The sequence below is a fragment of the Calonectris borealis genome, chromosome 20 (assembly GCF_964195595.1).
Source record: "Calonectris borealis chromosome 20, bCalBor7.hap1.2, whole genome shotgun sequence".
In the NCBI taxonomy this organism is placed as follows: Eukaryota; Metazoa; Chordata; class Aves; order Procellariiformes; family Procellariidae; genus Calonectris; species Calonectris borealis.
The window spans coordinates 11,013,974-11,083,515 of NC_134331.1; the positions used below are offsets into that span (position 1 = coordinate 11,013,974).

At 51.8% G+C, this 69,542-nt stretch overlaps 2 protein-coding genes across 2 annotated transcripts; both read left to right on the forward strand.

Annotated features, from left to right (window-relative positions):
• The first annotated feature begins 7,943 nt into the window (after window positions 1-7,943).
• On the forward strand, window positions 7,944-30,563 carry TEKT3 (tektin 3). Its single transcript, XM_075170109.1, has 8 exons — window positions 7,944-8,378; window positions 22,867-23,481; window positions 24,038-24,121; window positions 25,649-25,719; window positions 25,969-26,112; window positions 27,820-28,042; window positions 28,947-29,101; window positions 30,186-30,563. The coding sequence occupies exons 2-8, from the start codon at window positions 22,903-22,905 to the stop codon at window positions 30,400-30,402; spliced, it is 1,473 nt and encodes a 490-aa protein (XP_075026210.1). The 5' UTR covers window positions 7,944-8,378; window positions 22,867-22,902; the 3' UTR covers window positions 30,403-30,563.
• A 7,889-nt stretch (window positions 30,564-38,452) lies between these two features.
• PMP22 (peripheral myelin protein 22) lies at window positions 38,453-57,115 on the forward strand. The gene is made up of 5 exons (XM_075169807.1): window positions 38,453-38,571; window positions 39,606-39,706; window positions 40,853-40,943; window positions 51,748-51,888; window positions 55,809-57,115. Exons 2-5 carry the CDS (start codon window positions 39,629-39,631, stop codon window positions 55,973-55,975), a joined length of 477 nt encoding a protein of 158 aa, XP_075025908.1. The 5' UTR covers window positions 38,453-38,571; window positions 39,606-39,628; the 3' UTR covers window positions 55,976-57,115.
• The last annotated feature ends 12,427 nt before the right edge of the window (window positions 57,116-69,542 follow it).

Sequence of the window (69,542 nt, forward strand, 5' to 3'; positions counted from 1 at the left end):
GGTGATGCCCTCGCATGTCCAGGTGCCATCTCAGTGCCACCTTGGGTTGGCAGAGACCTTTCAGCCTATCTTTGTGCCACGGAGGGACACGTGAATCACGTAGGGACAGCCAGGGTGCATCTCCGTGAGCATTACTGAGGGTCCTGCCCTTGTTGATGCCCTCCGGCTTTCTCTTATTTTGCCTGTGACGTACCACAGTCATCCCTGGAGGAGGTCACGGCTAGAAGGCAAGGTGACATTGGGCACCGTGTGGGACTGCTGGGGTGGAGCTGTGAGCCCTGTGCCCTGACGTTGTACGTCTGACTACCTTGAAGAAGCTGTTTCAATGCAAAACGTGTCTGCTTTTGCTCTGGAGACAGAGATCTCTCCCAGTATAAAGCAGGAGTCGTGCTGCTGATCTGCTGGAGGGCTGCAGCTGAGAAACACGGGTGAGGAGCGACACTGAGCTTACCAGCGTCTGCGTTTTCGGGTGGGTCGAGGGGGTGGACGCGTGCTGGGTACTTGGCTGTGTGTGCGTCGGAGGGGAGAGCGGCACAGGGTTTGCAACTCACAGTGGAAGGAAAACCTCTTTTTTCAGTAATACTCCAGATAAGTAGAAGCCAAATATGTGTCTTTTTAACCAGAGCCTCTTCAGTTACATTAGGAGTTTGGGCTTTATAATATTTTCCACTCTGTAGCGCATTTCTATGTGCTTTCCATTGGGGATTCCTAAATGCTCTGTGGACGATCTCTCTCCAGCCTCTCAAGGCAGGGCACTGCGTTAGCAGCTCAGAAAGCCCCCGGCCCCTCGCCTGATCTCATCTCTCCAGTTACACCAGAAACTGGTTCTACTGGGCACAGTGGGAGTCCCGCTGCGTTTGTCGTCAAACAGGCGTGTTGAGTGCATGGCAGGATTGGGACCTCCTACACCCATCAGATAAAGCAGTGCGCTGTGCTCCTGGGAAGATGCTGCCTTTTATGATGATATTAAATGCACAGAGGGAAGAATTATTTCTGATTTAGCCATCTCAGAGCTGGAGGTCTCATCCACGCTACCATTCTGGACTCACTTTATAGTCACTGGAAGGAGACCAGTACCTCTATCCGTTTCTTGGACACCTACCAGGTGTCTCCTGGTGGACACTACAAGGATGGGAGAGACTGGGGACTGGGCCACCAGCTGACACATGAGGCTTCACTGCAGGTGGCCCAAGGTAGGAGAGAGGAGCCCCACTCTCCCAACAAGGGCTGGCTAGGCAGAGTCCCATCCCTACGGAGCTCCGTGCCATCCCTCCCTCCCTGGCACGGCTGATGCTCCCCCACGCTTTGCCGCCGTGTCCTCCTTGCATTCCCAGAGTTGTTTCGCTGGTAGAGGCAGCATCCCGAGCCTGCTTTCGGGACGCCGTCCATCATCCCCCCCACTGGCCTGGGTGTCTTGGTGGGAGCGTGGGGATGGAGGCTGGGACAAGGGATGCCTCTTCTCTCGGGCCCCGGGGCTCTGCAGGAATGCGCTAATTGCTGCTGGAACAAAAGCCGCTTCTGTGCGGCGGGATGCAGGGCTGTGCTGGTCCTGCCCAGGCCCTGCGTGAACGCTCCCAGCGGTTTCTGCCGTGTGCTCTGCGCACACTCCTAGCGTATTTGCAAAGGACTTAGATTTATCTTTTCTTGTGTTGTTCTACTTAAAAAGGCATATTTGGGGCATGCCAAGAGCTCGCCTGGAGAAAGCATTTCCTCCTCCTTTTCAGATTCAGAGAGCTGTTCGCTCAAATCTACCGTGAATAATGCTACCTGAAACGTCAAGAGGTTTTCTTAAGAAAAAGTACCCCATGCTCCCCAGCTATTTACTGCTGTCATGTTTACCGGGCTCCCTGGCGTCTGGTGATTCAGCAGCACTCCTTGCTCCTTGATATTTTTTTTTTTCACCTGCGGTTTCTGCTGAGGCAGCGTTATTTCCCTTATCTCTGCGCCAGGCCAGAGCGTTTGGGCGGGTTGCTGTGCCTCTCCTCCCGGCTCCGTGATCCGGTGGAGATCAGATGCAGCGGGTACGGCTGCGGGCGCCCTGAGTAATGGCACAAGCATCCCACAGCCACGTGCTGTGATTTCCCCAGCACCGTGGAACGCTTCAGCAGCCTGTTTTAATCCCCCAACACCACTGCTCGGGGCAGCAGGGAGCAATTTAATGGCAGCTTTCTGGAAATTAAAGGATACAAAGAGAAGTTAGGGTAATGCAGCGGCTTTTCCCAAGGACAAGGAGCAAAATCGTGTGCGGGTTGTGGCAAGGAGGATGGTTTAATTCACCCTGGGAAGTTTGTGCCAAGCACGTTGGATGTGGCTGCCTTCCCAAACACTCAGATTTTTGCATTGTGGTTCAAAAAGTAGAAGGTTTTGGTTGCAGAAAGCCACATATATGGAAATCAAGTGAGCGCGCGCAGGAACCAGAGAGCCGGCCCGTGGGTACGTGGGCTGGCGGCTCGGCCGGTGCACCCACGCCTGCAGGGCTGCCCCGAGGGGACGGGAAAGGGGTGGCCGTGTTGTGCAGGCGGAGGGGTCTCTGGGGGGGTGGCTGGGCTTAGATAACAGGAGACGACTCCTTGATATGGATGAGCCCTCTCTGAGCCAGACCCACCACCCTGGGGCTCTCAGAGTCCCCCAGATGCTACCTCAGTTATGAAAAACCACCTCTGCGCAGAGGTGGGCTGCGGAGGTTTGACGGCGAGAGTCCTGCATAGATCTCTCACCGCGGTCCCCTTCGCCAGGCGGGGAGGAGGGAGGGCGGGGGTGATGCACTCTTTTGTTTCTATGTTTAAAAATCCGTCGAGCCAAGGCAGGGGCCAGGCAGCCGCGGCATGGGGAGGGCTCTGCTGGAAATGGTTGCGTGTCGTTCCTGAAGAGCAGGAGAGGAGCTCAGCCGGGGCGCAACTCCTCTCTGCACAAGAGGCAAAAGTGACATTGGCTCTGGCATTGCTCCCAAGCCCTTACGGTGTGTTTTGTACGTACGCTGGCACTTTACGAGCCCTCAAAATAAGTTGTCTCCAGTCCCGAGATTAGGCTTTATTGCAGGTGGGGTTCGTAGCAACGTCTCTGGCTGTGTTTGCCTAACAATGTCCATCATGTTTTTATTTGATTATAATCTTGCCGAAGTGTGGCCATTAGCTTTTACATTTTTCATGCTGTGTGTCAGCTCCCTTTTCTCTTTTTGGAAGCTTTCCAGGGAAGGGTTTAGCTGTTGGGAAGAGCAGGGCTGGGGCCCCTCGTACATCCGACCACGTCGCCTTTCAGCGAGCTCCCTGGCACCACAGTGTGCGGCCCCGACTGCGTCCGAGTGAAGTTCTGTGCCAATATTTCTATTTTCATAGGTTGCTTATAAAAACCCCTTGGACACGGCGCTTCTCACCTGGTTAGGAGCCATGCCTGAGCTTGCAGTGCCGCCCTCCTCGGCGCTGCAGCCCCGCTGGGGCTGTGCTGTCGGTTGCTTTGGGGGATGCAGGCATCTTTCTGCATGCAGAAAGGCAGAGGCTGCTTTTATCCTGCCTTTGCTGCAAAACGTGATTTTCCTGGAGGCAGTGCGGGATTGGGCCCTGCCTCGTACTCCATCCTTGTCCCGTTTTCGGGCTGGCTGGTCACTAAGCTAACCTATGCGGGCAATGCGTCCCTTTGAGCTGGCATAGTGCTGCCGCATTTGAGCGGCACCCAAATCAACCCAACCTTGGAGAGTGGCTCCCGGTTCTCCTTTCCCTGGGATTAACGCGGGAATGTCTGTCAGCAGCTGAAATTAGCTGCAGAAAACCAAACTCGCGCTTAGTTCTTGCAAAAGATAAAGATTTAGCCGCAGGCTGAGAAGGCAGATCTCCCGTGGCCGGGGAAGGGCCAGAGCGGACGTGTCGGTGGGATGGCTGGACGGGTTGTGCGGCAGGGCTGTTCCTGGAAGGCAACAGCCTGGCCTGGCTTTGCTCAACCTGACCTTGACAAATGCAGCCTGATGTAATTTTCTTTTAAGTGCAATGTTTAGATCTCGCTATTAGGGAGCTTTACAAACGACTGAGGCTGACAGACAGACTCACAGGTCACTATTGAGCTGTCAAGCCCAGGGGAGAGCACGTAGCACGCTAGCTGTGAGAGGGTCCCAATGCAATGTCTCTGCTGAGCTCCGCACCGTCGGTGCCTGGCTGGTTCGGTGATGCTCGGCGCAGGGCTCCGGGGTCTGGCACCCTCCGGCAAAATCCCATCTGCCCAGGGAGCTGCGGAGCTGCCTTGCGGCTTTCCCCATCCCATGCACCGGCTGTTGTACAGGTGCTTTTGGAAACGTCATCCTTGTTTTTTACGGGAAGTTGGTCTTGTCGTTGCGGATGAGACCCATATGGTGGTCACGGGCAATGGGCTGCCTGGGGTAAAACAGACTTGAAAGACAGCTTGTTTTGGAGGCGGTGAAAAAAGGTAGCTCTCTGAGTGCCAAATATCAATAGCTGTTGGAAGAAAAGAGCGTTTTTGTTGTTGCAAAATGACCTGTAACGCATAGGTCAGTGCGGGGTGTTAGGGCCCTCATGGGAGAGGGCAGGAAGACCTCTGCTGCCCTGCAGAAATGAGCCCCAAGGGCCCACCGGAGCCTGAAGGAGACACCGAGATACCTCCTGGTGCCCTCAAAAGATTTGCCCTTTCCTCTTGTCCACGGGGTGTTTCCAACAAAGCAGCGTTTGCTACTGAAAACCTTTGAAGGCAGAGAGAGCACCGAGCACCGGGTGCTGTAAACAAAAGTGGCATTTTCAGTCACTGCAACTAATTAATCTGCAGTCCTGCTCCGTTCAGAGGTGGTTTTCATCGTCTTCTGTATCCTCAGGAACCCGACGTGCAGCAAATCCCCCTCGCTGGCTGCGCTCTTTCTGCACTCCCTTTTTTATCCATGTCCCCTTGTGAAATCAAAGTATTCAAAAGACATCGTGGGTGTATCTATCTATATGTCTATATATACGTATTTCTCATCACACTGCATCCAGCACAGTCAAGTCACGTAAAAGGCCTATTGCATGTTTTGTTGGTATAGAGAAGTAGAGATTTTGCCCGTCAAACCTAGCAGAAGTTAGTTATTTAATCCAGAGTAGCCCAGGGAGAAGTGAATGGGGATGAAATTGCTCTGAGCCTCTCAGAAGCCTTTTTGTGCCAACTTTCAGGATTGGACTGTGAGGTTGGAAAAACGTGGTCTCAGTTTCTGTCTTCGTTGCTTATCTGTTGGCACAGGATTTTAACATCAGCAAATAAAAGATGGGTGAGAGTGTTTTGGGGATGAGTAGGATGCGAGTATCTCAGTTATTAAAGCCTCTGAAAAATTATTCTCAGTATGACTTCCTATATGAAAAAGCAGGTTAGTTGAACTTGAGCCATGTAGTAGAGAAATGTGCTGATTCCAACAACATTTTCCAGCAGCAAAAAAGAAGTTGAAATATTTTGTTTGGATAGTATCAAAATTCCAGCAGAAGCAGAATGTTTCTGTTGTGTCACTTAAATTAATTTCATGTAATGTAGGCTGTAAATTTTAATATTATATTGTCTTTATAGATTGTATAATTCCACGCGCATGTAGTGCATAATTTAAGAAATGCCTGGGAACGAAAGGAATAATGAAAAGAGTCGCTGAAGTGAAACACTGTAATGGCCCTAAATTGATTGCTGGGAGGAAACATTGTTTCTTGGCAAACACAAGAATTCTAGCTTTTTATGCAGAATCGGAATCAATCTCTCCCTTAGTGTCAGGATTTCCCAAGTAATGGAAATTGCAGCTCCCAGCCAGCTCTGCTCAGGATGTAGTCTGTGTTAATTATTCATCGGAGTCAGATATAACAGGAGATAACTTAGAGGAAACCTGGGATAACACCACTGTTTTAAAGTCACGTCACATCCCCGGGCTGGCCGGGGACACGGAGCAAAGGAGGATGCCCGGCTCGCAGTGCCTGGGGACGGACAGGCTCCTCCGACGGACGGTCGTGGTCTGCCGGTGGAGGGGGCGGTGGGCGTTTCAGAGCCTGGGGGGCCGGAGGACGCCGTAGCTCTGTCTGCATCCACAGAGACCCGATTTAAATCCTACAAAACCCTGACGTGGGCTGAAGAGCCCAACAGCTCGTCGTGGCCCTTGGCTCTGCCTCGCAAAGGTTCAGCCTGCGGCTGCTAAAGCAATAACGGGGCGGCTGCTGCCAGAAGCCAGAATCAGCTTTCGTTTGCTTCATTTAGCAAAATACTAAAAACTTTAGGGAGCTTGCGTGCGTCCAAGTGAGGTAGCAGCAGTCCGTGCTGGTTTGCACGGGGGACCCCCGGGGAAGATGTGCGTGGTGGTTGCTCACCTCGGCTGAACGTTGCCCAGTGATGGGGAGCGCGCAGGAGGCACCCAGCGTCCTCGTCCTCCAGCACCTGATGAGAAAGAGGCAGCGGCAAGAATTTATTTTCAAGGTTTCTAGAAAAATTGCTGCATTGGCATTGCTGTTGGAAAGGGAAAACGTGGAGGAGGGTAGGAGTGAGAGCCCAGAGCCCCCTGGTACTGGTGGGGCCGGGCAAGCCCCCGCTGCCACGTTACGGGGTCGGTGGCGAGCCAGCTGGGCGGGGGTCGGAGGAGGCTTCTGCGGAGGAAAACCAGCAGTTTGATACAGCCCCCGTGCAAACAGAGCGGCTTCCTTGGTCCAAAACTTGCTGCCTTTAAGTTTCTGCCACGTAATTTCATCTAGCCATTTCGAAGGAAGGTTTTGCTACCAGCTCATTTGATTTTATGGTGAGCACTGAGATGTTTGGGTTTGTTCCTTTCAAGCCCCCGGATCTTGGAGTCCTGTGGCTATGTCAGCTGCTGTATAAAACCAGCAACCTTTCCAGGTCCTCGGGATAATAGACTTGCAGAGCGAGGGGAATACGTATTATTTTATACACTTTTCCAGAAATCTTACTGCATTGTTACTTGTGAAAAGCCACATTTAATTTGGCATTCGAGACACCTTTGAACATCTACCATACAGCCCTGTGGCAACCTGTAGCCCTGGGGGAAACCTGCATTAGGGGGGAAACGTGCATTTCATCCTCGGTTTGAGCTTTGAGTGTTGTTATGTAGAAGGAACAGAGTTGCCTTATTGCCCCAGGATGGGGTAGGGGAGCCCGGAGGCTGCGGTGCCTGAGCCTGGGACAGCGTGGTCCAGCCTGGAGGCAAAAGCAGTCGGTGGGACTCTTTCTTCCAGCCTCCTGCCTGATCTCTGCAGGAGGCAGGGGACCTGGGCTGGGGCAGCAAACGCTGCTGTAAAGCCAAGAAGAGATGTCCCCAGGGTCCGCTCCCAGCTCTGCCTGGGAGCTGCGCTATCAGATTCACCCACTCACAAGCGATTCCTGATCCAGGAGTGATAATTGCATAAGAACTTTTCTGATAATTCCAGAACAAACTGGTATTCATCTTGAAAAAATAGCATTTTTTGCATCAGCAGTACCTTCCCAAAAACGTTTCAAGGAGGAAAACAACTTTGGGTTTCTAATAAAGGTTTCCAACATCAGCTGAGCAGATTTTAGTTTAATTTTTCTTCTTCACAAAAGTTTCCTTTGTGTCCAAAAGCCGTTTTCTGTCAAAAAAGGTTTTGATGGAAAATATTTTACTAAATCTATTCAAAGCCGATACAAAACGATGCCAAGAAAGAGGGAACGAATAAACCCTGTGACAGCTACTCGGCACATTAAAGGAAATATCACCCGACTTCCCAGAGCCTCAGGAGGGTGGTTGGGTGGTCCTGGTGCTGGGGCAGTGGGGCCGGGCACATCACAGCCCCCGGTAAATGTTAAGCTAACAAATAAATCTGCTTCACTCGGCAGCCAGAATACAGCCTTCAAACTGGGGTGAAGCTTTCTAAATATCGTTTGGCATGTTTTCTTTAAAGGAAGGAAGGATCTTAATTCCAGCGTTCCAACCCAAAATAGACGTCTCTAAGAATAGCCCTTCCCCATCGCGCGGCAGGATGCCGTCAGGAGGAAAAAGGGTCGGGGAAAACGAGAAGTGCTTTCCCTAAATGGCCAGGCTGTAATTGCAAAGTGATGGGTTTCAATTCTGACCGCGGGTGATTGCCCCCGGAGCATCCAACCCCATCGAGGTGGCTCGGAGCTGCCGAGGACCGCAATGGACCGGGGACCAGGGCATCTCACTGGCTCCTTGGGTTGATGGAGCTGTTCCTCAGAGACCTGCCGGCTGCCCTGCGGTGGATGTGCGTCCTCCACCCCGCTGCCGTCGGAGCCCATCGCGCGGCCGGGGAGGGTGCGCACCCGCAGGGCTGCAGCCTGGAGCAAGGAGAGGATGCCCCAGCCGTGCTCGGTGTGTCCTGGCAGAGAGAAGCGAAGGCATCCCACGGGAAAAAGGAGGTTGGGCGGCGTGACCTACTGAAGTCTCTTCCACCGTGAGTTATCCTATGATCAGTGCTACCAAGCTGGAAGGCTTTTGTGCGTGGCTGTGTGTGTCTGGGGTAGGGAGGACTCTTGTTGCCATCTCTTTCGGTTTAAAAAGTGCAATGCAGGTCCCATGAAGTTCAATAAGAGATTGGATGGATGGAGTCTGTAGTCCCACCTCCTTTTCCCTGGAAAATATATTTGCATCATTTGAACAGTTTTGACTTTAATAGTCCCCTTTTGGGGTCACATTTTTTATGCAAATACAAGGTTTAGAGAGGAATCTTGGAGCGAGAGATGAGTTTCTTGTATAGCCTTACAACCCCAGAAATTGTGGCTTTAAGAAAATACTAATTTTCATGGAAGTCCTGATGAAACAATAAAAACTACAGCGCAGGCAGGTCCTTCCACCCCCATGTCCTTTCTTTCAATGTTGGCCGTGGAATTTAAATCTCACAAGTTATAAACACCCTCAGATGCTGAGAGCTTAACATCTCCTGGACGTGCAAGCTCCATCTTCCCAGTTCCTGTATGTTGTACCTGTTCCTGGTACATCCCTCCCGGAACCGTGTTTGACGCTTTTCTCTGTGTGACATCGGTGTCGCACTTGGATTGAGCTTTTCCCCAGAAGTCAATAACTGGACTCAGGTGATCCTCAACACTAAATAGCATAATCCCAAGTTTTTCAGGAGCCTGTGTCATATCGTGATATGGGCTTTACAGAATTGCATCTTTAGTCTAAAACCAACATTTTGGGGGCTGCCATATGCCTGGTGGAGGGTGTCATTTGTCTTAGTTCATGTCTACAGGGCAAGTAGAGCTGGTTGTGCAGGCTCCCTTGGCACTCAGTGGACAGAAACAGGCGATTTTGGGGCAGAATCACTCCCTGCCATGATGGTGTTAAATGTGTAAGAAAGTGAATGAACTGCCTCTGCTTTTATAGTCCAGCTTTACAACTGAGATTATTTATGTATTCAGGTGTGTTGAAAAATCTTGGCCTAAAACCAGGCAAAACCCGCTGGGTTTGGCCAATTACTCACTTTGTATTTTGGGCCCTTCTCAAATAAAACTCAAGGTGGGTGTAACGAAACCACAAAAACCCAAATCTGAAAGATAACTTGCACAAAACCCTGAAAAGCCCCTAGGAGCTGAATCGCACGCTCTGGAAAGAGGGAAAAATAATAAGGTGGAAAAATGTGAGCTCCACCAGGCTGCAAACCTGAAACCCTTCGGCGTTTGTTTGCGAAAAATCAAGCCAAGGAGCCAAGCTCCTGCCAAAATTTCCGCTGCGGGAAGGGCTGGTCCAGCCCGAGCTGCCTCCTTCCTGCTGCTCGCACACACCGAGGAGTAAACCCTCCGCAGAGATAAGAGGAAAAAACACTTCTGCCGAGATACGGCTTCAAACACGCCTCCGCGAGTCCACGCCGCGCGCCCGTCAGCGGAGGAGGTCCACCCTCGCCGGTGGGTCCTGGGGCTGCAGCTCTCCCCTCCGCGTGGATGCAAAGGTCTCGTTTTAGTGATGGAAATGGCCTTTTGGGGCATCTTCGCTCTGGGTGCCGGTGGCGAGGGTGACGCCAGCCGGAGTTTGCTGTGCCGAAGGAATAAGTGCTATCCTTGAAGCAGCTAAAGGTTTTTGATCCACGCGATGCTCCTGCCCTTGTTTTCACACCCAGCTGCCGAAGTGTGTTTGGGAAAACAAGGACATGAAAGTGCCAGGTTATCGCCTTTGATATTTTTTTTTCCCCACCCCGTTTTTTCCCGGGTTTATTTGAATCATCTCCAGGAGATCAGTCAGTTTTACCTCCATACGTCTCCCTTGCAGATCACCCAGAAGATGAAGTAAAAAACCCAGAACCAGCACATGCGGTCGGAGGGAGCAGAGCCGTACGGCAGCGGGGCGACCACGGCACATATGCCCGGCTCTTGCTGTCACCAAGCCACCCACCATTTACTTTTCCCCTGCTCTGAGCCCAGGTTTTATTCACCGATGCCTCTGTTGTACTCGGGAATCTCTCCGTTCTCCTGAGCTCCTGAAGAACATCCCTCCTCACCCCCGAGGTGGGATAACGCGGTGCTCATGGTCTCCAGCCTCGCACAAGCCTATCTGCAGGCAGAGCTGTAGCCTGCAAAACAATAGATAAATTCTTTATTTCCCAGTATTTCTGTCTCTCTTCCTTATATTTTGTCCCTGAAAGCGGGCGCGAAGGGCTTCTCCACAAGAAAGCACGTGACCCCGCACTCCTGTGCTGGGTTTTTATAGCTACTTGGCTCAGGATAAACTTTTTTTTTCGGTTTAGCCTGGAAATCTCTTTTTAAGGAGTCGCTGCCCGTCGCTCCAGCCCCAGCAGGTATCGCTGCTAAACCAGCATCACAGGTTTTCAGGTCTTGCTGCGCTCAGACGAGCGGTGGCCCCGCTGAAAGCCCTGAGTTTTGTTTCTGGTTTCTCAAGTGTTACTGGTCTCTATAGGTGCTTCGGCTTCTATAGTTGTAAGTGATTGCAGACGGTCGGGGTGAGCACATCACGAAAACATTTCTCGGCAAAGGGTGGGAAAATGCAAATTTCCTGGCGTACTTTTCCGGCTTTCGTGATTTATTGCAAATCTCTTGTGGTTATTATTTGCTTTATTGTTTTTATCTGGTTTTTTAATCTATTTTCATTGTTCTAAGGTAAAATCAGGGTGTTTTGTTTTGCTTTGTATAGCCGACGGGCGAAGGTAGATCGGGCTCACCAGCAGCAGGGTCCCTCCTGCCCACCCTCAGGTTCATTTGTGTGATGAGTTTCTGGGTGCAGGACATCTCTGTCCAACCCTTTCTTTTCGAGGACTGTTGGTGACACTGAGAAAGCCCAGCCTGGCTCTCAGGTCACAGGAAAAGCTGCCGTGGAGTGGGTGCAAAACAGCAAGCAAGAGGCTGCAGGATGCTCTTGTTAACATCAGTAATCCGTGTCTTGCTACGTGGAGAGACTTGTGTCTCTGTTAGTGCTGCGTGGTATCAGGCAGAAAGCATTTATGTGCAGTTTTTTTAATACAGGTTAGGAAAAAAATATGTTTGAAGACCAGAATGGGTGATGTCTACCACACAGCCGGTCTGTGTTGGGTAGAGGACGAGTCCCCGCTTGCAAATCTCTATTTAGTTGAGCAGCGAGGACTGAAGGACCCGTGCAGCAGGTATATGCTGAGGCTCCAGCACCAGCATTGGAGCTTGTCTCCATGAGGATACCCTCATGATTCCCCCGTGGTGTGCAGATACCTGGCACAGCTTCCTCCATCCGCCTGGGGGAGGTACCTGGAGGAAGGGGCTTTGGCGTCATCGTAGATCTTTTCATGCACCAGCCGGTTGCCCGAAGGAATTTACCCCGGGGCAAACCCCTGGGGATGGGTTTTGCAGAGCTCCCTGCAGCTGCAGCAGAACAAATCCTACTGCTCACCCACAGCCCAACGGAGAGGTGGCTTTGGGGAATTTGTGGCAATAAGGAGTCCTGTCCTCGGGTTGGTGGTACCTGTGTGTAAAGCACGTGGGCTGCGTCTCTGGGGAGGCTGCTCGTTCCCCGGCTGCTCTTCCCCCTCCTCCGTGTCCCAGGACTGATGCAAAGCGTTTGCGTCTTGTATTATAATTGCGTAAGGCAAGATTCGGGAAGAAGCCATGGGATTTAGAGGAAAACTGAGAGGCTGGCACATCACTTTTGGGGGTGCAGGTGAAAATCCCAGCTGTCGACTCAAACCTCAAGCCAAAATGGCCCATAGGAGCTTTTTGGAGCAAACCTTTTTGAGGGTTCAGTGTGCAGAGACCTCAGTGACTTTCATCCTCTTAGCTATTAGTCTGAGCAACATTCGTCTCTCCAAAACATGCCAGAATTAAGCTTTTTCTGAAGGCTGCTCGCGATATAATCAGAAAACACCTTTTGCTTAAACTGCTTGAAAATATTTGCCACTTGCAGGGGGAGAAATCCATCAGTTCAACCCTGCTTTTCCATTTTCTTTAGCAGGCACCACGTACTCCATCTGGCTAAGTGGACCACAGTGTTCCAAGGATAAAAATTACATGTAATATGAGATAAAGTATCAGGCAAAATATTTACGTAATGAAATCTTAATGATAGTTCTAAAGGTCTGCGGTAGGGCATGGCAGAAAAGAAACGCTCCTCTTGCTGGCTTGTCACAGGGGGGACGTGCACAACGAAAGACGCTCGCAGGGGTAGGAAAAAAGGGGGGTTTATTAGGAAATTTGATCTGCCCTTTCTAGCAAAAAAAATCTACCAAACAATATCAAATAATTTACAGGACCTAATCTGATCACAGCTGGTCTTAATTATTTGTCAGCTTTGCATGGAAATGGTTTCCCTTTGTTTTGAAGTAGTAAACCTCCTCCGTAATCCTCAAACCCCAGCGGCTGCTGATGTGTGGAAACCAGAGAGCGATGCTGACCTAAACCGCCGAGGGCCCTGAGCGTCACAGGCTGCAGCTGGGAGAGGATCCAAATTCATCCCATACTTCGCTGGCGGATCCATCTCTGGCATCCCGGCTTGGGCTGGGACAGCTATAAGAGCCAGTCACAAGTGTGGTGAGAAAGCCAAATTTTCTGAAAGGAAAAGACGGTTCAGATTCAGGCTGCAATTCCAGCCTAATATTTGGCCGAGCGAGGTGGGCTGCTTTGTGATCCATATCCAGCAACTAAATGTAGTTGGAGTTTTTCATATCGCATATCGAAATGGCTCTTAAATGCACGCACTTTATACTTAGCAGAGCTCTCAGTGGCAAATCTGCTAAAAGGAAATTTCACCTGGAGTTAGACAATCCCGTGAGCAATTCTGAATAATAAGCGATACTGAAACGTGGAATTACTGCTTCATTTTTAGCAGAAGTAACTCTGTAGGCGATCTCTTTGCAGAATTGTTAGATCAGCCAAGCACAGTCTGGGTGGTGTTTTAAAATAAAATGCAGTCACAAGCACTTAGCGTGTTTTGTGTATGTTAGGGACCAGCCACGGCCGCTCCAGGGGTAGCTGGCCTGTTGGGATTATTGGGTATTATATCCCCGTGTAGGCAAGCCCTGCAGCCCAGGAACCAGGGGCTTTTCTGCTGCAAAGGTTCCTCTCTGGTTGTGTCCTGAGCGGCAGCAAAAGGCAAGCGAGGGCTGGTGCCACGGGGCGGTGCAGAGGCGCATCCCTCCTTCGCTGAATTTTACTGCCACGGGGAAGAGTATTGATATGACCATGGAAAGAGCACCCTGGCAGTGCTGCAAGGGGAGCTGAAAAGTGAGGAAAGAGATTTTTTTTTTTTCTTTTTAAAAGCAATTTCCATGAAGACTGGTTTTTTTTTTTCCCAGACAAGCTTTCTGGGCACTTCCACAACGGGACTGCATTCAGCCCTCGCTATTTCCTGAGGAGGCAGAAGCTGAGGTCGTTCCTATCGGCTTTGTGATCTTTTTGCTGTCTGTGAAATAGTAGCCTGAATACGATGACAGAGAAAAAAACCATACAGTAACTCTCCCCTCCCCTTTCTAACCCAAGCCCTTGCCAAAGCAATAAAAAACTTTAAACAATAGCCAGTCATGACATAAACCAGTCCTTGAGCAGCCTGCCAAAATTCACCTCAAGAAAGTAAGTCCAAAAATAAACACTAACCTATAAAAAGCCCCACAGACTTAAAGATAGTCTTCCCATTGTGCTAATTGCTTTCACATCTGGCTCAGAAATGAGGAGTGTATAAGAGCATGGAGAGGCCACCAATAACTCACTTCAGCTAAGCACAAAAGCATGTGCGTAGCATCAATCACGCGAGCCATCTATTTCTACTCAGCAGATCTCAGATGCTAGGGTTCAATTTTAAGTTTGTGTTTAAATTGCACTGAAATAACCGGGCTGGTTGTGATGTTAATAAACAGCACATGGTTAAATGCTTTCACGGGTGGGATATTTCAAGGCAAATATAGAGAAAGTGGTTTCATTTCCCTTTTTCCCGCTCCATTAGTTATCGGACCACAGTGCCATCAGCTCCGAGCAGTTTTTGCCTGGCCTCCTCCTTGGAAAGAAGTCAGCCCCTGGGGTGAAGGAAGGTTGCACCTTTGATAAATCAAGGGCCACAGAAGATGGGACATACAAAGGAAAACTAACTGGGGACGGTTTTATAAGGCCTTTTGTGTGTGCCAGGGAGGTCCAAAATGTGACCTTGTGTGAACTTGGTTGGAAGAACAAAACTCCCGTCAGGCTCCTGGCAGGTCCCAGGGAGCCGGAGATGTGGTGTGGTGCTCTGCATCCTCTGCTCTGGGCGTGCGTTCATCTTTTTTTGTGCCGATATCTAGACCTTTTATACGATTGTGCATCAGTGGGTGTGGGTAGGACTGTCTCCTGCTTGCTTGTACGCCTATTTGTGTAGTCGATTGAATTTTATGGTGTGAGCAACCCCTTTGCTTGCTGGATGCAATTTAAAGCACACCTTCCCCACAGCCTTGGACTTTGCGGTGAGGCCAATATAGAGAGCAAAATCTAGACACCTACCCCGTGCCCCGCAAGCCCATGGTGTATTGAAGTGGCTACAGGGAGGCTCTCCCCAAAATCACTTGTTTTTTATTTCTGATAGTTCCTTGGGCACTGCTGAGAACATCACTAGTAAATTATTAAATTTTCTGAGATCACGATTGCTGTGATTACATGAGTTATCTGTGTCTTAACCTTGAGGATGCGCAGAGCAGCCTGCCCTGAGCGTCTGTGGTTTGGTGGTTGTGACTCATCGTGAGAGCTCAAGGAGGGATTTCGAATGATTTATTCATGCCACATTTATTGTTTGGAAAGCTCAATCAAATGCTACTATGGTTAGACTGAATAATTCATCTGCCAGTCTACTTTTTGATGTCTTTATTGGTTTCTCTCTTCGTTAAGAGCTTTATGTTTGGAGGTGAAGATCATCTTAGTCTAGAGGCAATATTCCGTGCTTGATCTCTTTGGAAACCAAAACTTCAAGGGTAGATTTTCAGTAGACCTGGCCTTGCTGGAGGACTAAGGGTGTTTTCGAGAGAGTCCGGGTTCATCTGTCCTGGATCAGTTAGACGTCCAAGTCTGGGTATCACTCTGTGCATCTCTTACGGGACACGGAAGAAATGCACCTTCCCTTGCACCATTTGCCTAATCCTAAAAAAAGCATCTAAGATAGTTCAGATAATGGCCTCTGGAGAGGTCTATTTCTTCGTATTGACTGGAAAGGAAAATTATTTAGGTTGCAATGTCTAAACTTAGGTGAGGTGGCTCCAGTTCAGCATGTCCTCCACGGGCCAAACTGGGACAAGTGGGCTGCTATTACATGTCACGTGTAGCTCCTGAGCATCCTGAGCTCCTGGGCAATTTTGGGTGAGGACAGAGGTATGTCAGCGTAAAATAGCATTTGCGTCTCCACACAGCGGGTCTCGCTGGTTTAACTCCATCTTTTTCCCAGTGCCTTTGAGAAATTTGGTGCAATGTCTTCCTGCAGACGAAAGCGGATCCCTCAGCTCTGAGGCAGGGCTGGAGGTGGGACGTGCTCACCCCGTCAGGACAAGGGTACGAGAGGGGTGGGAATGGCCCCCCCTGCCTTTGCACCAGGGAAATGAGGGGGTGGTGGGCAGGACAGGGCAGAGGTTTTGCTTTGCCTCCCCTCGCTGCAGCCTGCCCTTGTCCACTTGCAGTTGGCTCAAACGTATCCCCTGAGTTTATTGATAGAAAAGTCAGGGTGGAAAAGGAGATGTGAATTTTGGCAGAAAACACAGGTTCTGGGGAAACAATCACTAACGCCCTCAAGAACGTTAAAAAAAAAAATGCACACGAAACACATACATAAGCAATGATTCACTTAGGTAACTGTCACCGATTTGTGCAAAATATTTGGACTGTTGCTCATGCCTCTTTCAGGGCAACAGGATACATACAGCAGCCTTCCACCTCAGAGAACGGAAAGGTTTCACAACATGCATTTTTAACAGTTTTTCTATGAATAGCTCCTGTGTCAGAACCGAGCGCAGGACGGGACTGCACATACGGATGTGCTGACGAGAGGTGGTTTCTCAAGCCTTCGCCAACACGTGCGGACAGTCCCGGCTGCATTGCAGCATTAACTGTGGGCTGATTCTTCCCTACCTTAGAATCATAGAACCAGAGAATGGTTTGGGTTGGAAGGGATCTTAAAGATCATCTAGTTCCAACCCCACTGCCATGGTCAGGGATGCCTTCCACTAGACCAGGTTGCTCAAAACCCCATCCAACCTGGCCTTGAACACTTCCAGGGATGGGGCGTCCACAAGTTCTCTGGGCAACCTCTTCCAGTGTCTCACCACCCTCACCACCTTACGCTGTATTTACTCCAGTACAGGCTCATGGACATCGCAGAGGTCATCCCACCTTAAACCAGAGCAAAGGAGGAGAGTCAGGTCCTGCTGGGGCAAGCTGTTGATGGACTGCATTTGTGTAGCCATTCAAGGATACCAAGGAAGTGACTTAAATGAGTTGGAATTGACCACAAATTTGAATTTGGCAGTGCCCCCTATTTATACGTGGGTATTTGCCCTGCTGGGACTCAGCTGTCCACCACAGAGAGGTGCCTGCCAGCAGATTGGGGAGCTGTGTTTTCTAAGAAGTCCAACCAGCGGGATGGTGGCACTTCCAGGTGCTGCACGGGACTGTGGAGGAGCTGGCACAAACACTTGAGCTTCTCCAACCACGGAAAAAGGACACAAGCTCTTCAAGGGGCTGTTGGCAGAGGAGGGGAGAACCCCAGATGATCTCCAGTGGCTGCCCATGTCCAAAGCTGGCTCTTTCTCCTTGCCAACCTGCTCAACCTCCTCTTCCTCTCCTCCAGGTTCGGTGTCCAACCCCCCAGCCCTCCTCCTGCCAGTCCCAGCCGCCGCTGTGGCAGCGGGGGGCTCAGCGATGGCCATAACCATCTTTTTCCACTGGCCACGTGCAGAGTTCAAAGCAGCCCAGGCCTCACCTCGAGAGTCCTTGGTCCTTCGTGTTTTATGGTCAACTCATAATTTTCACCAGAATGCGGGAAACCCAGTAAAACCCTGGAAAGTCTCACACGTTTCCCGGCCAGATGGAGCCTGCTGCAGGACCGTGCCAACGGCTGCAGCTGCGTGTCAGCTCGTCCCTAAGAGCCAGCCTTGGTTTCATAAATAGATAAAATCTTGAAGCCTGTTTAAATCCCTAAAGTAGCCCTGGGCAAGACGGGAGCATGCGCTGCCTGTGAGCATCCTTGTCCTTCGGCGTCACAGCACGGGATGAACCACACGCAGTTTAACTTTTTTTTTTAATTCTTCATTAATTAAGGCGACTTTTGAAAATTATTCTGCTGATGAATGGACAATTGATCCCTTTCAGGCAGGTACGGTGTTTATAGGAGAGAGAGGAATATTCAAAAGTGGTGTAAAACTCTGCGAGTGGGCAATGTTATGGGTACACGTAGACTCATGACGGATGCTATAAAAGATCTGGATCTGGGTATTTTCAGAAGGGTAGCTTATGATCCAGCGTAATGCTATATTAATAGACAGCAAGAATGTAGAGCTGTAACAGAGTGACAGCTTTTGGCAGCAGATTTTGTACTTAGGTATCCAAATGTGTCCCTTGAAATTCCAGTTCAGTCAAATAGGCGAACCTGGGCTGATGTGCTGAAAATTGGCACCCCTGCTTAACATCAGCCTCACGTTTTCACCCTGGTTTTTCTTGTTTGATTCTGAGCTAAAATGGCTGAGGCTTTGGGACAAACTGTGTTCTCGCGTGTCCATCCAAACTGGATGTGCCCTGCCAGAGCCGGGAGTGGTAGTTTTGTAATTTTAGTGAATTTACTGCTGTTGGAGTTGTAGTCACAATTAAGGGACATGGTTTAATTACTTGAGTAAGTGAAGGTGATGTGAATAGTCCACTTAATTTGGTTTGGTACCCAGAGCACGAGGGATTTGGGGACCATTTACTGCATGCAGTTGACAACTTTTTGCTCGAGAGTCACATAGCTTGTTTTACCTGTGCCAGTTTTCTATGTCTTTGCAGCTTTTTAGGTACATCATTAACCCTTCACTTGAAAAGCCACTCCAGACGCTACGGTGGGACCAAAGCTTCATCGATTTTGATGTCTCCTGTTGTCCCTCTGCATCACGGTGCTCATGGGTGCTTCCCCAGAAAGTCCCTGGTCTGCGTGCTTTGCAGAGCACCCGTGGGCCATTTGCAATATTATCTAATTATTATTGCTTAATTTAGCAAATACTTCAAAAAATGATGTGGTTGCCTACGACAATTAGTGGTGTCCCTCGTTGTGCAGTGATTCATCTGAACAAAATTAGCTCCGGGCAGGGAGCGAGAGCAGGCGTAGGTGGAGGCTGGGAGCGTGCGAGGACCAGAGAGCGGGGCTGGTCCGAGGGGCAGAGGTTGGCTTGCTTTAGTTGGAATTATTTTATCTGGTTTAGCTATAGAAAAGCAACTTGCACGCTGAAGTTTTTATTTCAGTTTGATTAAGTTGATTCTTTACCCAGCTAAAGCAAGACGTGTTTAAAGTGAAATCAAAGCGTGCTAAACTTTGTATACGTGAAACAGTTTTGAGTTATCTTTTATGTCAGATCTTTGGCAGCAGAGGCATGGCTTTTTCATGGAGGCCAGCTCCGTGTGTGTGTGTGAGCACAGAAAGCAGGAGCGGTGGGGCAGGGTGTCGCTGCACTCACGAGAAGCCATAAAACATTTTGGTACAGTCTGAGTCTGCAATTGCAATAGCTGGGAAACCAAGAAGAAATTGAAAAAGGCTGTGATAATGCAGATGTATCAGACTGAACATGTGATGAACGATCCACATTGCTGATGGTTGATCCAAAGTGGTAAAATGAAGTAAATGAAAATGTTTCTTCTGGATAAAGTGGGACACAGAGCTCCTTACAGCAGACCTGATGAGCGTTTTCAAAAGTTGGAGAAAAATGTCCTTGGGTTAGCCAGAGCGGCTGTGCTAACCGCCGGCACTACCGGGCTCCTCCTGTTCCAGTGCCTTTTCTCAATTTAAAGCCTGAAATAACTGGGAAAGGACCTTCTCCCAGGAAACATTCCTGATGTCACCGGGTGACTGGTGCACGATGCCATGGTGCTGCATGAGGCTGTGCCGTGGTGGGGCTCCTGGGGACACCGTGTATTTCCTCACCTGGGGTGCCATCACCCCCACCCTGGTGTACCCCAGTGAGACCTCCGCTTGGCCACGGGCTGGCCCAGGAGCACCAGTGCTGGCACCAGGTTGCCCAACAAGGTCACTGGTTTGCCCATGGGTAGCACTTGATTGCCCAGGGGTGGCATTAGGATGCCCAAGGGCTGTACTGGATTGCCGACCGGCAGTTGTCCAGGGACAGGATCAAGTTGTCCAGCAAAGGCAATAGGTTACACGGAGTCTACACGGAGTTGCTTAGTGGTGGCACTGGGTTGCCCACCAAGAGCACTGGGCTGCCCGCTGAGGGCACTGAGTTCGTAGGATCATAGAATATCTCAAGCTGGAAGGGACCCACCCGTAAGGATCATCGAGTCCAACTCCCTGCTCCTTGCAGGACTACCTAAAAATAAATCATATGACTAAGCGTTGTCCAGCCACTCAACAGTTGCCCAACAGCTGCACCTGGTTGCCCAGGGGCTGCACAAAGTAGCCCAGCAAGGGCAGTAGGTTGTCCAGGGCAGGAACTAGGAAGCCGTGTGAGGGTATTTTCTTGCCCAGAGGTGTCAGCGGGTTGCCCATCGAGAGCACTGGGTTGCCCAATGGCTGCATCAGGTTGCCATAGCGGCTGCAGGGAGTTGCCCCGCGCAGAACCCTGAGCGCCCTGCGCCCGTGGCAACGCTCCCCTGGTCCTGTGTCACTGAGGGCACCTGGATGCTGCAGCACCTGGTGGTGCTGCCACCGAGCCCAACAGCACAGCCGTGAGTAGCAACCCCCCCGGGCACCCCAAACCCCCGCAGCGCACCCCACACCCAGGTAGCTAAGGGCGAGTATGTACTTTAACTGGGAGGGGAGGACTAAAAAAGCAGGTATTTCTCCTAATCCCCCCCAGTATCTCATATCATCCAAATGTACCCAAACTAGGTGGTCGGGGGCTCCTGTCGTGTGTCCATGTTCAGGGGTGGCAGAAAGTGTCACCCTGGGATGGCTTATCCCGAGGGGGATGCAGGGGAATTTATTTCAGCTGGAAATGCAGGGAAATGTAACCCCGGTCCATTCCCAAGTTTTTTGTTCCCTTTCTTAAGCCTGTGTCTGTCAGTATCCGAAAGGGAATAATTTATTTGCAGGGGTGGGAGCCAGGAAAGCCGTCTCCCACCCTCTGAATGCTGTTTCTCAGGTATAAATAAGTGGCACAGAGCTAGGGAAAGTGCAGTCGTTTATCCCTAGGAGGGACAAAAGGGCTGAAGTGACTGGTTTGTGGGAACCGGCACACACAGTGGTTTTTGTTGGACCTGAGCACAGACATTTCGTCCTCGGTTCTGCCAAACTGGCTCGGAGGGTCGTGTTTGCGAAAGTTTTTTTGCTAAATTTGAGGGTGTGATTTTCCCGCTGCCTATCCCACAGCCTCTTCGGCCAGGCTGGATCCTGGGGCGAGACTCGGTGCTCGCAGCTATGCTGCTTTCAAGTCAGGTACTGGGGCAGCCCATGCCAGCATGGCCAAAATTGGGCAAGGCTTGAAAATACAGTCCTCAAAGTTCAATGATTTCCCAGCTGCAGGCTGTGCACTTTTCCCCTCTGACTCATCCCTATTTTTCTCCAATTTGCCCTAGCGAAAGGATCTGTTATTCTCCTGCGTTCGCCGTTCGTTTATTTAATAACTGCATTTTGAGGCACTTCATCCGAACGCATCAAACCGTTACAGGCACGGGTGACCCAAAAAGTCTCTTAGGTCACCTGTCCCCATAGCTAGGTGTTGGAAAACGTGCAGTTTAATGAGTTGTGTTGTCTGCTCATCACCTGGTGTAAACGGGCACAGCTCCAAGAGAGTCAATGGGCTGTGAGCGTCTGGCATTAAAGAGGGTTACCACCGGTGTCCAGTGACAGCAGCGCACAGCCTGGCTCTGGGTGCCTCCCGTCTATCGCCTTTTAAGCTTTCCAGGAGGAAACCGTGTCTCGCTGGTCCTGCCCTTGGGTAGAGAGAGGCGGTCCTTGTTGCAGAGGTGACTAAAATGAAAGAAACTCTATTTCCCAAGGCTTTTATGGTTTTAAAAATAAGCTCTCTGAGCTCGCCTACACATGCAGATTCATCAGGGTAGCCCAGGAGGAGCAATCAAACCTCGAGTCATGGGATTGCTTGTGTGGATGCTTTGCTCTAGAATAAAAACAAGTTTATTTCATGCAAACATCCCATTTTTAAAGTTGATTTCGTGCTGTCATAAATGGTATTTAGCACATGCTTCGTGTCCAACCCCACTCCCATCCAGGGATCTTGTAGCACACTGGTGTCCTAATCTTTCACTGGGGCTCTAAGCCAGGCTGGGAGCAGTGGGGACGGGATGGTGTTAGGGGAGGGACACGTCCCTGCCACACAGCAGCTGGCCACAACAGCCATAGGGACTTATTCCTGCCAGTGGGTGACACTTGTAACCTTACAAGAGCTTCATACCAAGCACAACATACCTTCCTGAGTGTTTGTCCTCAGGTTAGGTGTGGTAGGTACATTTGGTGTCCCTCTGCGTTATATTTCTGATAACAATTGACTGATAACCTCCATCTGAAAAGAGCAATAACATCCCCAGTGCCGAACGCAGTTATTGGTAGCAAAATCTTCCTGTGTGGACGTTCCTCCTAGGGCTACTGCAAGGCTGGTGTTTACGAGCTGCTCTGAAAAGACACTGTGGGATATCTCTTTTCCAAGCGCATTTATTTTACATCGGGTGAGCCGTAGACATTTTTCTTCCTTTGCAAGTCAAGAGATGGCTGTTCTTTTTAGGTTGAAATAGGTGGGGGGTTTTTCAAATTTGTATATAGTCCTGCAAAACTCAGCTCACCTGCAGACTCCTCAGTCGAGCATTTAATGCAAGTGAGGATAGAGGTGATGAGGATGGAGTCCCTTACCCACAAATCGTGCTGGGTGGGTAGCAGCTGTGTGTCCTAAAGCTATTGGGGCTGGTAATGGAACTTTTAAAGAGAAAATTACATCTGGAGTACTATAAGATCAGCAGATACACCGGCCAAAAGAAACAAATGAACGGCAGAGAATCAGCAACTACAGTTTCACTGGATTGACAGATTTAAGGAAAATGAAGGCATAATATCTGTCATTCTCATTAGCAGCCAGGATTCGTTTCTCTCCGCATTTCAAGACCTGACGCTAGATACTAACCACAAAGTTAAATCCTTATATATACAAATGCTTGGGATGCTGTCAGAAGGGATTTGCTTTCAAGAGTTTTAGGCCTGTACAGGCGATGTGTGGGTGCTGTGTCCATCGCTGCTCTTATTATAAGTTGCGTGTGTTGCTGTAAGAAGTAACGCAAGTGCAGGAGCTTACTGAGTGAGTTGTCTTCTTCTGTCTCCAGCGTGCAGGACGCGTACCTGAATAGCAGCGTTCAAGAATGGAGTTGGTTGGCTCTCCCTTAACAGCAACGTATGCCCATCCAAGATCAACACCTACCAAGTTTCTGCCTGCCATCAGCACCATGGCTTCAAGCTATAAGAACCGTTTTCCTTACTACCCCTTGCCTCAGAGCTTCAGCCTCCCCTGGATGCCCAGCACCTACTATAAAACAGCTGCCATCAACCCAACTTTGGCTCCCTTTTCCAAAAGCTCCCAGGGGTTAATGCCCAGCAAGATGCTTCCTTTTGTTTCCAACAGAACAACCCTATTCACCCGGTACACCCCTGACGACTGGTACAGGTCCAACCTGACCAACTACAAAGAGTCGGAGACTTCCCGGCACAATGCAGAGTGTCTGAGAGTCGATACCACCCGCATGATTCAGGATAAATATCAGCAGACAAAGAAAACACAAGTAGAAAGCACCAAAAACCTGGGAGAACGTGTCAATGATATTGAATTTTGGAAATCGGAGCTCTGCCGTGAGCTGGATGAGATGATCGGGGAGACCAACGCACTCACAGACATGAAGAAAAGACTGGAAAGAGCCTTGGCTGAGACGGAGGCCCCTCTCCAGGTAAGGACTGTGTCCGGTGGGCTGCAAGCTGTAGCCTACTGCTGAAACATCTGCAGCCATTCAAATGTCTAATTAAGTTTCATTACAGCTCCGTAACGTCTAGAAAGTTTTTATTAAGAGACCATTAGTTAAGTTAGTAATAAACAAATCCCTTGCCATCTGCTGCATCCCCTATCAGCACATGCTGAGCACATCAGAACAGTATTTGCTTAACCAAATATTTTTATAAGCGGGATATCCCAAATCCTGGTTTGGGAGACAAAAGCCCATGTCTTACTAGGAGGCTCTGGCAAGGTCAGCACCAAGCCTGACACAGGTCCTTGTTTTCAGCTGTGGTTGCACCAGGGACACGTGTGCTCCCTCACGTTGATTTAATGCTGATGTTGCAGCTCGGCTGCTCGTTGTCAGCTAAACCAACTGCCCTGGGCACTTTTTCCCCGTGCTGCCCTCTCTGTGCCCACCTATAATTTCTTTTCTCTTACATTACTTGAGATGGGGACCATCCCTATAGGGAACCCTGCCCCTGCAGCCAGCAGCGATGGCATGTCTCCAACAGGTTGCTCAGGAGTGCTTGCTTCACCGGGAGAAGAGAATGGGCATCGACCTAGTCCATGACGACGTGGAGAAACAGCTCTTCACGGTAAGTTTGGGCAACACAGATCATGTGTTAAAGCTATTTTTACCTAAACTGTCCTGAACAAGTTTTGCAGCCCCGTTCCTTAACTGGTTCCTTAGTGCTGGTGAGGTGCTAAACTCTTCACACCCTCAAAACCTGCTGGGCCAGGGGACGGCGTTCCCCCACGCAGCAGCATGCCCACGCGGCGTGGGTAAGACTTGCCCTTACAGAAGAAGGAATAGCTGAATATCAGCTGTGTGTTTGTGTAGAATATCGGGGTCCTCTGTCCCTCTTCAAGCAGTTTGTGAGGCTGTCCTGCCTTTCAGAGCCCTGCTGGAACAGATCTATATGTGTCTATATCACATACATACGATTTAGCTATATATCTATATCACATACATGTATCTATATATATATATCACATTCAGATATGCAGAAGGCGGCATGTGCCCGAGAGCTTGTCTGGTTTTCCGAACTATATTAGTTGGCCTAATAAAAGATATGCCATCTACCCCCAGCTTTGCTTTGCTCAGAGCAGCGTGGCCGCAGTAGGACCGCTGCTATGTGTGCTTGGGCAATGTATTTTATAGAAATCATAAAAACATGCACTCCTGCCTGCCTTTACATGGTCTGCTTTAAATTACGAATACAAAGCAAACACGACGAGATGGGATCCTAACGCAGGATACAGCGACATACAATCACGGCACAGGCATCGTGAAACTGGGAAGGAAATCGCAGCCCCTGGGACTGTGAAGCCACTGCTCCATTAGAAGATTTTTTCTTATGAGTCAGGTCCTAAAAAATTAGAAGATTAGTTTAAAGGTCATGAGATTTTAGGAAAATAATCAGAGCTGGTATCTCCATAGTGGCATTTTGGGTTTTAAGTTTTTAGGACACATTTAGGCCATGCTTTTCAGTTGGCTCCTGCAGACAGGAGGGCTTAAAAATTACTGGATTTGGAGCACTAATCACCTGCCTCCAGTAGCTGGGGCTTCACAGACGCCATAGATTTGTGCTGAAGTCAAGTGACTTCCCATGTCTTCCTCCAGTGGAGCTGGATGTTTCTTAGAAACGACTGGGGATTTACACCAAAGTAAAGTTCATCTCCTCTTGTCCCCTATGCATGGGAGGAGAAGATTTTGGGAGCAAAAGGAGCAGATGCTGATTTGAGGATTGAGGCTGGTCCAGGGAACCACTATGCCTGGTTCTGCCAGGTCAGGATCTGTCCCTGTCCACGCAGTGGAACAAACCAGCACTTGACACTGACGTCAAGATGAAAAAATACGTATCAACCCACCCTGAAAGTGAATGCAAAGGCCATGGCTGCGGCCACAGCACCCTCCTGTCCCCTCCCGGCCGCTGCGCGCAGGCTCAGCTGCACGAGCCAGTGCGCTGGGGTTGGGGGACACTTTCTCCACTCCCTGCCTGTTTGCTTTGGGCAGAAAGACAAGCAGGCAAGTTCTTGGGGTTGGAGAGGTCTGAGGGGACGAGGGTGACCAGGACGACTGAGTGTGGACACTGATGGGGTCATGTTTTGCCTTTTCCCAGGAAGTCGACGTCATCAGGTCGTGCCAGGAGAGGATGCAGCGGTACCTGGATAAGGCGAAAGCCCAGCTCGCGTAAGGAGGAGCTCCTTATCCGATGCCGTAGGGCTGATGTGCATTTGCAGTTGTGATGTGAACCCCCAGCAGACCCCCACCTCTCCCCACACACCACAGGTGTAAAACCCATGCAGGCTCCGTGGGAAGCGGGCAGTGATGCTCCTGGGAGGACATAGCTGCCCGAGCAGGAGCTGCAGGGAAGCGGGATGGGGAGGAAGCGGTTCCACCCATCCATCCCCACCGACGGCTGTTGGTTGTGTGTTGAAGGTCCAACAGGGCGGCCCAGCACGAGCTGGAGAGGGACCTGGTCAACAAGCAGGCGGCCCACCGCATCGACGACAAGTGCCACCACCTGAGGAACACCTCCGACGGCATCAGCTACTACCGAGGGGTGGAGCGGGTCGATGCCACGTGAGTGCACACCGGGCGGCACATCATAGAATCATTAAGGTTGGAAAAGACCTCTAAGATCATTGAGTCCAACTGTCAACCCAACACCCCCATGCCCACTACACCATGTCCCTAAGCGCCTCATCTACACGTCTTTTAGATACCTCCAGGGATGGGAACTCCACCACTGCCCTGGGCAGCCTGTTCCAAGGCCTGATCACTCTTTCAGGAAAGAAATTTCTCCTCATGTCCAATCTAAACCTCCCTTGGCACAACTTGAGGCCATTTCCTCTCGTCCTATCGCTGTTATTTGGGAGAAGAGACCGACCCCCACCTCGCTACAACCTCCTTTCAGGTAGTTGTAGAGCGCGATGAGGTCTCCCCTCAGCCTCCTCTTCTCCAGGCTGAACACCCCCAGTTCCCTCAGCCGCTCCCCATCAGACTTGTGCTCCAGGCCCTTCACCAGCTTCGTTGCCCTCCTCTGGACACGCTCCAGCACCTCCATGTCCTTCTTGTAGTCCCGGGATGCACGGTGCCTCTCCCTGGCAGGGAGCTGGTGGTCCCCAGCCCACTCTAAAGGCAGGTGTCTCTGCATGGCACATCCATCCTGCCCGGAGACACCCACCTCAGAGGGGCCATTTCTCTCTGCTCACCATAAAGGGAGCACAAGCCTCTGCTTTCAGCTGGGTGCCCAACATCCAGAGGGTGAAAGCGAGTCCCACCTAATTAAACATTATATCAGAGATTAGCCTGAAAATGAATTCAGTGCAGCACCTCTGCACAGCTCATTAAGTTTATGCATATTTTCAAAGATGTGTCAGTGCTTGCCTGAGTGCTCTTCATTGACGTAAAGTCTGGGGGGTTCACCCCAGCATGGAGAGGGCCTGGCAGGGAGCCGAAATGACACAGAAGATAAAGAAATTGAGAGCGTGGTCCTGGGATAGAGTTCAACGGCTTTTGGGTGTCAGGAATTCGGCTTTGGCTCTGCAGTAAATGAGTGGTGACCTAAACCAGCACTCGCGGAGATATGCCCTGAGGGGCAAAGGGCTGAGGGAATAAATCTGCTGCTCCCACAGGCGCATGCAGTTTATGGAGGGGCATAGATTGATTCAATTTTTCTAATGTTTGCAGAATTATTCACAGCAGAGCTCAGGCATATTTAGACGGGCAAATGAATTGCAAAGAGTTGATGCTAAAATTCAGAGGGGGGTAAAATGTGCCGAGGATCAGCATGTTTTAAATGGAGCTTATGTGGTATTTAAGTCTTTTGTTGACCTTGTTCTGGACTACTGCACAGGCGTGAACTTCCTCCTGAATGCACACACAGGGAATCGAATATTATCTAATGCTCGTTCAGTTTAGTGTGAAACTGAGAGAAGTTGTGAGCAAAATGAATTGGCTGCAATCTCTGTGTTGTCGTGAAGCTGTGAATCACTTGGCACTTAAATGCCTCAAACGTGTAAATATGGGGTCTGATCGAAAGCTCTCTTTTTTGTGGGGAAATCTTTTGTTTGTCTGAGCTTTCCTAAGTATCACAGTCGTCTTCATGGACATGTCGTCATTTGATAAGCGTTACTGAACAAATGGTGTCCAGATGTTTCACTTTCATGTGGTCAGATTAAGAGCGTAGGTTCCCATTAAGGCTGTGCTTAATCCACGCTGCTCCCTGGCAGGGTCCATGCCTGCCCACACCCAGCTACCGGCGGCCTCTCCTTTTCCCCCCCCCAGGATCTCGGTGCCGGAGTCGTGGGCCAAGTTCACGGACGACAACATCCTCCGCTCCCAGAGCGAACGGGCAGCCTCCGCCAAGCTGCGGGACAACATCGAAAACCTGCTGGTGGTGACGGCCAACGAGATGTGGCGCCAGTTCAACGGGGTGAACGTCGCCTTCACCAACCGCATCGCCGAGACAGCCGACGCCAAGAGCAAGATTCAGACCCACCTGGCCAAGGTAGCTGAAGCCCTCCCTTTCGGTGTGACACTGTCACTTCCCAGCGGCACCTCCGAAGCGGGACCCTCCGTGCAGAGCTGGCCCGAGCGGAGGCACGGTCACCCCAAGAAGCTGGTTATTATTTTCTGTTTGAAACTCAAAGTACTGGGGACTTTCTTGGAGCAGGATGAGTTGGCACTGTAATTTCATCTCAAGGGATACTGGATTTTGCTAGTGCATCCTAGCTGGCAGCACAGGGATTTCCAGCAGAAAATGCCGATGCTGGTTGTGCGTCCTGGTAGTTACTTCAGAAGCGCCGGCTGCCCCGCAGAAAGTCCTTGCTGGGGTGCCTGCCGGGGGGTTCGCAGGCTTGCTTCTCCTCCAAGGACGTGCTTTCAGTCTCGGTGCTCTGCGTTTGCTGCACGGGTATCCGTGTGTTTGCTCTGCCAAGCAAAGTGGAGATCAGTGATGGGCACCTGGCTCGGAGCGGTGGGTCTCATGGAAAGCTTCCTGAAAAGTGCTGGACACAGTATTGATTAACTGAGCGGAGCCTGGGCTTGCAGCACTGCGGGCTGATGCCACGTCCTTAAATGAGGATCCATTAAAAACCTTCCCTCTATTAGTTGCTATTGATGGATGATCAATTTCCTGCAAACAGTAATTTTGGGAAGCTGGTAATTCAATAGATCCATCACGGCTCCAAAACCTCCTCTGATGTGACAGCAACAGCAAAGAGAGGTTTTTCCCTGAAGAGAAATTGCTGCTGGATCTGTGCCTCGATACGTGGCAGAGTGACAGCGGTCTGAGCCCAGGGACTGCTTATTGAACTTGTTTTTTTCTGCAGACAGACAGGAGAAAAGGGAAATGATGTGGTCACTTGAGAATATATTTTTTAATTTATGCATACGTTTCTTTTTCACGCCAGACGCTGCAGGAAATCTTCCAGATTGAGATGAACATAGAAGCCATCCGAAAAGCCATTAGGGACAAAGGGCCTCCGTTAAAAGTGGCTCAGACCCGGCTGGACGAGCGCACACGGAGACCAAACGTGGAGCTGTGCCGGGACCCTGCCCAGCTCCGGTAAGGCAGGAGCGCAGGGCTGGCAGGTCCTTGAGGAGTTGCTGGTGGTAGCACTCAGGAGCATCACTGGATGACAAAATTAATCATGATTTTTTTTTTTTCTAAATAGTCCTTCCATAAGTGCACTGATATAATCAAAAGCAATGAGCAGGTATCCCAGCCTTTGGGTGCTGAGAGAGCTCTGCACCCACAAAGGAGGCCTTACACCATGGCCGGGTACAGCCTGATGCCACCCCATGAGGGGCTGGATTTTTCCCACTTGGGTAAACCTCATCTTCTCTCCTGCCTGCTTCCCAGCAGTTGGATGTGCTCAGTGCTGAAGGATAAGCCCTTTACTCTCCAGCAGGTTCGCGTTGAGAGCACTTAGCTCCTTCCTTTTGGGTGACCTCAAGAAAGGGTGCACCACATGGAGAAGCAGTGAGGGCTGTCCTCCCCTCCCCTGGGGACACTGGCCATCCCTTCAAGGATGCAGTGAGCTCTTTGGGCTGTGGAGGAGCCGGCTGCCCTGAGTGCCCAGCAGCACCCCCTGTGAGGCACCCCGAACCTCACACCTCCTCCCGGGAGCCCTCTGGGCATGCCTCCACGTGAAGCCTTTTAAAAGCAATTTAAACCCAGCCCCAGAGCCTGTTTAGCATCTCTCATGCCCTTGTTTTTTCCATCCCCCACTTGTTTCACATTCACCTTTAGCCTCTCCCAGCAGTCCTGTTTCGCTGTGTGTGCATCCGTGGGTGTGGGGAGGACCCCCACACAGGGAAATCCAGGAGGGTGAACCAACAAACCCGCAAAACCAAACGGGAACAGGAAACCACAGCCGCTCACCCCTCTCCTCGGTGGCACGAGCTGCTCTGGGAGACGCGGCTGCGCATTGCCAGAGCCTTAGAGCAGACTTAACCATGCCTCCCCGCTGAGGTCCGGAGGAGCTCTGCCCTCAGCTTTCCCATGCATCTGCCAGAAACGGGGGGTCCAAGTGAGGCTGAACATGCTGAAGGGGGAGATCCTGTGCCCAAGGGGCTCGTCAGCAACGCCGTGCGAGAAACCACCCCCGTGATGGGACTGTTCATGGGGGTTTCTTGCTGTTTTCCAGCCTCGTCAACGAGGTCCACGAAATCGATGAGACGATCCAGAGCCTTCAGCAGCGGCTGAGGGACGCCGAGGACACGCTGCAAATGCTGGTTCATGCCAAGTCGGTCTTGGAGCATGACCTGGCCGTCAAAGCCAACTCGCTCTTCATCGACCAGGAGAAGTGCATGGGGATGCGCAAGACCTTTCCCAGCACTGCGCGGCTGGTGGGTTACGTTTAGGCTGGGCTCAGCCAAGCTCGCGTTATCTGTTGCGGGAGGTATTCCCAGTTCTGGTAGGATGCATTCCTGGTTTTGCTAAGATGCTTTGAAAATACATGATTAGACTTTCACTTCCTGGTGAAAGCCCTGAACAGAAATTAAATGATCACTTTGTGTGTTACATGGTCTACCAGGATTATTTTTTTTTCCTTTGTTTTTTCTCATTCCACTGCTCTTTCACGGTGTGCCAGAGAGTAGCTGAAAATACCTCGTATGCAACTAAGAGTAAATCCACCCATGGGGATTCATTCCTACCCTTTTAATCTGTGATTTTAGGAGAAAAACTGTCGTGTCTTCCTCTTTTTGAGTCTGTCTGATGTGGAAAAGCAGAAGGAGAAGTAAAGTTAGTTGTCAGAGTAATTAGCTGTTGACATCCATAATGTATTTTTAATGGTGCAGCAGGAGAAACACAAACTATCCCATAAAGCGTTGCAGTATGTTCTGTTCCTAAATAGAAAAACTTGCTTTTTAAGCTGATTTCTAATGATAATTTTCTTCCTTTTGAAAAATTTTAAATGTCATCTAAAATGTCAGTGCTGGGGTCTTAAAACAAGGAAGTACTTTCCACTAGCTAACTGAAGAAAATGCTGTGGTTTTAATTTTGGGGAGTATGGATTGGTTCCTCTTGCATGTAGTTTGTTGGTGGAAGCCCCAAAGCACGTTAAAGGTAAAGAAACGAATCAGTCCTTAGGCCAGCCACCCTGACTGCCATGCTACCTGCTCTCTTGTTGTAAATCAGTCTTATTTTACCAAGCATTTGAATTTTCAGAGGGATAAGTCTTTAATCAGTCTGAGGTTCAGTGTGAAAGTCACTTTGCAAATTGTCTCCTTAGACTCACGTGTCACTTAGACACTCTTGAATCTTTTAACCTAAGCAGAGTTGAGCTCAGCCTAAAGCCTGTAGGCACCAAGATCCCAAAGGAGCAGAAACTCAAGTCCCTTCTCCTCCCTTGGGAATCCAGGGCATGGACCTCCTGGCCCAGCGTGGGGGCTCTCGGGAGCTGAGAGCATCTTTTCTTGTCTCGCATCCCCAGATGACTCCATCCCACAGCACAGGTCCAGGCAGACCTGCCTGCCCTCCCCGCTCCCCCAGGGGCAGCCCCCGAGAGCTGTAACCTGCGCCGAGGTCCTGCCCTGGCCTCAGCGTCTTGGCAGGATCTCTCTTCACAGCAGCAGCCCTAAACAGGAAGCAATTGTCTTTTTAACCTTTTTTTTTACTAGCACTTTTGTCTCATAGAGACTAAAAATAGGTTTCCTCTACTTTGTGTGGATCTTGGAGCCAGAGCCCGTCGGAGACAGCAGCCACCCTTTCTAAAGAGAAGATACAACCATAAGCAGGAAAAACTGTCCAGCTCATGGCACCTTCCCTTTCTCCACGTATCTCCCTCCCCAAAATCAGCCGATGGCACGCTGAACTCATAGGGACTCCCAGCTTCTGTTAGCATCCTCGCTAGCCTTCGTGCTGCTTTGTACTCTCCTCGTGTCCCTTTACTGAAGACTTTCACAAACCCTGGTGATTTTGGCTACTCTGCTGTTTTGAAGCCCTGCTCCAGCTGGCTGGTTTTCAGGCAGAGCTGCCTGTTTTCTTTTTTGAGAAACGGGCCCCGTGAATTTGCCCCCAGCACTGGGAAGTGGAGGCACCCACGGTCCCTTTCTGAAAGGCTCATGCTTTTAAGTAACTTGGGCGAAGTCCTGGCGTCAGCGACAGCTTCACATTCGTTTCATTTCCACCTTCATTTCTGAGTCACATAAAAAAATATCTGCGCTCTGTTTTCCTGTGAGGGCACACCGATAACAGTCAGCACCCACCGTCTCCTATTTTCTCCAATTTTGCCTTCAGAGCTCCCCAAACACTCATCTTTCCCACTAGCCCAACTCCTTTAAGGCTTTCTCCTGACTGACAGCGTTTATGTTGTGTCACAGTTATCCGACTAAATTTTATCTTGCCGTCCTACCCTCCCGATGCTTCTTTACACAATATTGGCAATGCATTTCTTTCCTCCATTTGAGCCATGACCAGAGGAATTTCGGTTGCAGCTTCTCTAATTTCTTGCACAAATACTTTCCGCTTTCCTGCAGCAGATTTCCCAGACATTAGAGAATTCCCAGATCCCTTTGGGGTTTCATTCTCTCCACGCCAGTTTTCCGTAAGTCGACAATATTGATGTTACTTCTTCTGGTTGCTGATACTCTCAAATCCCCCCTAAGCACTTTGATCATCTAATCCTATGTGTGTTTCAGTTTGAATCTTTTTTCCCCCCCCCCTCACAGTGTGTCCTGTGCACATCCCACGACGGGAGCCAGCCCTGCCACAAAGCTCCTGTCAAATGGGTCTCTAGGGAGAGGGGGTTGGGTGAAATTCCGATCGACACGTGGCTTGCGGCAGGGTCTCCTGCACAGGGATGGATTTGTCTCCCATGACCAAGCTGCTGGTGAGTAAAGCTGCTCGGTTCAGTCACTGCAGGGTTGGTTTTGGGGTTGCAGCCGCGCAGTCTCTATCTTTGATGTATACCAGGTGCATTAAATAACCGTCCTGCCTTCCTGCTTCTGATGCGCGAGATGCCTTTGCTTTTGGACCATTAAATGATTTGCTTTTATAGATCCCTTCTAAATAGTATCCCCGTCTGCCTCGGCTGCCCTTCTGCACTGATGTGATGTTTCCTTTCTTTAAATGCCTTCAGTCTGAAGAACGACGTGCCTGCTCTTATTGCTGTTTATTGCTGGCTTTATCAGCCAAGTTGCTGAGAACGTTAGTTTGTGGAAATTCCTTTGCATCCCACAGCCATATTCCCACCCTCCTGCATCATTCCAATAAACCCTGCAGAGCCGGGTTTGTAAACTAATTGTTTACTGGCTGGAGGAAAGAAAATAAATTGATAAAACCAGGACAGCGTTGCTTCATGCAGGCTAAGCTTTGAGGCAGTCCAGGATCCAGCTGAACAGTCAAGGCCAGTCTACCAAGAAGCTATTCAGAAAGGAGGCTTGGGTGGTTTCGTTGTCTAAGAAAAGAAAAATCGTTGAATGTCCTGGAGGAGTCCGATATGAATTTGGGTGAACTGAAAGTTTGCCAAAAAACATGTTAACAGTATATTGCATAACTAATGCAGATTGTTATGCTCGAGGGAGAGAGAATTCCCAAAACAGCATCAGCAGTCAGAAAAAAACCCAAACTCATTGCTATTATGAAAAAAAAAAAAAACCAAAAAAAAAAAAAACCAAAAAAGGAGAAAACTTGGCAAAATGCTAAAGGAAAATTTGGGCAGTGTAGGATCATAGGAATGGCTGTTCTGGCTCAGACCAAAGTCCGGCGAGCCCCACATTCAGCTTCTGACAGAGCCAACAGGAGATACTTAGATAAAAGCAGCAGAACAAGGCAAGCACCCTGTGATACTTTCCTAGTCTACTTTCCCAGCTTCCAGCAATTAGCATCTCAAGGACTTCCTGAGCTGACAGGGCTGCCTTTGAATTTAATATCCCCCGATGGATTTGTTTCACATGATCTTGTTCCAGTTGTTCTTCGAGCCCGTGCAGACTTGCAGCATCCGCTGTGTCCCTCAGCAGGGAACTGCAGGGGACAGAGCATCGTCGTGCTCAGAGCATCGGTGGCCACTCTTGGGACCCTGGAGGAGACTGAAAAAGGGTCCAGACCTGGGACTGCCGAAGCCGAAAGTCTAAAACTCAATAGCTTGGGCAAAAAGGTAGCTCAAAGCTGGTTTAGATCTGTATCGTCTGTAGGTTCAACACAGGAGCTCGTAGAGGGTTGGCTCCTTTTATATGCTGTCAGCATGCAGGAGACGAGCACGAATCACGATTTCTGGAAGTATCTGAGTATGTCCTGACACAGAGTCATGTTCCAGCTGGGAACCTTGGTTGGTTTTTTTGGCTTTTGGAATCAGTGGGTAAATTTTGGTTTCATTGAAGCCAGTGGGATTTTCTCCAGTGATTTCAGCCTGAGTCTATCAGTGATGACAACTGGCTTGGAGTTGAAAGTAAAAAGTTGGATGAAGTTGGTTTTTGGGCATGAATGCAGACAGGACTAAAATGTTTTATAAATTCTTCTTGGTTTGGTGGAAAACAGATGTCAGGAAAAGTAAGTAAATGTCTCCAAGATGTATTAGACCTCTTGTTTTAGAAGTTTGCTGAATTTAAATGTCTCCTATTTTTTTCTGCTTGAAATGGCTTTTCAGGTAGCCATTCCACCCATTTTATCGGAACAGGTAAAAACCACTCTCAGTGCATTTTCATCCAAACAGCGTTTTCCACTGGAGAAAAGGCCCGTTCCTCTTGCAGCCCTGCCATGGGGTAGCCGTGCGGCTCAGTAACCCGCAGCAGCACCCCTTCCCGGGGCTCGGCGCCCGCCTCCTCCCCGGCCGCCTGGCTGAGACCCAGCCGCGCTCGGTGCACTGCTGGGGAAAGGGCAAGATCCTGGCAGCCCTCTGAGCCCTGCTCTCGCTGCCAGCTGGGGACGTGCTCTCAAGGTGGAGAGCCTTCCCCCAGCCTTTCAGCTGGAAATACTTACTTAGATAGTTATTTCTCTCCGTGTATGTGTATTTTCATATATATATATATATATGCATGTGCGTTGTTTTGGGGAGCACTACATGTTCTTCATAAAATGCGAGTCAAACCACGTATTGCTCTCCTTCTTTCCCTAGTTGCACAGTTGTTTGAAAACAGGATTTTTTTCCCCCGTTGTTCTGTTCCCAGCCCCGTGTGAGCCACAGGCAGTGCAGATTTGTGCCCCTTCCCCTTTGCATTTCAAATCCTCCGTTGCTAATGGTCTGAATCGCCAGGGTAGGGAACAGGAATCGAGTCCCTAAAGCTGTGATGACAGAGCTGAGTCTTGGGGGCAAACGAGTTCATCCACAAGAAGACATACAGAGAAAATCTTGTCTTTTTCTGTAGTTTGAAAATGCTTGTTTTAAGAGTGGTTTCATTCACCTGGCCTGGGGAAGGGGACGGTGTATGTGTACGCTGGACCGATGGCGGCAGAGCCACCATGCGCTGGTTCAGGTGATGCTGCAGACACAGTTAAATGAGGCTTAGACCTTTTTCAGCAAAGTCCTCAGTCTGTCACTGCCTTGTCAGATTAGCATCTGAGCCCCTTAAAGCGGTATAAAACCCCTCCTAACTTCTCATTATTTTATTCTAGACATTCAGGCTGAAGCATTGTAAGAATTTTAAGTGATCCCACGGAATAGATTCAAAGTGAGAAATCCACATTTTTTTACCCCGTGTTTATACAACCCGTCAATCTTACAGTATTCCCAGCACAGCCTGTGGCGAATCTGTTTGTACACAAAACATTTTTCAAATTTATTGTGGCGCCTGCTTGTATTTAGGCGGTGACCACTGCTAGCCACACTCGTATGGAGACTGAGCTGGGGAAGCCGAGCAGCTTTCGAGCCCCTTGATGGGAAGCACGGTGCGATTCCCCGGCCTGTGCCGGGTCGGGTGGTGATGCCATCTCTCCAGCAAAACCCCAAGGGCTCTGCTGTGAACATCCTCGATTTCTCACCTCCTCTCCTCCTGGCCCAGACGGCCGCCATCCGGCACCTCCAGTCGATGGAAGGCGCAAAGAGGAGCTTTCATGTGAACTCACCGCGCGCCCTGGGGCAGTGGGGTCCCCCATCGCCAGAGCTGCCGTGGTAGCACGTGCTCAGCAGATGTTTTTCCAGAACCTCGCTCCATTTGGACGATGCACCTTTCCAAGAAGAGAAGTGGCTGAGGAGCACAGGAGTGATGTGCTCTTCTCTCTGGGCTTCCTCCACAGTTTCTAATCCGCAACTCTCAGCCAAAACAGGCTTCATTACCTGCAGGCTACTCTTTTTCCTGATTTGAGTTTCAGATATTTCTCCCATGCTTAAAAAGCTGCTTTTGGCACCGTTTTCAGAACTGGAGCCGAGGTGGTTTTGCTCTTCCGCATTGGAGGAGCTCGGGTGCAGTATGTGACCCCCACACCTCCCGGCTGCCTTTCACCGCTGTGCATCTCCCCGCTCTGCTTTTGGGGAATGGGTCAGATATCCAGAGACACAGCAGCTGAGATCTCAGACCTACAAATCCGAATGAGAAGATCGTCTCTAACGGCAGGTTAGATTGCAGACCTTGGGGACAAGACCCTTCTCGCTCTGTTTTTGCACAGCCCCGAGCATGGTGGCTCCTTCTGCTCTGAAAGCAGCACAGACGCTCAACCCACAGAGGCAAGACAGCCCGAAATAGCCTCATTAGTGAGGAATGTACTGATGGCGGTCCAGATGTTTTAGTCCTCTGGGGCTTGCAGTCACGGATGGCACTGGCTCCTGACGGTGCGTGCAGCAGCCTGCTATGGCAGGCAGCAGCGTCACAGGGGGGTGGCAGCAGCAGAGAAATGGGTGGGTATTTTTCAGAGGGAAGGGCAAATTGCATCCTTTGAAACCAGGCTGGGCAAACCTGCACAAGGCAGAGCCGGCGCTGCTGGAGCACAATTTGGCTCGGCGGCATCGCAGCGGGGCGTGCAGGCATGTACTGAAACAGGGGCTCGAGCACGGTGTGAAGCTGGGGGCCTCGTTTCAGCTGCTGGCCCATCTCCCCCCCACCCCCACAGAGTGCTCTGAACTCCCACTTGCTGGCTAATGCGTGCGACGGGACCACTTACATGAGTGCAGAGGAGCCAGAGCCCGTGCTGCAGGGAACACGCCTGTGCTTGCCAGGAGGAAGGAGCCAAGCACGCTTCTCTCCCTCTTTCTCCCAAGATTTACACTTTTGGTGGCTGGATGCCGAATTCCCTCGTCTCAGCAACAAAGCAGGACTAGTTTGGAGCTGGTGCATGGAGAGGGGAGAAGTGATGGGGAGGTAGGTGCTTAGGACTCCCAGGGGTGTGCAGGTCTCCCGTGGGGACTATTGGGGAGGGGGTGTGTGGGGGGTTTATTTCAACAGATTAGCTGTGGTTGGGGAATGAGTGAAGGCTGCCGTACTGGAGTGCAACCACCCCTTCCATTCTGAGCACCTAAGTCCTTCAGCATTTTAGAAAATCTCACCCTCCATTTAGTGAAAAGTTGCTCAGTCCCACAGGATTTGGCTTTCAAGCGCTAAAAAACTCCAGCCCAAGAGCCAGAATCACATTGCCGTTGCAGGAGCAAATTGCAAAGGTGTCACTTTCCCGGACACAGCCACACTGTGTAAGTCAGAGGCGACATTCCCCTCGACTTCAGCACAGCCAGATGCTCCTTCCCCAAATCCTGTCCCACGAATCCCTGCCTGGGGCTCCCCGGGGCGAGGGGAGCCACCTGATGCAGCAGAGCTCTCTGTCCTCTCCATGTAACCTCGTGGCTGGCGATGTCCCCCTCCCCATGCATCCCTGGAAGAGGAAAGCTCCCTGCCAGCCCTCCCCAAAGTCACTTTATCTGCTTAGGAAAATACCCAGCTGCCAGCACTGCAGCCGCGGGACACCGGCCGAATCCTGCCCAGGGCGCGCCCCGGCTTCCTACGGCCTCGCACTCCGCTGTGTCAACCGCTCCGAGACACGCAGGCACCCACCCACGCCCACGCGCGGCCGCTCCGGAAAGCGGAGCGGGGCAGAGCCGCCTCCCGGCAGTTTCCCCCCCTCCCCTCCTCCTCCTCCTCCTTCTCCTCCTCCGCGGGTGCGTGAGCAGCGGGGGGGCTCCCCACGCCGGGGAGTCCTCGCTGAGGGTCCGTCGTGGGGAAGCAAGGGAGGGGACAGCCAGGTCGTGGGGTGTCCCCCCCACCAAAATCTCCCCGCTGCCCGGCGGGAGGGTAGCGGCGGGGCGGGCCATGCGCGTGTGTGCGCGTCCCGGGGATGGATGGGGATGGGGATGGGGATGGGGATGGGGATGGGGATGGGGATGGGGATGGGGATGGGGATGGGGATGGGGATGGGGATGGGGATGGGGATGGGGATGGGGATGGGGCAGTGAGTGACTCTCGGCTCGGGGGGAGGCGGGCTGGGGCCGGGGCGCTGCCGCCTTTATAGGAGGAGCGGCCGGGCGCCGCCGCAGAGCCCTCCCCGTCCCGCAGACGCAAGCGGGGCGGTGGCCCCGGTTAAAGGGGAAACTTGACAGCGCCGCCGCCCGCTCCCGCTGCCCCTTCCCGCCGCCCGCTCCGCTCCCGCTGCCCGCTCCGCTCCGCCGCGACGTGAGTACGGCCCGGCCCGGCCCGCTCCGCTCCGCCAGCCGGGCTGGGGAGGGGGACGGCGGGGGCTGGGGTGCGGCTGCTAGGGGGGAGCCGCCGCTGCGCGCTCCGCCGGGGAGGGGAACAGCCACCCCGAGGGGGAGAGGGGCTGGAGAGACCTTCTGAGGGTCCACAGGGGAGAGGGACTGGGGGAGCCCCCCGCTCCGGGGGTCCTCTAGGAGAGGGGTCAGGGCAGCCCCCTTCCCCTCTTCTCCGAGGGTCCCGAGGAGAGATGGGCTGAGGAAAGCTACCCGCCCCCCCCTCCCGAGGGAGAGGGGCCAAGAGAGCCCCTGCTGGGGGTGCCGAGGGGAGATGGGCCGAGGAGACACCTCCCCCCCCCCGAGAAGAGGCGCCTAGGTAGACATTCCCCCCCCACGCACCCCCCCGGGGGTCGCCAGGGGAGATGGGCCGGGAAAAGCCTTCCCTGGGGAGAGGGGCCGACAGAGTCACCCCCGATGTCCCCATGGGTAGATGGGCAGAAGAACCCACCCTCCCGGCGGAGAGGGGCCGGGGTAGCCCCTTGGGTGAGATGCGCCGAGATAGACCCCTCCCTCGGGGGTGCCGAGGAGCGCACTCCCCTCGGGGAGAGGGATCGGAGCCCCCCCCTCGGAGGAGAGGGGCTGGGGGACCCCCTCGGGAAGCGCCCCCCCGGGGTCCCCAGGCGGAGGGGGCCGGGGAAGCCCCCTCGTTGAGAGGGCTTGGGGGAGCAGGTTCGGGGGAAGGGCTCGGAGGACCCCCTGGGGGTATCCGGGAGTGGGTCCGGGCAGAGCGGGTCCGTCGGCGAGGCCCGAGGGAAGAAGCCGGGAGCCGGGCGCTGCCCAAGCATCCCCCGGAGCCGGGCGGGCTCCTGCCGTCGGCGGAGCGCCTCCTGCTGCCCTCGGGGCCGGGCTTCGCACGCACATACACATACACATACACGTAGATATACACATACACATACACATACACATACACATACACATACACACACACTCAGCAGCATCCCTCTCCCCCTCCAGTTCTGCCCTCCACCACCGCCAAGATGCTGCTTTTGCTGCTGGGGATCATCGTGCTCCACGTCACCGTGCTGGTGCTCCTCTTCGTCTCCACCATCGTTAGCGTAAGTACGGACTTTCCTCTGGCACCAGGGTGCCGGCGAGGCAGGGAGCGGCCGGCGGGGGGGTTATGGCATAGCAAGACTAGAAGGTGTTATTTTTATTTGTGGTTTATTTTCCATCCTGGCTTTTAGCAGGGAACCTTTACTTGCCGATTGCTGGTCTTACTAACAGTGGGATTTTGGAGCATTTTACACAGAAAGCTCTTTCCGTATCTGTGCTGTCAGGTGTAACTGGTGGGTTGCTTGGTTGTGTGCTGCAGCGGGTGCTCAGGGCATCCCCACGAGCACAGAGGAGAGCGCTGTTCACATCACGGAGCAGCCTCAGAGCACCCAAACTACCCTCCGTGAGCCTGAAACTGCACTCCTCGTTCATAAAGGAGGTCCACCTGCTAGTGGGCTTTAGCCCACATGACCAGTACAGCCGGTCAGAGCAAAACCCCTTGAAATGGGACTGGTCTGGGCACTGCCTCCTCAGCACCAGCAGTTTCGCTGTCCAGCTCTGCTCCTTTGGGGCTGTGAATTAGGCACAGATCTCTCTCCTAACCCACATGGGCTCCTGCTGGCGATTTTCAAGGCTTAAGCTTTGTGAACAGTGGGAAGATTGAGGGTTGGATGCTGCACAGAACGTTCCCAGCACTGTTCTCGGTCCAGAGCTCAGTTAACACATCATCTACTTAGGAAGAGGTTTGACTTAGTTTTAGGACAACAGTTTTGTGGAGCTGGGGAGTTCCAGGCTTGCTTCACCAGGTTCTTCTTTTCCTTATTTTTTTTTTTTTTTTTGGGTGGTAATAGTAGTAGAAGACGTTACAAAAATCTTCCAAGTTGTTAGAAATCACGTGGAAGCATTCAAATAGCTCGGCCAGGCACCAGGCGAGGACGGCAGAGGGGAGGGAAATGCGCATCCCCCATGGGACTTGGTCCATGTTTAAAGAGAATAAAGAGCTTCTGTTTTTCTGCTGTTGAGGTGAAAGCAGCTAAAAGAAAATATCAGTATTTACTTTCCAAACCCCTTCCTAAAGAAAAGCCTGGGAGCGCCCGACCGGGCACACGCGTGCCGGTACGCGTTGGGGCTGCTGGATGCCGAAGCCGTGGGGGGGGCACGTGGCTGCCTGCCGCCTCCCTGCTCACGGGGCTGCGTCTCTCTTGCAGCAATGGCTGGTGAACGGCGGGCACACGGCGGACCTCTGGCAGAACTGCACCTCCGGTAGCGTCTTCCACTGCCTGACATCATCCACGAACGGTGAGTGCTCCCCGGCAATCAGGGGCAGCGTTGCCGCCCGTCACTTTTATTCTCCTCCGCGGACTTATGAAATCAAGGAGGATTTGCCTCCTTGTGCAGGTTATTTGTGATTCCCTCTTGCTTTTCCTTGCACCCCCCTGAAGTTGTTCCCTCACACCCCTTCCCCTTGCCTCCTCTGCTCTGTCCCCAGATGGAGGGGCAGGGATCCACCGTGTTCCCGGTGTCCTGGTGGGAGGACACAGGGCTCACCCGGCAGCAGGGGGATTGCCCCCCCCCCGCCTTATCAGTCCCTGAAGTTGTGATGGGGCTTAGCATGGGTACCAGACCCAATGCTCATTGCTCTGCCCTGCTGCCCTCGAGCTGTGGGGCAGCTCCTGCCAGCACTGCGGCGGGGTGTTGGGCACATTCCGCCGCAGCGGAGGTGACCGGCTCGAGTGCTTTTTGGTCGTCTTCTGTTATTAGCCCCTTTTGATTGGATGTATAAACGCGAGGCAGCCCTTGGAGCAGGGCTCGCTGGGCGCCCATCGCCCTGCTGGGGCCGTTTTTGGCACGCCTCCCTCTTGCTCTGGTTGTGAGGGTGTGTTAAAGATGCACGTGGTGCCCCAAGGACAGGCTGTCCCCTGTCTAGAAAGCTGCCCTGTTTTTTGCTGCTGTGACAGGCTGAGTTTTTGGGCACGCTCCTCGCCCTGTGGTTCGCTACCGAGCACCGCGCGTGGGATGTGCTGAGCCCTCAGGCCCTGCCTCATCCCGCTGCTGAAATGGCCCCCGTGGCACCTGCACATCTGGGGTGGCTGAAGAGCCACCTCTGGACTAAGCTGGGTGAAGGCTGGTGTCATGCTGGGTGACATCACCCAGTGAGCTGTTTGCTGAGGTCAGCAGGGGAGGAGTGCTTGCTAAGACACCGTGACGCAGTGTTTCCAGGGCACCTAGTACCAATAACATGAAATCTGTGCTCAGGGAGTCAGGCAAGCCTGTGCCTCAGTTTCCCCAGAAGACAGGGCTAATGCCAGTGGTGCTGTGCCCAGCATTTGTTTTCAGTTAGCCTGGTTTTTGCTTTCCTGTGGAAACAGATTCTCCCAGTGAAACCAGTTGTGAATCATAGCGATGTCGCTGGGAGCACAGTCACACTATGCCGGAAACATGGTCCTGGCGTAGGAGCAAACCAATGCCACGTGGTCCTGGCAAAGAGGGAACGGTCGCAGTGGAGAGAGCACTGAAAGCTTTCAAAGGGTCTTGTGGTGATGGGATCCTGTCAGAGGTTTTTGGAGATTCAGGTCACCCTAATCCCCAGCCTGCTGGGAGCAAAACACTCGTGGGTACCCCACGTGGGGAGATGGATGCTGATGCTCACTCTCCCTCTTATCTTCCTTGCGCCGAAAGCAGCGGCGTGTTTCTTCAGCGGCGTGTTTCTTCAGCGGCGTATTTCTTCAGCAGCATGTTTCCCCGCTTGGCCCCAGGGTCCGGTTTCGGTGGGAGCGAAGCCACCACCGCTGGGTCTCTGCTGACGCCTGGTGGTGTCCGGGCCGGCCGGGAAGCGGCTGGACCCTGTCCCAGTCGAGGAGCCTTCTGGAGCCATGTCCTTCATCAGCAGTTGGCTGGTGCTGGCTATCTGCAGCGTAGGCAGGCTGCTTCACGACCGTTCATGCGTGCTCCAAAACTGCTGACTTTGCGCTTTGAAATAAAAGGCGGGGATTGCCCCCTCCCCCCCTCCCAGAGTCCCAGAGCCGAGGGCTGTAAAGCCTCCCCAAATCTGTTGCTTTTCCAACCTGCACCGCTTTTCCGGGGTGTTTGCAGGATGCTGCGTGTCGGGGAGTTGTCAGCGTTGAGAGGGGCTTGTCCAAAATGCGGTTGGGATGGTTTCCTCCACGTCTGACTGTCCTGCTGGGTGTTGCGAGTCTATATTGTCCTGTTCCCAGAAGTTTCTCCAAGAGGGGCTTCCCTCTGGATCCTTTCAGTGATGAATTTTTATCATTAAAGAGGCTATATTCAAGATGGCCATGCTACAAATGTGGTCAAGCAGCTGAGTTTGGTGGATAAGGTGCCCCAGTGGGTTGCTGTTTGAGTAGAGGTGCATTGTGCTCAGGTCTTAAAGAGCTCTCTGACAGCTCTTATTTATATGAAGGCTCTGCTCTGGCATCAGCAAAAGGGGGTTTTGCTTGGGCAAAAGCTTCTGCTCCCTCCACCCCGCGGCAGGGCTGTGGGAGCAGTGCTGCTGAGGACTGGTCTTCATCTGGTGGGACCCTGGCTGCAGGATCCAGAGCTCACCGGTGCTGTAGGAACACAAAATCAAAAGATATTTCCTAGGCTTATGTAGGGCTTTTAAAATCTGTTTGAAAAAACAGAATAAAAATACCACCCAGCATCCTTTCCAGTGGATCCCTGCACCCTCCCTCCCCGCTGCCCGTCTCCGAGCCCCTTGGTCCCACCGCCCCGGTGCTGCCAGGGGAGCTGCGCTCGGCCACTTATCGGAGTGATAGCGGGGACACGGGGCAAGGATGCTGTGGCAGGGCCACCTCTGAGGGTTATGCTTATCCCCTGCCTGGTCCTTATGCTCCTCATACTCTTTTTGCGAAGAATATGCTTACTTTCAAAAATATGAAAGATCCTATACCAAATACCGCAAACCGTTCTCATTTAAATCTCTTTCAAAACACGGGCTGTGCACGCTACGCTGGGTTGTAGAAAGCCTTAAGAATTTGTTTCTCTGTGCCTGTTGCCAAGGACGGTGCTTAACGGTTAATCGCAGAGTGCCAAGGTCTGCTCTGGGCTAAGAGCAAGAAATCCTCGTTCGGGAATTTTGGCAGAACTTGGTCTTTACGTAGAGGCAGTTTTTCCTCTGGCCGTCGCAGCGGCCGCTGTAGCGCAGTTATTTCTTCCTCTCTTTTGAAAAGGCGTGGTGCTCAGTATTCGGAATATGTGGAATTCGGTAGGGCTGGGTCTCGGGTTTTCAGCACGGATGGGGGCTTTGGGGGGGGTTGCCGTAGCACTGGGGTGGTGGGTTCGTTGTGCTGTGATGCTCCCCTTGGTCTCAGCACGGTGAGGATGGATGAAGCCTCCTCTCGCCCACTGTGCTGCCGCACAGGGACCCTTTTGTTTAGGTGACCGTTACTTGGATGCCCAACGAGAAGCTGAACTTGCTAAAACCTGGTGCCAGCAAGATTTGCTTGCGTTTAACCCTGGGGCAGGTTTGGGATTATAGATTATCCTGTGAGTATTGAATAAGCAGCAAAAGAAGCCACGGGTTGACCGCAGGAGGACTGTCGGACCGTGGCTCCCCGGGACATTAGCAGACCTTGGGCGCAGGATGGAGTTGGCCTCGGTGGAGCTCAGCTCCCACCTCCCACATTCCTCTCGGCAGGGCTTGAACCCCCTGCGTTTGCGAGGGCTGGGCGGTCCTGATGGATGTGAGAAGAGGGAGGGAGGAGGAAACGCCGGGTCGGGGCAGATGCCCACTTCTTCGCCTTTTACAACTGCCTGCTTGTTGCTTTGATTTCTGCGTTTGCTTGTTAGATAATGATTTTTTTTTTTCCCAAGAGGCCGAGAACTATGGAAAAAATGTTGCAATCTTTGCTTCGTTTGCGCTGTCAGACATTCCTGGAAAAGGCTTATCTCAAGAATTCAGCTCTGAATCCCAGAATTGTGTGTCGGCACAGCTGTGCGCCAGCCCCCAGCTGTGTGATCCCACTGCAGACACGGGGCACACGGCCGGACCTGAGCCGCTCAAGTGCTCTTAAGTAGATTCCACCCCAAATTTCCAGACAGTGATATTTTTTTCCTCCAAAAATGGCCTTTTCTTTCCACAACGGAATTTTTTATGCAGGCGAGAAGATTTTTTTCTGCTCCTTTCTACTGCTTTTCCTCTGATTTTGGTGGGAATGCTGAATGTGGGGAAGCAGTGGGAACCTCCGTGGAGATCCCTACATCCTTCTCTAACGTCAGGAGACAATTTTCCTGTTTTCTTCTTACAGTTTCTCCTGTTGCTGCTCTGTGGCTTTCACACGACTGGCTTGTTCACAGGCAGGCCGGTGTTTTTTGGCTTTTTTAAAGGGAAAAGAAAACCCCAAACCTTGGGAAACGCACAGGCTGCCAATCCGCATGATTACTAAGTGCCGTTGGCCGTATGATGCACCTGCTAATTTGCTGATGTGATGGCCACAAGCAAAGCCCAGGTGGGTCGTCCAGGAGCGGAGATCTGCCCTGGACCGCCCGGGCGGGCAGGGATGCACCTCCCATCGATGGGGCAGGCACAGCCATGCACCAGGGTATTGCCCTGCTCCTCTGCACACTGACCTTCCCTCTTCCAGAGCCCCTTTGCTCTGGCAGACAGGACCCGAAGCAGCACTGCTGGTGCTTGAAATGCATTTTCTTTGCGCTGGAGGAGGCAGGAAAGATCTTCGTCCTTGGCACGAGGCAGGGGCATCTGTGCCCTGACCCATCAGCTGTTCCTAGGAGGAATTGCGCTGCTTCTTCTCCGCTTTAAAATGCATAACAGAAACATCTGAACATGTTGCTTTTGCTCTGTCAGCCCCCCCAGAGTGGCTTTGCTGCCCTTATTCTTCCAAACTCTTTCTTCCAAACTCTTTCTTCCAAACTCTTTCTTCCAAACTCTTTCTTCCAAACTCTTCCTTCCAGCAATGCTGGACTCGCATGAGATAGAAAAGGTATAGAGAGATGGAGGTGCCATTTAACTTGATGTAATCCTTTTTGTGGCTGAAAACGATGTTGCAAGGCTTCATTGAAGCCCTGCACTGAGGTAAATTATTTCTCAATGTCTAATTCCATTATTGAGAGTGAGTATAAAATATCTCAACAAAAAGAGATGGGGGCAAATTCCCCTCCAGCCCACTGGAAGAGCCGAGACTGCGCCAAGTGGATCAAGACTTGGAGAATTGGTCACTGGTGAGGGGACACTTCCTAGAGCAGGAGGGTGAGATGGAAGCGATAGTCCAGTCACCCCCGCAAATTAGAAGTTCAAAGATTTAAAGATTCAAAGATGTTAAAAATGGTTTCAGCTATTTATTGAATGCTAAAGTAACCTTCCACCCTTCACTGAGTCTGTGGGCACGGTGCTGTTGTAGCCTTTTGCTTTATTTCTGCTGGCCAGCTGCAAACTAGCAAGAAATTACCCATATTGAAGGATGCTGAGTGTTGTAACGAAGCCCTGCAGTAAATACTGGACGGTCTGTATGTATATTAACACACAGCCTTTATACTTGAAGTTCTAGCCATCAGCTGGCCCCATTCAGCTTAGGGACCACATGTAGAGATTCCTTGATTTGGGGACGTCTCTGGTCCTTCGGGGTCTTTGCAGTTTGCAGCAGAGTAGCAAAGAGCCAGCTTTTAATCTCAGCAGTTTGTGGGTCCGGGGCACCCGCTTTGCCATTAATGATAGATAACGTTGGCCTAACTCGGGCAGGGTTGAACCCCTCCCTGCCAGCTTGTGGGTGACTGTAGTTTGCCCCTTAGCTGTCTAAAATGAACTGTGAATATCCAGGAGAATATTTTGTATTTCAGATCAGTTTCTGCCATAACCATGTTGCCTGCGATACGAAAGGGATTTCCTCTGCTTCAAACCAGGTTTTTATTGTTGCTTGTTCTTCTTACAAAGAGCATCTGATAAGGAGAGGTAGGGAACTAGTGCTGGTTTTTTCTCAGCTGCTCCAGAGCTCTTTGGCTTCCTTATTTCTGTGTAAGGAGGGGGGTCAGTCAGCCTTCCCTGCTGGGTGGGGGGCTTTGGCTCATGGAAGAGGAGCAAAAGCAGGAAGAAGGCAACACGTGGGCAAACGATGACTGCAGAACCAGAAGAATGGGGGGGGGGAGTCCACTGTAGAGTGCAGTGCTGGAAAACCCTTAACCCAACATTTTTTTGGCCTTGATGAGATTCTTGGGTGTCCCCGCGGCCACGGGCTGAACGTAGCCCAGCAGCGTGTCTGCGAGTCAGGGCATCACCACTCACCATCCCTGCTCCTGGTGCCTGGATTTGAAATAAGTGGGAGTTGGTACCTAAGCTCTTTGGAGGACCTGAAATGATGTATCTACTACCTCAGCTCGCTCTCACACACAAGCCAAGAGGAGGTCAGAGCCACCACGCTGAGGGTCTTGGAGAGGAGCCGGCTCGGGTATCGTGGAGCTGTTGGAAGGTGTTTTTCATGGTGCCAGCAGCTTTCTGCTGCCTCGGCAGCGTCAGAGGTTGCCTCTGTGGGATGTGAGCTTCGATGGTCAATGGGACGGCTGCTGCGGCCTCATGGCAAAACCGCTCACGTTTGAATGTGGCAGCTCTGGAGAGCTATGGACCTCCTGGCCTCAGGGACTTCTTGGATGGAGCTTCGAGGAGAAGGCAAAAGGGAGGACAGCAGAGAGGAAAAGAGGACAAGAGGAGAAAAGAGGGCTTTGAGGGTTTCATCTCTTTCTGAAGGGAGCTACAGAAAAGGACCAAGAAGTCTTGGCAGGAATTGCAGCACCGTGTTCATTCACTGCCTCCCAGCAGCCCCGGTGTTTCCCACCTGCTCATCCCCTGGCCCTTACAAATACCTCAGGAGCTCTTTAAAATCCCCTTTTTCTGGTGGGATTTCCAGGAATACTTTGATCCAGCAGTCCTTTCCAGGGAGTGGACATAGGAGGATAGGAAAGGAGCAACTGTTGGGTGGAAAACCTGCTTTTCCCAGCTGGAGCAGCCAACAGCCCAGAGCGTGGCCGGGGAAGGTTTGACCTCGTGCTGGTGGGAGGTCTGGGGCCGAAGCAGAAGAAAGTTGCAATGTCATGGAGCTGTTATTTTTCTTAGGAGAGCTTAGCAGCTCTTCTGGATGTGGCTGACGAACCGTGACGCTGTTCTCAACAGGAGAGATGTTCACTGTGAGCGGTGGGAGTGTGGGTGGTGGCGGGGGGGTCTGTGCTGCTCGGGAATAGCGCTGCAGGTAGCTGAGCTTTTTTACCTTTCTGGGTTGGTACAGTGAGTTCCCAAGGGGCAACTGAAGTTCTGAACTCTGAAGTTCAGCCCTAGAAGAATGATGCAATTGAGCTAGTTCATCCTTTTTCAACCCTCTTAAGGGGTGTTTGAATGTCAAGGTTTAAAACTGTTGCAAGCCCCAGCGCTTGTGATGTGACCTATGCGCTTCATGTGAGGATGCAAGTGGGGTTCAGGTTCTTGATCAGACCTTGAAGCCTGAGAGTCTGCTTTGGAAAAACTCTGCTCAGAAAACGCGTCTTTTTCTGGCAGACCTGGGCTGGTACCTTCGTGGCAGTAGATGGATGTGCTGTTCCTGACCCTGCTGATATTTAGTTTGCAGCATTGAAGGAGCAGGTTTTACCATGCAGATGCAGTCATGAATTTCCTCTCCCTCTAGTTTTGTATATATTATATGCTACAGTTACCTCCTTAATGGATGTTTTCCTCCCAAGAGGTGGTTGCTTTTTAAGTGTACGGTGTGTACGCAGTTTGCAAAGGGAAAAGTATACGTGCAAAACGTTACCATCAGGTGCAGGTCACAGCACACAGGTGGTTTTAATGCATAGCACTAACTTGCTGATGTGATGTCTTACAGCGACTGTATAAGGTGATTGCTCAAATATGTTTCTTTTCAGTTTGCACTTTATTCTTTCTCCTGGGCTGGGTCAAAGGAGGATAGGGTGTCTATGACAGAGCAGTGAATTAAACCCTGGGGAGGCAATGCCTGTCCTTTAAGGCCCTCTGCTCCTGGCCGAGGGCATGTTTCTGCCTGTCCCATCAATCCTGCTCAGCTGCAGCCCTTGTCCAGGTACAAAACCTCCCTGCAAGCAGGGCTGGGGCTTTGCTGGAAGGGGTTGGGTTAGTTACTGTCTTTCTGGGGGATTCAGCAGCAATTTCTGCCCTAGGTTTCGATTTCTGCTCTAAGTTTCAATTTCTGCTCTGGGTTTCTTTCTTTCATGTTAGATTTTAGGGCAGTGAAATGTGGTCTTCGGCATCCCAGGGGTGAAGTCTTTTCCCTGCTGTTGTAAGCGGTGGTGTGAGCACATCAGGGCTTGCAGAGCTTCGGAAAATTTTCAAATTTGTTTTGTAAAAACTTCTTACTTCATTTCTGACTGCCTGAAAGGACTCTAAAAACGCTCCCGATGGGTCCTCTCCGGAAGCGGTTTGCAGGGTGTTATCTGTCCTCTCCACTCTGTTTCCTTTTCTTCCTCCTCCTGAAGAACAAAGATATAAACACAGAGCTGAAGAGATGCAGGAGAAAAATGGAATAACCGACTCGCTGCCCAGGGGAAACCACAAATAACAGTTTGGGAGTAAACAGTGCTGACAGCCCCATGGTACAACTCACGGGGCCCAGACCTCCCTGTAGGAAACTCGCTTTATTTTTAAAAGCCTATAGGTAGGACCCAGCGCTTATAGCAAAGGAGTTAAAAGCATATAGAGTTGAGGAGGTAGCAATCCTATCTGCAGTTATAGTGGGGTTTTCAAGTGAATTAAGGGCAATTAGCTAGCCTAATACAGCTGAAGTCTGGGCAGCTGGGCTTGGATTTAATGGGAATATAGCAGCTTGCACTTGTGGGTCTCTGAGTCATGAGCTGGAGATCCTTCCCCTCGTTTTTACAAAGGAGGCCAATAAAAGTTAGCAAAGGGCTGGATGTGAGCAGGCCCAGAGCTCTGCTCTGCGGGATCATCTCTTGATTTCCCTGCGCAGGAGCTCGTGCGACTGCTGCTCCCTGGCTGCAGCAGAGCAGCACGGCTGGCTGCCGAAACCCCTCTCGCAGTGCCTGCCTTTATAATTCCTCTGACACGGCTCTTTATTACAATGGGATTTTGAAAAGCCCGTATAAATCATTCACATTCAGAACCAAAAAAGAGGCACGGGGAGGCGGATGCAATTAAAAGGGCAGCTCAGCTCAGCTTTCCGTCTAGACAGCCTTCTCCTAAAATAACCGGCAGTTGGAGCATCCACCTCCGAGCAGAAAGGGCTCCTCTCCGGGCCGGATCCCATGGCCTTTGAAATCACAAAAGACTTGGCTTCCTGGGTCCTGGACCAAGCTGCAGGGCTTGGGGCCGGGCAGGCTTTGCCTCCACTGGTGCACGGAGCTGGACCCAGCTTTAGAGCTCGGGAAAGGGTGAGACAAGAGCTCAACTTCCCAGACCTGGGATGGGAGCCCTTTCTGTGCCAAAGTGTGGTGAATTGGGATTTCCTGGAAGTGACACCAGTGGTAACTGCTCCTTCCTAAGGAACGGCAGCAACTGGTGCACATGGATGTAAACCTGGCGGCATTGAAACGAGTGAAGCGCAGCAGCTCTTTAGCAGGGCCAGTTAATGCTGCAGAGTAGTTTGGCATGGGAAGCATGAAAAGGAGGGGAAGGAAAAAGCGGTCTGCAGTGACCAGAGGCTGCTCTGGGTGGTTTCGGTCTGCTTTGGTAAGCAGGGCCTGAATTTGCTCCATTGCATGATCATCAGGAGGCAAGATGCAAAGACAAGAGGTAGAATTGATGGTCCAAAGCCAAACATGCCAGACGTTACTAAATTGCATGGGATGTTCCCCGCAGGCATGGATTTGCTGGAAGGTCTCAGGCGTGGACCATCATTGCTGTCCCAGTTGAAGGCTGTACCTCGCTCTCCGGTTCAAATCCCACTCTCACCTCCACGAGTGCAGCTTGCGAGGGTTTGGTGGGGAAGCGTCATCGCTTCTCTGGGAGCAGACGCTGCTCTGGGCAGTCCCAAATGGCCTCATTTGCTGCACCGAGTATTGAAGGTTGCTAAGCTGAAGCGTAGCTTTATTTGGAAGTTTTGCTATGTTTCAGCTATTTGCTGCAGAAAGCCGTTTCTTGCAGCGTGGGGGAGAGAAGCTGGTGGGAGTAAAACTGTGGCAGGAACATGGGACTGGGACTGAGACTTCAGTGCTGCCTAATTCTCCTCCTTCTGAGGATCCAGCCTCAGATTTTTCAGCCTTTCACTGTATGGTTTGTGCCTCAGTTTACCTGTACCGAGTCCTGCCTGGCTTTGGCGATGAATTAATCAATGTTGCATCCTTAAAGACCTCTCGAGGAAGGCTGCAAATACTCATTTTGATCTCAAACTTTATAAGGAAAGGGAAAGGCAGAGGTATTTGTGAGCACGGCCCCGTCCCGGTGCGGTGCGGCACTGCCTCTTTCTGTCAAGCTGCGGCAGCTCATGGGATGGAGTGGCATTTGCTTGTTTATTTATATATTTTTTTTTTTACATGGGGAGTTACACACTCACGAAGCCTGGAAATAGCTGGGCAGTGACTCATGCAGGGGCTGGTTTAACTGGTCTGCTCTGGGAGGCAGCTGCGTTTGGCAGCTGGGGAAGGCTCTTTCCAAAAGGTTTGACTCCACAAGGGCAGAGAGGGTGTTTTCACTCGCTGTGTATTTATTTTACCTCTGAGCTTGGCCAGCTCGGTGTCTCACGGCTTGTTGCACATGGCTTTTGTGTTTCTAGTACAGCGGAACTCCCAGGGCCTGACATGAAGCTGAGGGAGAGACTTTGTCTTGATTTCTGCAGGCTTCAGGTCAGGGCTGATACGTCTGCTCATACTTTATTATAAATGCTCCCGGAGAAAGTGCGTGGCCCTGCAATTCATTTTACCCCAGCACGCTGGTCCACGCACGCGTCATCCTAAATCCCACGCAGCATCGTGCCGGTGCTGAGGACCTCACCAGCTGGTGCGGCGCTGGATGTGGCCACATCCCCCAGCTGTTAAGAAACTTAATGGGAACCAAGGCTGGGATGTTGGCACGGGGGATGATGCCGAGGCCACGGGCTGTGGTGGGGGCTCGCTACTGTGGTACCCGCGCTGAGGTTTCCGTCTGTCTGTCTTTCCCCAGAATGGCTGCAGTCTGTCCAAGCGATGATGATCCTCTCCATCATCTTCAGCGTCTTGTCCCTGTTCCTGTTCTTTTGCCAGCTGTTCACGCTCACCAAGGGCGGGCGGTTTTACATTACTGGAATCTTCCAAATCCTTGCTGGTAAGTTGGGGCTGATCAATGGGGCTGTCACTGGTGGGGAGAGGGCTTTCAAGCAGACGGGAGGGTAATGGTGGAAACGAGCATGCTCTTGGGTACCGAAGCAGGAGGGCCACCGAACTGGCTCCTGCATGGCTCAGTGACGGGAAAGGGGGATGAATAATTTGGGTCTATTGAGGTCTTGCACGCCCTGGGATGGGGGCCGGCTGTCAGGGCACGTTATGCATCCAAGCTCTTCTGCCCTTGCCTCAGGGAAGGTGCAAGAGGGTTGCTGCCCCGGCCGGGGAGGTTTCGGAGGGGCAGGGTGCCAGACCCACCGAGCCAGGGGCAGGGCTATGCCGGCGGTCCCGGGCGGTGGGGCGGGCAGGGCGCGGGGGCTGCCGGACCGAGGGCTCTGCCTCTTCTTCCCGCGGCTCGGGGTGGGGTGCCGACAGTCCAGGGTGGCGGCGCGGGCTGCGGGACCCACCTTCGCCGGGCTGGGCGAGGTTTCCGCAACTGCTGGCGGGGCGGGGGAAGTAGTGACGATCCTCTTTTGGCGAAAGAAGATCCGATGATTATTTATAAACTTGCCATAAGGGGGCCTGGTGCTTTCCACATCAGCAAAGGGCCGCTGGAGCGTGCAGGGTGAGCCAGCTGACTTTGAACTGTCAGCTACTATTTTTAACTCTTAAAGAACTCAGTGCTGGAAATGAGCCACGGTTCACATCCTACGTTGCAGTTCTCCAAATATAGATGCTGTAAAGCCACTGGCTCCATTTACGTTTCCACGTATGAAACCAGTGGAGAGGATTTTCAATGTTCAGGCTAGAACAATTAAATTGTGCAATGAGGTTCTGGCTTAATTATGACAGACTGTCTGGGAAGGAGACTAATCATTTGCTAGAGCTTTAGATGTTAAACTAAAAGCCACCGTAGGTCCTGCCACTAAATCAGTGGAAAAACTCATCCGCTGAATTTAGGCAAAGTTTCTGAGCACCCTTTAAGTGACTGGCCTTCACAAACCCTGGAAAAGTTCAGAGCTAACCTTTATTAGCAAGTGTGGCATGAACTCCATTGTAAGTGCATCTGCTGGGCCGCAATGCAGGTGGAGAGTTCAGATCAGTTCATCGTCTCGGGAAAGATAGATGTGTAGAACCCCATTACAACCATGGAGACAAGGAGGGGAAATGGGCTTTAATAATGCAATTATCTGCCTGAGAGCTTGTCTAATAGATCTGGGAGCAGAAGGCTTCTCTCTCCTGAGCGATTGCTGGTGAATCCACATTCTCAGAGGAGGAGAAAATGGGGAGGAGGAGCTCTTTCCTTGCTGGGTCAAATCACTCCCCAGCCTGGTGCAAAGGACAGGAAAAGTGTGAGCCGATCCCCATGAAGCTTTCCCGTGGCCTGGGGGGCTGGTGGGCAGAGGTCTGGGTCCAGATGGACCACGCAGAGGTCTGGGTCTGGATGGACCACGCAGAGGTGGGCAATGGTGGCCGTCCTTGCTGTGCTCCCCCGCCAGGGCTGGAGGAGGGGGCTCAGGGCAGCTGTGGCCTTTGTGACCCTAAATTTCAGGGTTGTTGGTAGGAAGCAGGACATGGCCATGCCAGCGCTGTCAGAAGATCCCACCTGAAGGTACGGACAGCTCTGGTCAAAGGAGCTGAGCCTGACGTGGTCTCCTTGCAGCTTGCTGTGAAAGGCCACTGCTGTCTAAAGCCAATGGAGGAAATGCCCGTGGCCTTTGGGCTTTGCAGGTGTTTGTCCATGCCTTGCAATGCCCTGGCACCACAGAGCCCTGCTGCAGGTCTGCCAGGGATGGGGTCTTTCCACTTGAATGCTTTGTCCTCAGCTCCAGCAGAGCTGGAGAGGACTTCCCTCTTTCTGGGAGAGGATGAGAAGGGTCCTCCTGAAACCTTCCATCACCCTGCACCTCCTCCCAGGGTGATGCAGCTTGGCAAAGCCAAGGGTCTCCAGCGTTGGAGCCTGACTAGCAGCACTGCTGGACCCAGCGGGTGCCAGGGGCAGGACTGCTGGGTGCTGTCGGGTGGCAGAGCCGGGCAGCAATGCCCTGAGAGCTGCGAAGGAGGGCAGGGGCTGGTCTCCACTACGACTTCAGCTGCAGCTCAGGGGAACTGGGGAGTGGAGGTAAGGGCAAGAAGAGATGCACGAGGTCAATTGGGTAGCGGCAGGGTAGGATGCATCCCCAGCACCTTCTCCACAATGCTTGGAAACACGCCCTGAAGTCTAGCTGAATTTGCCTTTATGGTACTTCAGCCATCACAGAGGCACCAAAAGGCCCTCAACAGCTCCCCTCTATCCTTGGTGGGTCCATCACATCCACGGGGAACTTCTGATAGCCTCTCAGGGTTTGACCCAACTTTTCCATCACTCTCTCCAGCCTCAGCATCACTTTTATCCCTTTTTCTCTCATCCCTCCCACCCTAGAGCTGCAGTCCCTGTGGGGTGGAGGGGGTAGGCTCGAGGGCTGTGCCTTCCCCATGTCCTGCAGCTTTTTGCAAAGCCCTGCGTTGAAGAGCTGACCACAAGCATGCACCAGCACCCACCCCAGCTTGTCTGCAGGGCTGGGGCAGAATGCACCGACCGGCAGGAACAGATTTTAGGTAGCGTTTGCCCTCCTGGCCTGTCAAAGCAAGACTAAAGCGTGTTCTTAAAATCAGGCTCCAAAGTGGTGATGCATTATTGCTTGCATCAGTGCAAGCAGCTGAATGCAGCTGTCCTTCACTTCCCGAGCGTGTTCTCCGGACCAAAATCAGTGCAGATGCTGCAGAAAGTGTCGCCTCCATTTTGCCAAATTCCTCACGCGGACAATTGCCGCTGTATTTTCTGCTGTCTGTAGGTGACCGGCGTGGCCGCACGCCTGTTCTCTGTCCCACCAGCATCCGCAGACAATTGTTGTGCTCTCTCTGCATGGGCCGGGGCAGTGGGAGTTGGCTCTCGTGCTTAGAGAATGAAAACTGCACCAGCGGCACGTTAATGAAACGTATTCCCACTTCTGCACTTTCCCAGAACAAAGGAGCAGTGTCAAGTGGAATTACAGCTCAAATATCACGGTGGTTAAATGTAGGTGGTCCCGAGGTCTGTGCAGGGGATTTGGAACTCGGCTCCGACAACAGCCCCGCGACTGTATAATAGAACTGCTGGGATTGACTGAAAGAGCTTGTTTTCGGGCAGAAATAGAGGTGGCTTTGTGTTAGCTCTGGGCAGTCCCCAACGCTGATGGGTTGTTTTTGCAACAAAGCTAAAACGCTGCCTACCGGAGCTGGGCCCAGCCGGACAGCCCTCGGGGACCTGTGCTGGCCCGTGGCTGGCGAGGGCAGACGCCAGGAGCCGGGGAAGAGGGACGAGCCGCGGGCGCAGCGGGGTTCGCAGGGTGCGGGGTTTGCAGTTGAGCTCCTTGTGTTGAGCGGGGATGGCAGAGCACAGAGCCTGCCCGGCCAGAGCGTCCTTGGCTCCCAGCTGCGCTTGCCTGGGCAGGTGATAAAGAAAATCTTGTGCTTTTAAAAAAAACCAAGGTTTGTGTCTGACCTCTGGTAGGGTGGTTCAGGCTGGAGTCTGGGTTTTAAATAAGCTACCCGAGGGAGCGGGGCTGGTCTGGAGCAGCTGCCCGGAGCTGGGGGATGCCTGGTGCTTGCCTGAGGGATGGGTTAGCCCAGGGGATGCTCCGGCTTTTCTTGCTCCAGGGGCTCCGGCTTTGCTTGCTCACAGCCTGGCAGAGATATCCCCACTCACCTGCAGCCAGGGCAGAGCCCACAGCATCACATCCCCCCAGATCATACCGTAGTTTTCCAGGAGACAGGATACAAGGGAGCAATAATAAAAACAGTTTCCCGGTGTTGGGTATTATCCTCTCCGGCTCTGGGTTTCCAGCACGGAACTGCTCCGTGCATGGCATCGCTAACCCCTTCCTATGTGCGCTTCCCCGGCAGGGCTCTGCGTGATGAGCGGCGCGGCCATCTTCACAGTGAGGCACACGGACTGGCACCAAGCCTCGGAAAACACCTCCTACGGCTTCGCCTATATCCTGGCGTGGCTGGCCTTCCCCCTGGCCCTCGCCAGCGGCATCATCTACATCATCCTACGGAAGCGCGAGTGATGCCGCGGGAGGCGGCGTGGCGTGACAAGGGCACTCATGACGTCCACGGAAGAGACGGAGGCGGGGGAAAATAGACGAGAAAACGGAAAAGAAAATTAACCAAAAAAAAAAAAAAAAAAAAAGGAATAAACCCTCCCACCAAAACCAAACCCAACCGACCCCAAAAAGAAACACTCAAAGGGTTACTTGTTAATTGAAGATGTATATAGTATCTATGGTTTAAAAAAACCTATTTATAACACTTTTTACATATATGTACATAGTATTGTTTGCTTTTGTTGACCATACGCTATGTTTTAAAGCCTAAAGCAAGTGCCTAAGGAACTATTACTCCTAACAGTGTAACAAGAGCGCGGTGATTTTTCTCTCATGCAAAATCCTCTTTGACCTGAACTCTCCTTCCCCATCCCAGCCCCTATTGAACCATCAGAAAAGCCCAGCTCTGACTGGTTTTAGGCTGGCGTAAATCGGAGTTACGCCTGTTTACGCCAGCCGGAGGGTTGGTCCCCACTCCTGCCACATGCTGTGATCCTGGTAACCGAAGTGCACGTCCAGATCTGACGGGAGACGCTTCCGAAAGGTTTGAAGGATTTCGGAGCAAAGGCTTTGATTGCCCCAAGTGCCTAAATGACTTATGTGCCTAAGTCCCACTGCCTTGCCACCACACCCGCTGGGAATTTGGGCTTTTAAATCACTTAGGTTGAATTGCAACCCAGCGCGGGTTGTCCTCCTTCGCCCGCGCGGGCTCTGGGGGTGCTCCCGGCGCCTGTGCCGGCGGGGCTGGGGTGTGTGCCGTGCCGTGCCGTGCTGTGCCGTGCCGAGCCAAGCCGCCGAAGCACTGATGCTCCCAACCGTGAAATATGCTTTATCCTTGCCGTGGAGCTAAACTACCGATGAGAAAGAAGCAAACCCAGTATATCTATGAAACAAATACCAGATATATGAAATGGTGCTATCTATTTACCATTCCTTATATTGCTAGCCATTTAACCTTATTCACTGGAAATTCAGTTAACAATCTTGAGGTAAACAACAAAGCTAGAAACGAGAAATAATTCTGTGTAATATAAATGAGCTATAACTGCTTTTGTACTTAGACTTGCTCTTACTATTATTTTTAATAAAGCATTTATAACCGAGGTTCCTTTTTTCCCCGCTGTGGTCAAGAGGAACAGAAGCAGCTCTGGGTGGAGCCCTGCCGGTCTTTGCTGCCGGAGCGAGATGTCTGTCCTCTGTCTGTGCGTCAGCGATGTGTCTGGCCATGAATTGAATGGGCACCTGCGTGGACCCCAGGCTGCCTTCTGAGGACTCCAGACACTGCGTTGCTGTTGTTGTTTTTGTTTCATTTTGGGGGTTGTTTTTTTTTTTTGGTTCTTTTTTTTTTTTTTTTTTGCTTTGCTTTTCTGATTTTATACCGACTGTGTGGACTAAGAAGCAATGAAATAAAAGTCAGAATAACTCAGTTGCTTCTGCTTTTTGGCGTTTTTGCGGGTTAGAGCTGGGCTGCGCTCCACCAGTCTGCTTGCATGGCCATCCCACGGACGGTCTCCGTGATGCCGTGTAGCAGATTTGTGGGCTAATTCATGCTGCTGAGAGAGGCTCTGAGCTCGCCGGGCTGGCTGCGTGGCAGATGGACCTGTGCCGGAGAGGTAAGACCGCACCAGAGTTAGTGCCAGGACCAGGAACTGAGCTCAGGGCCCCGTGCCGTAGTGCTGGTACCTGCTCGTCTTTCTGCCTCTGTCCTAAGATGCTCCCGTGATGTGACCCCCAACTCCCCAAAGACAGCAACCAGGCAGCAGCTGGCAGGACAGCACTTATCCCTTCCCAGTCTCCTGAGCTGGGATGGTTCAGGTCAGCATCAGCTGCCCCGGGGGGATCCGGCCGGCTCTGCCACCCAGCACAAACAGCAGAAGCCTTTCAGTCCTGTGCGCCGAAACACCCAGAGCCTGGGGGTGCAATTACGGCCGGGGGGATTAGCACATTGTGCGCAGTATGTGCAGCCTTAATGGCTGGCACGGAAGCGTTCACACTTCCGTTCGCTCATTCATTTGGCTATTAAATATCCGAGCTGATGTAGCAACTGGTGCTGGCAGAAGCACAATGGCTCTTGCAAGGTCGCCTGTTGAGGCCAGTTATTGACATCAGGCCAGATCCCAAAGCCCTCAACGCAGCCACATCCCAAAGGAAAGGAGCAGGAGCTGTCTCCCATCTCCTTGGCCGCTCAGCGCAGAGCCTGGGCAGGGCAGTGTGACCACCCTGGCATCTCGCTTGTCGGCTGGGGCTCCTGGTCTTGGTCTTCCAGCTGGGAATATTTCCCTGCATGCTCATTTTGCTGAGCTCCGACTAAGCCTGGGAGGGTATCTTGCTGGCTGAAGCAGCATTCGACCCCTGCAAGCTGCAGCGCTGGGCCATGTGGTCATCCTGGGTCCTGCCGGGCTTGGCACTGTGTACCTGGGAAAGGGGATAAGTATTTCCCTTCTGAGGAGCAGGTAGGAACACAGGTGTTCTTTCCCCTCCTGAGGGAAAATTAAAGATGTTCTTTCTCACTTTGGATCAATATCTCAGAAGACACAAAAAAAGCTGACTGCTTCATTTTTGCCTCTCAGCACAGTGCTCTTCGTCCATTCAAGGTGTAAACAAGTGAGCGGCATCGGTTCGTATCTCAGTGTGCCATAGCTGCTTCATCTCGGGGATGCATTTTTGAAAGCAAGCAGAGCAAGATGACTTTTAAAGTGGCAACAACGCAACGGTTTGAATCCCTTTTGGAAAGGGTCCAAAGGGGAACTGCCACCACCAATTTGCACCAGAGTCGATGTCTGTTGTGTCCACCCCCCACCAGACTGTCTCATTTGGGTTGACTCCATTGGATTGGAAAATGCCAGACCCTGTTACCCTGCCTCTCAACCACGGTTGCAAAGATGCCCCACGCCTTGATGGCCCGTGGGGACGGGAGCTGCTGGGCAAAACCTGGCAGCTGCGGCTGGTCCCTCCACCAAGGGACCTTTCGCAGCACCGCACTGGCCTCGAACGGGCTCTTTTGACCTTTTTTTTGCCTTAATACAATCAACCCCGCCCTCTCCGGTGCCACACGGGAGGTGGGGGGGAGGCGGGGGGGAGGCGGGGGGGACCCATGCTCCGGGCCCGGCCCCGACCGCGGTCCGCGGCCGCCGCCCGGTGGCTGCAGGCGGCACCGGCGGGAGAGGGACAAACCCTCCGCAGGGAAAGACCCCTCCTCCTGTGCACCCCGGCAACCAGGCGTCAGCCCGCTCTCTTCTTGGGGGGGCCTGAGATTTTTAAGGCGCAGGGGCAGGGTGTCCCATTGGGTGACAATAGGGACAGGGCTGAAGTGATGTTCCCTGGGGTGGGAGCATCACCCATCCCCATGGTCAGCTGATGGTGATGGGATACTGCTCCCAGCCCTCATCTTAGCAGTATGGAGAGCTGTCCCCCGCCCAGGCACCTCTTACTGCCCACTGGGAATGGCTGGGATAAAGTGCAAATAATAATAAAAACGCAGGGAGCTCCAGAGGTCTCTAGTCCTGTCTCCTGCTCAGGGTGGGACCATCACCAATACTAGACTGGGCTGGGCTTTGTTTAGTCAAGCCTTGAAAAACCTCCAAGTATGGATAGTCCCCAACACTCCCCTCCTAGTGAAAAAGCCTTTCCTAAATATCAGCCTGAACGTCCCAGGCCTCAGTCTGCTCCTCATTACATCAAATGGCCACGGTGAGTGTCCTCTAAATCCCAGCCCAGGAACTCAGCTCCAGGAGGGATGTGGGGACCACCGGCACTTGGGCTGGAGCTGCATCACCCACATCGGTGCTCCATTCACACACAACTCTTCCAGCTCACAGGATGACAGAAGACGTTAGGGCAGGACCCAGCATTTCTGCCCGATCAGCTATGAGCACACTTTGAGCTAAATGAAACTCAAAAATTTCAGTGCACCCTGGGGCTACAGCCCAATTAGCTCAAGGCAGCCCGTAAACCAGCTAGCTGAACAAAACAGCAGCAGTATGGTACGAAGTGACAGAGGGGTGAAAAAAATATTAGGGAAGTTTCTTTAATGTGTGTTGTATCATAAAAGCAATTGTTTAAATGGCTTTTCTAGTGCTCTCAGCAGTAAATACTTCTGAAAAATGCGCTGAGCAAATCTCATCTTCCTCTTTCATTTACTGCCTTGTAAATTGAAAAATTATGGTAGGAATAAAAATCCTCGGTGCCTGGGAGCAGCTGTTTCGTTTGCAGCCCCCTTTCCCCCTGTGGCTCCTGGATGCAGCCGGGCGGTGGCAGCTCGGAGCCGCGTTTCCCGGAGCCCCCTCGGGCTCGGGCAGGGGAGAGCGGCGGACCCCGAGCCCGGCCGGTGCCACCGGCCCCGCTCCGAGGGACATGTGCCCCTCGGAGGTGGAGCGAGAGATGGTCCCTGTGCAGGACCTGGCTCTAAACCGGTGCAGGCAGGAGCAGCTAAGCCTGGGAGAGAGCGGTTTGCAACGCAGCTGGGTTTCCCTGCTGCCCTGAGCGGACAGAGAGTGTTTGAACTGGGCTTGGCCACGCTGCAGATCCAGGTAAGAATGGCCGGGGTGTCCTGGACGAGGGTGTCAACCTGGCCGAGGTGTCAGCCAGGTCTCCTTACAAAGCTGGCAGCAGTGCTCCCCTCCTGGGCACCCCGCCGGGGCACGCTGGCTATTGCTGCTCTTCGGCTGCAGTTCTGAAGCCCTCTTTCTCCTGGCACCGACATGGTCCTTGCACATATAGATAAGGCAGGTGCTAGCATGCTGACTACACTTGGGAAATCCAGCTGCTACAGCCATTGCTAAGTGCCAGCTAATTAATTAATTCTGGCTTGACTTCTTTGGTCAATGCTGCAAGCAGGGAAGGTTTTCTTCAGGCCATAGTGACTGACAAGTAGCAAGAGGCTTTAGTCTGTCAGAATGAACAAGTCAGCTCATTCAGGAGTGACTCAACCAGGGAGTGCTCAGATGTAGGCACACAAAGATGAACCGAGTGGGAGTGAGCACGGTTCTTTAGTTGACTTGTCAAACTAAAGTCAACTAAAGATGCTCCAGTCCCTTCTCATCCTCTTGGCTGGAATCTGTTAAAGAACAAGGAAGACACCTGAAACAAATCCAACATTTGTGACTGTAAGTCCATGTCAAGGACCAATACCTTGCAGAGAGCATCACACATCCTCAGGACAAACTCAAGTCAATTAGCAGAGTGGCAAAGTTTGTTAGCAACATGCAATTAATTATCCTACATAATCTGTGTGGAGGAAGCAGTATGGGCAAGTGACCCTGGCACTGTAAATCGAACAGCCCTGATACAAACAATTTTTTTCATTCTCTTTTCTACCTTGGCTGCTTAGTCTGTTCTTATTAACTAAATGAGATGAACCACATCCATGTTCATTGTATTGCTGCCATTCAGCAAGAACTGAGGTGGGTGGCAATTTTTTTTCCATCGTTTTTATGTGACACAAATAATGTCAGATAACCTGTCCTGGATGGGAGGGCTCCGAAGCTGCCCACTTCACCCCTGTTCAACATTAGCAACAGAAGAGCAGGTTTTATCACTACCTTGTAACCAGGTTAATTAAAACAAATGTTATAACACCACCATCGCTACCACTGGGCTTTGAATAAAACCATCCACTACAGACCTCTCCTGCCAAACTCTCCCAAGCACAGGGGTGCTGAGGGCTGGATTTTCCCCAGATGGGTTGGAGCTGGGATATGGTTAGTGAATGTATATTTAGATCCATTCAGGTCTTGGCTGGAGTAGTCTCAGAGCAACACTTTTTCCTTTGCATCCATTACCCATCCCCTGAGCCCTCCCATCCCTCCACCGTCCTCACCCTCCAGCCTGCCCTCACACCTCTCCCTCCCGTCTCTGCCCTCCGGCACTGACCCCGCAGCCTTCCTATTCTCACTTGGTCAACTTTTTCCCCTGTAATTATTTAACACGATTATTGCTGCTTCCCTGAACACAGCCTCTTTGTGCGGTGATTTATGGAGCGTTTCCTCTGCCGCAGCTCCCCTCTCCCCTCGTGGGGACGGGCCGATCAGGGGCTGCGGTCAGGAGATGCCACTTGAAGTCAGGAGGTGCCTGAGATGCTGCAGAGACACCCAGGAGCGTTTAGTGGGTCTAACCCTGATTTCAGCCAAGGATGATCTATGCTGGGGCTGAAAGCGTACTGCTCTGGGAATGCTCCCGCAGGATCTGTCCCTGGTGTGGTTTCGCACCCCTTAGCCCTCGCAGGGTCCGACGTTGCCTCCACCCAAGGAAGTGCTGCCCCTTCCCTGGAGTGGGATGGAGAAAGAGCGGCAGCAATTGCCCGAAGCCGCAGAAAGATGCTCAGAGCTGGGCTGGAAGCCAGCGGAGCTCCTGGGCTCCAGGCTCTGCCTTGTCCACAACGTAGGAGGGAGCAGGTCGGTGGTTGCACTCCGGGACCTGGTCCTCCCACTTTCCTCCCTGCTTGCCAAGGGGCAATCCTGCTCCGTGGTTGTTCACTTGGGTTTACATTCTCCCTAAGCCTCCCAGCAGTAATAAGCCACTTCTTCCCGGACTGATGAAAGGATAAAAGCACCGAGTTGTCCCTGGTTTATTCGCTTCCTGGGGGATAATTCAACATCTTTAACTTTCCCCAAAGGGCGTGCTTTCCTGGGGGAATCTTTGCAGGATGGTTTTATTGCCCCTCTGCAGGCACTGGGTGGGGAGAGGCTTTATTTTAAAGTGTTTTAACAGCTTCATTTCAGTCTTTGTCGGTTGTGTTTCCTTTCATATATACTTTTTTGGCTTTCATTTCCCAGGGCTCCCTCTTATCTGCCTTTGGAGATAGCCGTTGTAAAAAAAAAAAAAAAAAAAAAAAAAATCAAAACCCAAAGCAGTCTCCCTGGGATGCTTTCAAGAGAAAGGCCCCTGCCCCCTTTCAAACCTCTTTTGAGGAAAAATAGATCCTAACCCTGTGTATGCCACAGCCTACAGGAAAGTCTTTGAAGTAAATTAAACCAAATTAGTGTCTATGATATAGATGAGCAGAGGAGCTCCCCACTGTGTTGCTGGCCTGGCCCTTTGCGTAATCTTTAACCCCTCTCCCTTGCTCCGCGCTCGCCTCTAATTGACCGTGAAGCACCTGGGGGTGATTTGGAGGCGATCCCATCTGCCCTGGTGCAGGGCAGGATTTCCTACCGCCCACACCAAGGGGATGGGGAGTATTTAATAGGCCTGGGAGTAAGCTGGGATAATGAATTACTTTCCACCTTCCCTTCCAGTATCTAATTTTTTTTTTTTTTCCTTCTCTCTTATTTCCCCTTAATGAGAGACTCCCTGAGCCCAGGGGCACCCCAGCATCGCCCCGGTGCTCCCGGCCGTGCTGGTGGAGGTGGAGCTGCACCTGACCCCTTTGCAGCCGAGGAGGAGCAGGAGGTTCCCGAGCCCCCACGGTTGTTAAAGCTCTGCAGGGTGTGCTTTCCCAACACCCCACGCAGCCCTTTGTGTGCCTGACCCGGGATTTCGGGAACTGACCGAATTTGGCCCTGAACTGGGATGAGGTATGCTGGTGTTTAACTTGGTCAAAGAAGGTAGTGGTTTGGTTTGTGGGTTTTTTTTTTTTGTGTGTGTGAGGGGGGGAAATGAGTGTTGGGGGGATTGGAGCCTCTTTTGGCCCCGGTGTCATGCTGGGAAAGCAGCACGTGGCCTTGCAGGCTGCAAGATGGGCAGGCTCAGAGCAAGGCAATTGAGAGATACCTGTGTCAAGGGATAATTGCATGTGCAAATTATATGCATGCACGTGCAAGGAAAACCTTGCATATGCAAATAAACCACTGGTGACAGGAGGTCACCGTATATTTGATTTATCCTTCAGCAACTGAAGAGGCCTATGCTTTGGTGCTTGACCTGGGAGAGTTGTGCTATGGGCTGGCTCCAGACACCATGGGGAGCCCTACCTGGCCTCCAGCTGCTGCTCCAAAAATGCACTGTTCTCTTGGAGGTCCTGAGTCGCATCCCCCAGTCCTGGCTGGATATCTCAGGCACTGGGATGAGCCTCAAGTCTGCACTGAGCCCTGGGTGCTGGGCATGGTCTCTTAAGTGCTTGTCCAGGGACATTCAGTGCCCTTTGAAGGACGGCTGCAGGACTGGTCCCTCCCAGGAGATGGCAGGGAGCAAACGCCGGCGCTGAGCTCTACCTGGGTGCTGCTGGCAGGTTTAGCTCATGGTCCTTTGGGCAGGATCTGTGCCAGGGAGAAGTTTGCACTGCATTAGGTGCTTCCCACACATGCCCCTGGGCCACTGACAACTTTCCGGGGTGCGCTAGAGTGCTCCTTCAGAAACCTGCAGTTGGGGCCACCCACCCCTTTTCCTGAGAGGTCTCGGAGCAAACCTTGGGGACCCCCTTGGGACAACTGTCATTGTGCTGAGACATCTTTGTGCAGTGGCAATCGTCTCCAAAGAGCTTTGAGCTCAGATGGTGGCACAAGCTGCGTTTCTTCTGGCAGGGAGTGACCAGAAGTGTCTGGACATGGCCAGTGAAGGGATGGGAACACAAGCATGCAATTTTTTGTTAATACTGAAGCGCTGCATGACTGAATGTCCTGGTCTAGGAGAGGATGCTCCGCAGTCCTGCAGCAGCCTGGGAGCATTACCTCTGGGGCTATTCTTGCCTGGCAAGAATACATGGCAATTTTTTCGGTCCCTGCAAGCATTCGTGTGGACAGAGGTTTCAGAAGGGGCTGCATATTTTATAAGCGTGGCTATAAATAAATCACGGCCAAATTAAATCATGAAGCAAAAATAAAACCCCATGAAGCTGGCAGGCAAACAAACAAAATCCCTGATCCCTGGAAACATGCGGGAGAGGGTGGTAGGTTCCTACAGCATTTGCAGCAGGCTGCTGGGTTCAGGGTCCTAGGGAGCTCCTGTGCTGAGAGAGCTCATCTTGGAGTGGAGCTGAGTGTCCACATGGTCTTGTGGATTGGTTTGACTAAGTCAACTTGAAAACAGCGCTTTGCAATGCATTTCTGTCGGCAAGCTGGTGCTGCCTCAGTTTCCCCACGTGCAAAGCACAGGTAGGAGCAGTGTGTACCTGCCAGCCTGCCTTGCATGGTGGGAGACTGGGACTGTCCTCTGGGATCTCTGCACGGGGGAGGCAAAGGGAGTCATGAGGCTGACCCAGGCTCCAGTGCAATGCAGAGGCACCGATGTGCAAGCCACCCATTGCATTGAGCCATCACAGCGCTGAACAAGCACCCACAGCATCCTCCTCCTCCTCCTCCTCCTCCTCCTCTGGGCTGGCTGAATAAAGCCAAACCCAAGCATTTGGTTTTCCTTATTATGTATAAGGATTCACAGGCAGGACCAATTTTACTTTAAAGCATCAACTTTCCGGCTCTAGGCTGTGAAGTGACTTCAACGCAGACCAGCTCAGACTGACTCTTAGTGGTCAGCACAGTGTGTGGGATTGGTTTTGGGGATGTGGAATTAGTCCATTTGCAGAGTGGATTTGTACCCTCCAGAAGCCTGGTGCTCAGCCCTTGCTGGGGCTCTGTGGGGGACGTGCACAGATGATTTCCTCCAGTCCTGGGCTTCTCTGACTAACGCCTGGAAAAATCAAATGGTCCCACAATAGGACTTAATTCAGGGCAAAAGGAAGAGCCAATAAATCTCTATGAATGTAAACGATGTCATCTTTAAACGAGGCTGTGTAGTGGGTGAAGCTATTACGGGGAGGGCAGACGACTTCACGCTGTAAGGTCAGGCTGGGTTATCTGATGCCCTCCGGGGCTGGGGAGCAGTCTGTCTGAGCAAGTTAATACCCCTCACCCTTTCCCACCAGCTTTGTAACATCAGGCATGGTGCAAGACCTCCCCTACATGGAAAACCTGAGCTTGTACCTAGGAAAACGCAAGGAGAGGCTTTTTAGCTGTGAATCAGAGCAACGAAAAGGAAATTCTTATTGCTGGGGGTAGTAGGAGGAATTATTTGCCGTCCCTGTTAAGTTTTAAGTGGTCTTACTGAATGCTTCAAGTGCTCAGAGGAAAAAGAGATGAGGAGAGAAAGCAAAGGACAAGAATAAGAAAGAGTGGCATTTTAATGTGGCAGGGTTTCCTGATGTGCCAGGGTGACCAGTTATTCATGCCATGTTTTTGAGCTTCACATGCGGATGGGCAGCGCCATTGGCGGCTGAGCATCCCGCTTGTTTTTCCAAAGCATTCCCTGTGCTCCCCCCACCTCCTCAGCCTGTCTCTTCCAGCACACACCAGTCTCAAACCTACCTTTCACCACCAAGACAAGTAGATTCAATTCCTTCAGTCTATCAGTAACTGTGATGAGCAACCAGACCCCACCTAGCACAGACCCAGGCATTCAGCCAGAGCTTCATCCCACCAGGATAGCAAGATTCCTCTCTTTGTTGCAGCCCAAATGGGGGTCTCATATATGCATTTACCTGAATTCAAACAGCCATGGCTGTTGTCTGAAAAGAGTAGCACAGGTTCAATATTTCCTCCCTTTCTGAGGGCAAAATCTGGGATTACTCAACCTCTGGAGACCATGCTAGCAGCAAAAGGAGTTGGACTGACCTGAGGGCAGTGCTGTGTAAACCTCTGCCCTCCAAGTGTGCTGGAATTTGGAGACTCAAGGGCTGTTGCTGGGATGCCAGAGCATGGCCTGCCCCTGGACCAGCAAAAGCGTAAGGTATGGCTCTCATTGCAAAAAGCAGAGTGACAGCAATTGCTGCAGAGCTGCTCTTCCCCAGCCTTGTACGTGCGTTTGGATCCTGGTTGCTCCCGTCTGCTAACACCCCCCAGGTGCTTTGCCTTTAGGCCTGGAGCTGTTGTACCACCCGGATGGGAATTTAGGAGGACTGGGCTGGGATCTCAGCCTCCTCTCTGCTGTACCTTGTGGTGTCCCCTTGGCTTCCCCGGTGCTGCTTGGGCAGGCAGGGCTGTCTCCAACCGTGCATGGTCCCATCGAAATGCTGCAGCCAGGGACCTGGTGGCAGGGCAGAGCATCTGCGAGCAGGCACCACGGCGTGGCACTTCACACCCGTGGAAATCAGGTGAGGAAGCACGTTGGTGATGATGGCAAACCGCAGCAGAGCGGGGAATTCAGCGGGATCGACCCTCTCCCTTGTTCTTTGTTTTATGGGCTACAGTCTTATTATAAATAATAAATGGGGTGGACAGGGGGTGAAGCAAGAGGATAAATGACTTGCCCGGGGTGGCACCGGTTCCCCGTTAAACAGCTGTTTGGAGCACCCCAGTACCCTCAGTCAACATCCCAGGGACCAGTCGGTGCATCCCCCACAGCCTCCTGGGGATGGCTGGATCCCAGCAATGCCCCCCAAAACTCGAAAAGGGATGGTGAGGCCGGGGGGAGGAAAGGTGGGGAATCCCGAGTGCTTAAATATTCTAATCGCTCTATCTTCTGGGAGATAATACTTTTAATTTTCGTCACACAAAGAATATGTCCTGAACCAGAAGGGGTTTGCCTAATTCATCATGCTTGCTTTCCACACAATACCAGGGCTGACAAGCATAACATTTTAAAATGAGAGAAGTGGACATAATTAATGCTCATGAATTGCAAACGCTTCTTTATTAAAGGGCTTTCGCTTGCCCCTGGACCATCTGCTTCATATCACTGGGCTGGGGTCCTGAGGCTATAATAACTTGCAGCTTTAATAATTTTACCTCTTAATTAAAGCTCATCTCAAAGTGCAGGAGCACAGACATGTTCCCAGGCCAGATTTGATTTTTAACGGAGGAAATCTTGAGGGATGGGTAATAGAATTTGCATCCTTTCTTTTGAAGTATCCCTCCGATGAGGGCCGTGGCCCTGCGTGAGACATCCCCGTGCTGATGCTGGCTGGGGGGATTGCGTGAACCTGCTCGGGGAGGACCGTGGGGTCAGGCTCCTCCAAGACTGTGGGCTTTCTAGGGACGGGAGGTCTGAGCTCTGGACCTCTGCTCCTCCCGTGATGGCCATGGACCCAGCGCATGGGGTGCAGAGCAAAGGGGTCCCTGCTGCTCCCCTGTCTCTCAAGGGATGTGAAGACCTGGGTGGTGGGGCTGGTGTGGGGTGGGAGACCTCTGATGAGCAGCCCATGCTTGGATCCCACGGAGCTTCAGAGAGGCCAGGCTAAGGCATCAGGCAAGCTCCTGCCTAAGCAGTAGGAGGGATGATGGCATTTTTACCCTGCAAGGGGTTCCCAAGCCCATATGCCCCAGTGTTGCGTTAAATAAAGCCTTGGGCTGTACAGGGGAGATGGTCCTGGGCTTTAGCTGGTGCCACTGGAGCCTTGGGGTGCCCCATGCAGTGGACCCCAAACCCTTCCAAGGGCTGCAGTAAAGCCGACACCATCCGCAGCTGCTCTGCCCACAGGTTCGGGTGACCTTTCGGGGGGTTGCGCTCAGTTTAGATGGGATGAGTTGACAGTGCGTGAAATACGGTGGATTAATTCACACTTCATTGTTGCGAGACGTGAGGCTGAAGGTCGAGGTCCATTAAGAAAACTAGGTATGAATTAATGCCCTGTAATTCACACATCAGAAGCCTTCTTATGGGCAGAACATTTTATTCTAAAATGTTTTTTAATTATTTATGTGTTAATTGATTGCTATAAAACTGGATTCACCAAAGGTGCATTAATGAGGAAGATTTGGTTTTTGAATGACACTTTGTTTGTCCAAATTGAAAAATCAATAAATAACCTAAGATCCAGAGAGACACCTTGAAATTTTTTTTTTTTTTTTTTTTTTTTTACATTTCCTAGTGGCTGAAATGCTCTGAGTAAGCCAGAGACAAGTCTAGCAGAGCGAGCCGCTTAAATCCATCAGCCTTGGAAAGATAGAGCCATGTTCAAGGTGGGGGAGATGGAAACACTGGACCAGGTAGCAGAAAAAAATGCAAAGTGATTGCAAACAGCTATGGCATAGCCTCTTCCCAGTGTGCCCCCGCTAGCTGTGCCTGACCACAGCCGGGCTTGGGGCTCCAAGGGTCCTTTCTGCACCCAGCAGCAATGCAAATATTCCCCATGCACATAGTGCTGAGTGACTGCCTGGAAGGGCTTCAGATCTAATACCTGCACGAGACAAATACGGTCCCGATGTGGGTTTGGTCCTTGAGAGCCTGGGCACAGGTTTTATTTTGCTAAGGGAGAGCCGTTACCCCACCCTGCCGAAAGCACGGCACACCCGGAGCAGGAAAGGGCTGCGGAGGTCTGTGATGCTGCAGGCAGCAAATACTCATCGTCTGCAGCAGTGTCAAGTGACTTGAATACCGACTGCAATCAATTGGATCATGCCTTTTCTTTGTATTCTTGGAAGTTCAGAGAAAAACATTTATTTTAGTCGTTGCAACAGTTTCCTTTTGTTTTTGCTTTACTGACCAAAGCAGCTGGTTTTCAAAAACTTTTTCAGGACCAATCTTCTGGTTTTGGTTACAGAAAACAAAACAAACAGCTGCTTTTCTGTAACCAGCATTTACTTTAAGGAAAATTCTTGCTTTTAATGAAAAATTGGAACAAATGATTAATCATGGTTTTTCTTCTTTCCTGCAAAAATTTTAA

Coding starts and splice junctions, on each gene's coding strand:
- TEKT3 (XM_075170109.1), top strand. CDS start 22,903: ATGGAGTTGGTTGGCTCTCCCTTAACAGCAACGTATGCCCATCCAAGA. Junction 28,043..28,946: donor TTCAGACCCACCTGGCCAAG/GTAGCTGAAGCC, acceptor TTTTCACGCCAG/ACGCTGCAGGAAATCTTCCA. Junction 29,102..30,185: donor CGGGACCCTGCCCAGCTCCG/GTAAGGCAGGAG, acceptor GCTGTTTTCCAG/CCTCGTCAACGAGGTCCACG.
- PMP22 (XM_075169807.1), top strand. CDS start 39,629: ATGCTGCTTTTGCTGCTGGGGATCATCGTGCTCCACGTCACCGTGCTG. Junction 39,707..40,852: donor TCGTCTCCACCATCGTTAGC/GTAAGTACGGAC, acceptor TCTCTCTTGCAG/CAATGGCTGGTGAACGGCGG. Junction 40,944..51,747: donor CCTGACATCATCCACGAACG/GTGAGTGCTCCC, acceptor GTCTTTCCCCAG/AATGGCTGCAGTCTGTCCAA.